Source organism: Carex rostrata, chromosome 9 (genome assembly GCF_964058835.1).
Source record: "Carex rostrata chromosome 9, lpCarRost1.2, whole genome shotgun sequence".
Lineage (NCBI taxonomy): Eukaryota > Viridiplantae > Streptophyta > Magnoliopsida > Poales > Cyperaceae > Carex > Carex rostrata.
The window spans coordinates 9,063,752-9,134,285 of record NC_135926.1 but is presented as its reverse complement, the minus strand read 5'-3'; the positions used below and the strand labels follow the sequence as shown (position 1 = coordinate 9,134,285).

General features: G+C 33.7%; 8 protein-coding genes across 14 annotated transcripts; 2 read left to right on the top strand and 6 right to left on the bottom strand.

Annotated features, from left to right (window-relative positions):
* Positions 1–14,033: 14,033 nt before the first annotated feature.
* Positions 14,034–20,163, top strand: LOC144560011 (CRM-domain containing factor CFM3, chloroplastic/mitochondrial-like). The gene is made up of 10 exons (XM_078309170.1): positions 14,034–14,547; positions 14,628–15,007; positions 15,393–15,849; positions 16,091–16,221; positions 16,677–17,093; positions 17,473–17,629; positions 18,300–18,592; positions 19,338–19,397; positions 19,553–19,627; positions 19,927–20,163. The coding sequence occupies exons 1-10, from the start codon at positions 14,235–14,237 to the stop codon at positions 20,047–20,049; spliced, it is 2,406 nt and encodes an 801-aa protein (XP_078165296.1). The 5' UTR covers positions 14,034–14,234; the 3' UTR covers positions 20,050–20,163.
* A 976-nt stretch (positions 20,164–21,139) lies between these two features.
* On the bottom strand, positions 21,140–24,719 carry LOC144560014 (caffeoylshikimate esterase-like). 2 transcript variants are annotated; one of them, XM_078309174.1, is made up of 7 exons: positions 24,243–24,719; positions 24,080–24,109; positions 23,727–23,856; positions 23,185–23,331; positions 21,994–22,124; positions 21,776–21,913; positions 21,140–21,618 (listed from the first exon to the last, which is right to left on the bottom strand). In XM_078309174.1, the coding sequence occupies exons 1-7, from the start codon at positions 24,600–24,602 to the stop codon at positions 21,301–21,303; spliced, it is 1,254 nt and encodes a 417-aa protein (XP_078165300.1). In that variant the 5' UTR covers positions 24,603–24,719; the 3' UTR covers positions 21,140–21,300. The 2 variants fall into 2 exon arrangements, with proteins under 2 accessions (XP_078165300.1, XP_078165301.1); XM_078309175.1 differs by lacking the exon at positions 24,080–24,109 and having other exon boundaries at positions 24,243–24,695.
* A 2,286-nt stretch (positions 24,720–27,005) lies between these two features.
* Positions 27,006–30,173, bottom strand: LOC144560015 (caffeoylshikimate esterase-like). The gene is made up of 7 exons (XM_078309176.1): positions 29,755–30,173; positions 29,596–29,625; positions 29,218–29,347; positions 28,726–28,872; positions 28,008–28,138; positions 27,790–27,927; positions 27,006–27,609 (listed from the first exon to the last, which is right to left on the bottom strand). Exons 1-7 carry the CDS (start codon positions 30,100–30,102, stop codon positions 27,292–27,294), a joined length of 1,242 nt encoding a protein of 413 aa, XP_078165302.1. The 5' UTR covers positions 30,103–30,173; the 3' UTR covers positions 27,006–27,291.
* A 2,942-nt stretch (positions 30,174–33,115) lies between these two features.
* LOC144560016 (Regulator of Vps4 activity in the MVB pathway protein) lies at positions 33,116–36,748 on the bottom strand. Its single transcript, XM_078309177.1, has 7 exons — positions 36,569–36,748; positions 36,125–36,257; positions 35,559–35,662; positions 34,941–35,041; positions 34,674–34,744; positions 34,393–34,533; positions 33,116–33,628 (listed from the first exon to the last, which is right to left on the bottom strand). The coding sequence occupies exons 1-7, from the start codon at positions 36,616–36,618 to the stop codon at positions 33,335–33,337; spliced, it is 894 nt and encodes a 297-aa protein (XP_078165303.1). The 5' UTR covers positions 36,619–36,748; the 3' UTR covers positions 33,116–33,334.
* Positions 36,749–42,985: 6,237 nt separating this feature from the next.
* Positions 42,986–44,442, bottom strand: LOC144560017 (LOB domain-containing protein 41-like). The gene is made up of 2 exons (XM_078309178.1): positions 44,079–44,442; positions 42,986–43,624 (listed from the first exon to the last, which is right to left on the bottom strand). The coding sequence occupies exons 1-2, from the start codon at positions 44,266–44,268 to the stop codon at positions 43,116–43,118; spliced, it is 699 nt and encodes a 232-aa protein (XP_078165304.1). The 5' UTR covers positions 44,269–44,442; the 3' UTR covers positions 42,986–43,115.
* Positions 44,443–48,087: 3,645 nt separating this feature from the next.
* On the bottom strand, positions 48,088–50,218 carry LOC144560018 (uncharacterized). 2 transcript variants are annotated; one of them, XM_078309179.1, is made up of 3 exons: positions 49,675–50,218; positions 49,129–49,305; positions 48,088–48,329 (listed from the first exon to the last, which is right to left on the bottom strand). In XM_078309179.1, exons 1-2 carry the CDS (start codon positions 50,098–50,100, stop codon positions 49,144–49,146), a joined length of 588 nt encoding a protein of 195 aa, XP_078165305.1. In that variant the 5' UTR covers positions 50,101–50,218; the 3' UTR covers positions 48,088–48,329; positions 49,129–49,143. The 2 variants fall into 2 exon arrangements, with proteins under 2 accessions (XP_078165305.1, XP_078165306.1); XM_078309180.1 differs by having other exon boundaries at positions 48,088–48,347; positions 49,675–50,191.
* Positions 50,219–52,523: 2,305 nt separating this feature from the next.
* LOC144560012 (uncharacterized) lies at positions 52,524–56,835 on the bottom strand. The gene is made up of 8 exons (XM_078309171.1): positions 56,365–56,835; positions 55,957–56,034; positions 55,633–55,773; positions 54,484–54,560; positions 54,200–54,361; positions 53,932–54,089; positions 53,398–53,657; positions 52,524–53,128 (listed from the first exon to the last, which is right to left on the bottom strand). Exons 1-8 carry the CDS (start codon positions 56,464–56,466, stop codon positions 52,640–52,642), a joined length of 1,467 nt encoding a protein of 488 aa, XP_078165297.1. The 5' UTR covers positions 56,467–56,835; the 3' UTR covers positions 52,524–52,639.
* Positions 56,836–61,770: 4,935 nt separating this feature from the next.
* Positions 61,771–66,989, top strand: LOC144559887 (bifunctional nuclease 2-like). 5 transcript variants are annotated; one of them, XM_078309044.1, is made up of 11 exons: positions 61,771–61,929; positions 62,457–62,732; positions 62,826–62,885; positions 63,212–63,382; positions 64,029–64,078; positions 64,390–64,446; positions 64,559–64,624; positions 64,782–64,856; positions 65,483–65,592; positions 65,680–65,765; positions 66,604–66,989. In XM_078309044.1, exons 2-11 carry the CDS (start codon positions 62,465–62,467, stop codon positions 66,651–66,653), a joined length of 993 nt encoding a protein of 330 aa, XP_078165170.1. In that variant the 5' UTR covers positions 61,771–61,929; positions 62,457–62,464; the 3' UTR covers positions 66,654–66,989. The 5 variants fall into 5 exon arrangements, with proteins under 5 accessions (XP_078165170.1, XP_078165172.1, XP_078165171.1 ...); XM_078309045.1 differs by having other exon boundaries at positions 61,779–61,929; positions 62,464–62,732; XM_078309046.1 differs by lacking the exon at positions 62,826–62,885 and having other exon boundaries at positions 61,772–61,929.
* Positions 66,990–70,534: the final 3,545 nt, after the last annotated feature.

Genomic DNA, 70,534 nt, shown 5'->3' with positions numbered 1-70,534 from the left:
AAGTTATATTTTTTGGGTACAGAATGAACATTAGACAGATATAAATACGAATTATATCGGATATTTATTAAAAATATTTATAATTATTAATGTTTTTTTTTTATGTAATTATGAGTTGGATGTCAAATCAGACAACACACTTTCAAAAAACAGGTTCTTATATGAAAATTATGTGTTTTTCCACTATACAAAAAACAGGTTCTTATATATAAATATTATTGAACAAACACCAAAATTTATAATATTTCTTCAGTTATAATTAGTGTTCTAAATAGCTAGCTAAAATAACATATTGGTCATCATATTACTGAATATATTTGTAATTCTTCCGAAGTAAATAACATAATTTTTTTCACAATATATATTATAAATGAGGATGATTCAAATGCCTTCATTTTTTTTGTGCCTTCATCATGCCTCCAGTTTTAAAAACTTAAAGTTTAAAACTTAAACGTCAAAATATAAACCGTTAGATGTGATCTATGTTATTTTCTCTATGTATCCATAAAAAATTATCACATTTTGACTTTGCTTTTATATGAATCAATAAGTTGAAAAATCAACGTTTATAAATTATCCTCATTAGTATACATTTTTACAAGTTCAACATGACAACCAAAACAAAGTTGAAATGCCATAATTTTTTACACGTGCGTAGATAAAATGATGTAGTTCATATGAAACGGTTTTATTTTAAATTTGAGTTATTAAAGTTTTAAAAAATAAAAACATGATGGAGTGACAAAAAATAAAGACATTTGAACCCTCGTCGTTATAAATTATGTAGTATATATTTAATATTCAAATAAAAAGAATTAAAATTTAAAATTATATATACATATTTGTATGTGTATAAATATTCGAATATCAAATATTCTTATCTAATTTTTAAATACATTTTAAATACAAATAAAATATTATCCGTCCCGTTTTCACTCCTATCTGGTACCGGCTACCGGCGAGCCAACGAGCATCATATTACTAAAAAAAATGATGTTGCTAATTTGATATGGTTGATTGTATAACGGGTGGAAATGAGTTAATGATATCGTTCCACATGAAAATGCAGCGAAAGCGTGCACTTGAAATCACTGGTTTTGCTGCAACAAATTCTCCCTAACAACTGTACTTACAAAGTTGGAATTACAGAATCTTTTTACTAAGGTTTAAAGTATGTAATTTGAATATAATACGTATATTGATTAGAATAGTTTGTTGTCTTATAATGCATCTAATATATTAAAATCTAAAGCATTAAGAATAAAATAAAATATGTACAAATTATAGTATATATTTCATGTATTAATATCTATAAAGTATCGAGTACGGTTCAATATTTCATTCTTCATCGACTTAAGCCTGCTAATTAGATAAGTTTATTCATAGACAACCGAACTAAACAAATAAAAATGAATGTCGGATAAGTTGTGATTACAGTGACAAATGAATTATTCGGATTCAATTCGTGGTGAAAAATTGATGATTCGGGAATAATTCGGTCCAACAAGAAAGCAAAAAAAAAAAATCACGTTTTATTTATGAATAATCTATAAAAAAAACGTTTTATTCGCGAATAATTCGTATAATACGTTTTTTTGTGTTTTATTTGATGTTTGGTTCGGAAATGTCAAAAAAAATATTTTATTCGCAAATAAAAAACAATTGGTGTTACTATGATTGTGATTCGAACGGGCTCAAATGTTTGGCTCATGTTCATTAAGTAGCTTGCTTGATCAACTTTTGGTTAAATTGATATGACGATATCGCTTCTCTGCTCTCAGTCGTTGTGTCTCACATTCTTTATCTTCATTTTTAAATTTTTTTGGTTAAAAATGCCCTCGGCCTAGTTCCATTGATGAAACAAAACACAGTTCAAGTTACAAAATGAGGGATGAACCCAAAAGAGCTTGAAACTGGCTCTTCCTGCTACAATAACTAGCTAACCTACAATCTCCATTTTCAATGTCTAGATAATTGATCTTAAACCCACAATATAATCTCGATATTAAAATGTATATAGAGACCAAATTTTATATATTTTAATTTTTTTTAACTATTTTTTAATTTTTAGATAGATATAAAATTATTATTTTTTAAATGGTCCAAAAACACTGATTTTGTACATATCTAAAAATAATAAAAAATATTTAAAAATATAAAATTTAATCTCCAACTTTATTTTTAATATTAAAATCATATTGAACATTTTACTTTGATTATTTTCACTTTATAAACGAAGACGATAAGGCATATCCGAGACATTTTAACCTCCTAGTTAGAAATGATTCATAAATAATTTATACAACTCCTGAATAATCTAAGAATAGTTCCCGACTTCATGTAAATTCTTTATTCATTCTGAGACGTGCTGTAAAAAAATAATTGTGAATAATTTATGGACCCGTTATAACGACACAAATCAGTAATGATGGTCGATGTGGATATACTTGGGCTGCGACAAAATCAAAACCGTTCAATAAATTCGATCGGACGATTATAGTCTCATCGAGTTGTCCGAACCCATTAACACATCACCTTTAACTCTTTTTTTTCGGTTTACGCAAATGAGCCGCTAATCCAAGGAGCTATCCAATTGTCCGTAGCCACGTGGCAAACTGAATGTGACCTTCTTGGATGAGATGCTGCTGTCCAGTGTTACGGATTTTCTCAATTAATCGGTTAATTATTTCTGATTAATCGCTTGATGGTATCATGTTCGTCTGATAACTGCATACTGTTATTTCCTCAAGTCTTCTGATCTCGATCGAATGGTGGAGAGAACTTTTTGAAGTTGCAATTTTTCTTTGTAGTTCTTTTTTCGAAAACGAAAGTGTGGTTGGTGATGGTGTACTGGTATAGACTGATATATATATTTTGGCTTGTATTGAGTAATGAAAAGCCTACATGCGTTTGCTGTAAAAAAGAAAAGTCTTCTATGTTCCTTCGTTTCCAAAAATATTAAAACATTCACCAATGAATGTTTTCAAATGTATATATAAAGTTGTTGCTTTGCTATTTTGCATCGAAAAGTATATCACTTAAAATACATAGAATTCTCCAAAAAATGTTTTTCGCTAGTTTATTGATGCCAATAAAAAGTCCTTTGCTAGTGTATAATTTTCTAAAAAAAAAAAAATGAAAAAAATGCCTTTTGTTTCGGATTATACTCAGCTTAGATAGGTGCTTATCTGATGTTTAAAAGATAATAATATTTTTTCATATATTTTTTTGTTCTATGCAATTGGTAGTCTGGTACCTTCAACATGATATGATAGGAATATATTAAATGGAGCCTTCTACTTGCATAGCTTTTAAAAAAATTAAAACGTGCGTCAAGAAAATTCTCCGCGAACTGCGGACCTTAAAAATAAAAATAATTTTGCCTGTCACATAAATTAATAAAGAAGACTTCTTACATGCCGGCAAATATTTATTTCGCAGCAAATAAAAAAATGCCTGAAATTAATTTTATGGTTGAAATTAATTTAGAAAGCTATTGTGCAGCAAATAAAAAAGACTCCTTATTTTGGCAGATTTAATTCTATGGCTGAAATTAATTTAGCCTTTTTATTCAATAAATATCAATAAATCGTGAAAATGTTTTTTTTTTCAACTCATGAAAATAAAAAATATAAGTTGAAGTTTCGTTTAAAAGAAATATTGCAGTTTAATTTATAATCATTGTCTCAAATTTGAAATGGTTTTTTTTTTTTTTAATGCAGAACTTTTTCTTTGGAACTTATATTTCGGATTAATCACAACCATCAACTGCTGATCGATCAAACGGCATGTATGTAATGCTGAAATTATTATTTCTAGCATTTTCCAAAAAAAAAATAAACCAAAAAATAATCTATTATGGAGAATTCGATTTACCACGGCCACAGAACACTGGGGCAGACCTAAATGATGGAATCCGCACTATGTCGATGCGGCCCCGGAATGGAGTCCGCACCGGTGTTCTGCGGTCCAACCTTTTCCTTTTTTTTTTTTCTTATATCGATTTCAATTTTAAAATTGAACTTTGGGGCCGCAAAAAATTGGCATATATCAGAGGATGCGATTTTCAAAGAACAAACGTAATGTTTCTTTAGAAAAAAAAAAGAAAAAAAATGTTGGGGCCGCATTATGCCGATGCGGACCCATATCTGAGGCCGCATCGGCATAATGCGAATCCCAGCATTTGAGTCCGCACTGGTGTTCTGCGATCGTGATAGAAGTCGAATTCTCTAGAAATCAGAGTTTTATTTATTTATTTCTGAAAATGGTAGAAATAAAAATTTCGGCATGTAATGCTGACGTGGCACAACAACTTGAACCTAATATTTACCCCCAATTGGTATCCGTACCACATACGATCAAGGAGGCGGGGAGTATGGTGTTGACGTCTCACTGGTCACTTCCCTTCTTCAGAATTTGCTTTCAGCCTTTCACAGTATTTGAAAAATGAATCGCTGTATTAACTCAAACAACAACTTAGAAAATCACCAATATTGTGCCCTTCAATCACGCAAGATCGTTACAGCCTTTTTTCTTTTCCTTTGAATTTGACGTTGAAAGGCACCTCAATATACCAATAGTGTAGACATTTTTTCTTCATTTGAAATCTAATATTTGCCATTGAATATAATTGAAGATAATTCTGGTCTCTTCCTATATTTAGATAAAAGTTGGCTAATATATTAACATTGGTATAGAGCAGTTCTTAATTTATATCAAGTGGATTTTTGTGATCTCAAAATTTAAATAATCGATCTAAAGTGCTCAACATATTCGGAGACAGATTTTTTATTTTTTAAAATTATTTTACAATTTTTTTTTATTTTTGTAAATCACCGTTTCAAATTTTTTTTTATTAATTTTTTATCTTATTTATAACAATGATTTTAAAACATTTGAAAAAAAAAGTAGAATTTTTTTTCAAAATATAAAGTTTTATCTCCAAGTATATTTTAATATAAAGAGAGTACTTTAGATAAACTATTTGAATTTTAAAATCGCAAACTCACTTAGTATAACAAACTGTTATATACAAACATTAATATATTAACCAATATATCTCTCTCTGTATATAACAGTGTATGTAAATTTGATGCGCTAATGGAAAATATGTGCATAAACAAAATTAGGAACTGTAGCATGCAGCGTAGCCAGGGACAAAAATTTCTGTACTTATATAAATATTAATTTTTAAATTTTGCAGGTGAAACTTGCTACCGACTGAAAATAGCGTCCACTAATACTCAGAATGACAGAAGGTAATTGAGGCAGTCTTTATCCGTTGGATCCGGCATCAAATCGTCCCTAACCAACGGCTGTGATGTCGACTCCTCAACCAACCCCCATGTACTGTTCGGGTGGCGCGTGTACGACGCTTTCGTCGTCCTTCAACAACTTTCCATCATCTCCAGTTGTTAGTTTGCTCATCCATACATGCATGGTTACACTTACAGCGGTTGACTGGAGAACAGGGTGGTCCAGAGTGGAGATCAATCTGGCTGGAGTCTGGAGAGCAGAGGCAACTTTGTGAGAAAACAGGCTTAGCTGAGTTTGCAACCACATGCGCATTATAATTAATTAATTAATTAATTAATTAATATAACATTAAAAAGCACCCAGACATATCACGTACACACACATGCACATCTAACGGTGGGTGCATGATTTGCTTTATTTATTTGGCGCTAAATTAAGTATGCAAATGCCCTTAATTTTTTTGCTTATATATGTAGGATTGATAAATATTTCAGGAATGCGCTGCAAATTCCAAATTTCCAATATATAAAAGATAGAACAAATCTCTAAATTTTATAATTACACCATAATCTATGCTCCCATTTCATCAGTCTGATTTTGTTTATATTTTCTCCTCTATTCCGACTAATATGACATCCTTCTCACACCGCAATTAAATGAGTGTGTAATGAGTTTTAATTAAAATGTGATTTTGTTCATACATGCAGAATGTTACACTACATACTGTATTTGCAGTATGTGAGCGCATACACGAATTTTAATGTGAATTTATATATGTGGATTTTAAATGAGTTATCAATATTACAGTCACGATTCATGAGTCATGATAAGACAATAAGCTAATGCCATGTAGTATTATGCGTCCGCATGACCGCATATACGGTTTGCATATTTAAATATGCATATATATGACTTCACATGGCAATTTAAGCGCGACAGCGTTGTTAATTGGTTTTAGTTAAATTCTTTATGATATTTTGGATACGGAAGCAATGAAATTTGACTAAATCAATGATCCGTAAACAATAGTATTAGATCTAAGATTGCCCGGTGAATACGTGTAACACTGTGAACTTTTAAAATTCAGATTTAATTAAAATAATAAGTGGTTAAATCGAATAATATATATATACGTATATACGAAATTAGTGACGTGGATGGTGAACAATAATTATACGATTAATTGTGTTAAGAAAGAGGAGCAATAGGTGTTGTATAAATCATTTAATCAATATCGAACAAGTTGAGGGTTTATTTTGCAAAAAGACCACTTACAAGTGGGGGCCCTTGTCATTCTTTCCTCTTTCCCTCCTTCCTTTCCCTTCCTGCGCCCCCATCTCTTCTCTCTCTTCTTTTGTTTCCGCCAAGAGAGAAAGACAACGAGAGAGTGAGAGAGAGACAACCCCAAAAACCTCCCCCGGTGACCGTATTGCCCGAAAATGGAGATTTAGGAAGAGGAGCTCAAACCTCGCACATCCATCCGTTCCATTGGTAATTCCCCTTTCTATTTCTCTCTCATTTATTGATTCCGTGTTTTTAGGGTTTCGGTGAAAACCCGTAGAATCGTACCAAACTGATTATTCCGTGCCTTTGTTGTTTCTATAGTGTAAATTGATTGATTCCGTGTTCCAAAGTACAACCAAATTTCCAATTTACGGATTTTCCCAAAAATTGATTAGGGTTTAAATTGTAAAAGTGCCGAAATTTAATAAATTGGCCTATGTATAGATCCTAATGAGCACGGCTAGCGGGATTGACGAGCTTACCGAGTCGCGAGATCACGGACCCTCTACGTGCCCTACGTAACCAGGTGCGGGGGTTCACGGGATCTGTTTTGGGGTTTATTCGTAGAACTAAATAACGGTGCATATTATTATATTTATGTTGATTGCTTGATTCAAATAAACTGTGCATAGCATGTTGAATCTCTGATTGAAAACATTTGTTGCCGCATTGCATTAATTGTGATATTAGTGTAATTGAATTGTATAACTGTTATGATTCTCATGTTGGTACGGTTTATCGATTGTTGATCTGTCGTTTTGAATAAGTGAGTGGAACCACAGTATGACTTGGATTGATTGTGTGAAGTGAACAGTGTATCATAGTGGAAAGTCTAGCTAGCTACTAGACTTTCATCCAGGACCCTTATGCGCATCTGGAGAATGGCCCTAGTGAACCCAGTACCGGTTGGGTAAGGGAAGTGCAGTGTAATTTTAGGTAGAACAGTGGTTCAGTGATTCAGTGAAAGTGTCAGTGATTTTCTTTTTGAGAAAAGTGACATTCTGTTGCATATTCGCGGAATATGCCCGTGTATATTTTAAGTGATGAATTGATGAAATTGTATGACTTGAAACCAGAAAATAGAACTGTTAAGCCGGAGGTAATCGATAGTTGATATCTGTACCTCATAACCAGACTTATACATATTATATCTGTGAAACCAAATCTTTCTGGAAATTCGTCGATTGATGTTGATGAGATGTGAATTGAAATCCGTTTGAATCTATTCCCGGTACATGTGCATTTATTATTATTGGTGAATAAATAAATAGATACCCTTTTGCTAGTGTATTTAGTTTTGGTGATGGATTTCTCACAAATCCAGTAGCCCTTTAAATTCCGCACTGAGGAAAACGGATGACAGGTTTTTCTCACCCCCCTCCCCTCGGGGAATTTTTCCCTTTGAATTGATATGTGTAGGTAAACGCGAGTGAAGTGGGACTCGGGCTCGACGCGTGAGTATAGGCCGAGCTAATAGGTTATGCCAAACCCTTTTTATGCCCATTTTGAATGTGTAGTTGAAACCGTAGTCGGTTATTTTGATGTATAGGTTATTATCGAACCGTATTATGTTATAAAACCCTAATGGTATGTTTTAAATTGTTGTTATGACTTAAATGTTGAAATTGCATGTTAAATGTCATTAAAATTTCTAGTAAATGGGAAATAATTGTTTAATTATACGGGGATTTGATCGGGATTGAAAACGGGGTGAAATTTCACAAAAATGAGTAAAGGAATGAAAAACAGTACTCTTATTGCGGGCCGCAATGAGAGTAGACAGAGGGAATTTCGCAGATTAAAATCCAACCAGGTCATTGCGGGCCGCAATGAATGGAGGCAGAGACGATTTGCAGAGGCTGGAAATTTTGGAACTTGTTGCGGGCCGCAACAGCCCTATTGCGGGCCGCAATGGGGATTCTGAAAAATGTTGTTTTAGGTATAACTTAGCCAAATTAAATCGGATTTGAACCAAACTTGTTTTAAATCAAATCCTATGATAGTATGATTGTATTTTACTTAAAATTATGTGAAAAAGGACTAATCTGGACCGTCCATCTTGATCGGTAAATTTGACTAATCTGGGCCGTCGGTTAAAGGATTTACATGCAATTTGACTTCTCCGAAATAAAATTTTCCGGGCTGGTGCTTCGTAACCTCAGACAACGCTCGCAGGGGGCTGCCGCCCCCCTGCCACCCCCCGCATACTCCTAGGAGCAGGCCCACACACATAAACATAACAATATATATATAAAACCGCATTTTAAAATACTGGCGAAAACTGCGCGACCCCCTGTTCCGGGGTGTGACAATACGTAATTAATATGCTTCTTCCTCTATTATTGTGAAGTCAACAAGATCATAAGCTTTGTTAGTTGCGCTTCACAACTAGAGTTTGAATAAAACCCGGGTCGGGTATACCCGACCATACCCGCTCGTACCCGTCGCCCGGGGTATCCGTGCCCGAGCCCGGGAATGGGTCGGGTACGCGGGTACGGGCAAAAACCGGACCGGACACGTTATTTTGGACCAATACCCGACCATACCCTACCCGAGTTTACCCGTACCCGACTAAACCCGTACCCGAGTACCCGTACCCGTATACCCGACCACTGTTCATCCCATTTCAAAATTCAAAAACTCTGATTTTTTTCCCCCCCAAACCAACAAAAAAAACCAGAAAAAAAAAAAAAAAACAAAAACAAAAAAACCAGAAAAAAAAACAGCAAAAAAAAAAAAAAAAAAAAACCAACAAAAAAACCAGCAAAAAAAAAAAAAAAAAAAAATACCCGTACCCGCCCTACCCGTACCCGCCTTACCCGTCAAGGGTACACGGGTAAGGGTATAGGACGGGTAGGGTATGGTTTTTGAAAATTATACCCGCCATACCCGTACCCGTATACCCTTGTACCCGAGTATACCCGTACCCGTACCCGTCCCGGGTATACCCGGGGTACCCGTACCCGCCCGAGTATAAATACACTATTCACAACATAAGTGTGATGTTGCTCCAGACCAAACAGTACCACATAAGAAAACGGTGCCCATTCTTTTCAAGGAGGTACATTTTATGGAATAAATATACACAAGCAATTAATATTGGCTTTGTACTATTCTTAAGATTGCATAATTTTAGAACCTTGCAATTCATTATTAGGCCCATTTAAATTATGTATATGGACAAAAATAGCTAGGAAGTACAACATACCAACAAAATTTTGAAAAGAAAAATCACATGCCATTGAAAGATATATTGTAAAGGTCAAATAAATTCCATACCAACAAAATTTTGAAAAGAAAAATCACATGCCATTGAAAGATATATTGTAAAGGTCAAATAAATTACAAGTGATGTGGACCCTTCCACAAAAGAAATTCACATCCTTTCCATTACCTGATACGTAAATCTTTTACAATTAGTAGACCTGGACCGTTGTTTTTAATTTGGCACGAATCTTAAAGCTCAATAATACTGTCCCTTGCACTAGCCCGAATCTCAAACCGTAGAGTGAGAGTAATCCTCTATACGAATCCCCACAAAAGAGAGGTGACTCCTTTGGCAATATACACAATGCATTCTAATATTCTATTATTTACATAAATTACATAATTATTCCGTTTAATTCATTTGAAACTTGGAAGGGTAGTTTGGAATTTAAATATAGCACAATTTACTAAAAAAATACTTCTGTATGAGAGATGTAGTTTCATGGATATGTCACTGGATATATAATTTCAAAATTTTACATTGTCATCTTAATTATTCTAACAAAAATTTGAATTTTAAATCATATGATTTAATTTGATTTGATTTGTAAGATTCCCGAATAAAGACAAGAACAGGTAGTATAAAGGCTTTCTCCGTACAACAGTTCCCATGTAGCTAGCATGATTGGATCCAAAAGTATTACAGTCACTATTTTGCGGTATCATGTGTTGTTTGGTTTATTCTGGACAAAATTTCAATTGTTAAAATTTGTTATTGAGCTGGTTCTTCTTCTGTGTTTCGGAAGGAACTGGAGATGACTTGTTTCGATTTGGATTGTTGGATTAGATGAAGTGGTGTTTGGGCTCTTAATGGATCAAACTGGATCGGGCTTTGTCGAATTAGAACCTACTAACAGGCCAGGAATTTCAATCCGCATCCGTATTCACTGTGATTTATCTCACATAAATCATAATATTTATTATGCATAAAAGTATAATTTATCTGTTTAATGTTATTCATGTAGTGTTTTGCCGAATCAAGATTCAAATCCAACAAATTATTCGGAAACACTTTCAACATTTAAGTTTGAATATTTTCGCTCTTGGGTTACTAACTTAAATGTCAAACTTGTCATTTAAATTTAAATATTTATAATAATATTCATGCCAATAAAAAGTTATATAAAATTCAACGCTGAGCATTTGAATTTGTATTTGACCAAATACAAGGGGCACGCCGCACTAGTCCAAATTTTAGTACGTGTATTAGTTTAGTGCGGATAGACCGAATTTGCAGCAGCCAATAGCCATCCGTTGACAGCTACATATACTGTCATTTATTACCGAAAATTAATTGGTTTCTTTACCGGTTCAAACGGGACAAAAAGTTGGTCTAACCAACGCGGTGAGCCGGTCATGTATTTAATCCTTTTTTACATTGAGGTCATGTGTTTAATCCTTTTTACATTGAGAGGCCTTAAATGTCCCACTATTTCATGTCTAAATCATATCTCAATATTTTTATCTTCAATTTTAAAGTTGAAGATCTGAATCAATCAATATGATATCTATGTTAAAATATAATTGGAGAAAAAAATATTTTTTGAAACTTTTTTTTGCTATTTTTTAAGATAGATACAAATTATTGTTAATAGATGGTCCACAATTTTCTAAAAAAAAATTGATTTTGTACATATTTTAAAAGATAGTGAATTTTTTTTAAAAAAATATAAAATTTGATCTCTAATTATATTTTAACGTGGATATCATATTGAGCGTTCAGATAGTCAGCTTAAACTTTAAAATTGAAGATAAAAATGTTGATGTACAATTGGGACATGAATCAATGAAGTATTTGAGCCCTCCTCTTTTACATATTAGCGCCTCAAACTTCAATATTCACGTTTAGATGAGCTAATACTTAACACTCGGAATTTGCAAAGATACTTTGAAACTTTATTTCGTTTGAAAATATATATCACATCTTTCCATTTAGATCAAAAGTTACGCTAGAAGTTTGAAAAATTTTATAGTTTAAGCACTTTGAAATTAAAACATTGCCGTGCCATTCAATATATTGTACAAAACGGCCTTGCATATCTTCTTTTGACCCATCCACTTCCTTACCTCATGCTCAGGGAACATGAATATCTAAAATTGTGCATATACATATGCGTGCGTGGCACGCGCGGTTGCCACGTACGTGTGTGTACGCATGTTTGATATACTCTTGTTACCTAGAGGTAACAAGAGTATATCAAATCATGCACATGTGTGTGTTTTTTATGCTACAAGTTCTCTTCTACCTCTCTTAATTCTAATTATGAACATATAACTACAAAAATATATTATTTTCTTATTGTCACTTAGTTTTATTTTATGCAATATTTGTTGTTCTATTATATAAGTTTTATGCATTCTCTCTTTAAATCATATTTTCCATGCAAAATTACCGAACTTAATATAGATGAAAAAATAATAATAATCAAGAAATACAAGTTCCAAGATTATTGTTCATTAAATAAAATTTGGATCTTATGAAGACTGGATTTCGTTTATTATTTTTGTAGAGGTTATACTTTTCTTACAAAAATTCAGTTATAAAAGTATTAGATTGATATTATTGTTCAAAATTACTTTTATAGTAAGAGATGAAGTATCAGTTTGATATTATTGTTCAAAGGTACTTTTCTAGTAAAAGATGAGATGTAATAATATGGCTCCCAAAAAATATTTATTTTGAAATTTAGAAGGCACAATATGCCGCAATGTTTAATAAAGAAAAATAAAACTGTAAATATTATTTGCACACTATCTTCTCACTCATTTGGAACCAAAATTAAATGAAATTAAGAAGGGGTTTATCTCTTTGATTTATACATTAAAAAGTTTCAAATATTAAATTCTAACTAGATAAGAACATAAATTATTTTTTTTATTAATATTAAAATAGAAGACAACTGCAAAATGAGATTAATTGAAATAAGGGAGGTACGGAATTAATTTTTCTTTTTTTCTTTCCATAATTAGAAAAAGGCAGATATTACAAAAATATGAAGAATTATGAGGTGAAGGAGAGGGGGGGGGGGGGGGGGGGGGGGGGGGTGTGGTGTAAAAAAGAGCCCACAAGGACATTTTGCTTAAAATTTCGAAGGAATGACAATTTATGGGATTGGGCTATATAATGCGGCCCACCAAGGCCCATTATGCAAATTTCTCCGGATAAAATTTTAAAATCATAATGGGTGAAGGCCTGTTACTAATATACACTTTCTTTTAGTGGGCTATTGGGCTTGAGTTTATCCATCTGGTTTTAGACAAACGTCCGAATGCCCGAACTTGTGAAAAATATAATTCTTTTTTTCCTTTTTGCTTGTATGAAAATTAATTTGTTCTAGTGTTATTTTACTTAAATCCTTTTGATCATCCATGCTGGAATCTGGATTATGGTTTCAAGAAAAAAAAAAAGAATCTCACTATAACACTTCTACAGCAATTCTTCGTGTAAATGCTATTTTGTTTTAGTTTAATTTCCAGCGTTAATCACCTGCATTATGTGGATCTGTAATATCTCTTCCAATGTCATTAATAAAATCTAGTTGCTCATTAATAAAATCCAATGTCATTTATCTTTATCACCAGCCATAACACTGTAAAATAAATTTAAAAGAGATATTTTGATAATCATCTTTATTTGCCACAATTGATAGAATATTAAAAATATATTAAAATTATAACCTTCTTTTTTGTTGTCTAATGCTTTGTTTTTACTGAGAAGATATTTGTAAATTTAATATTATTTTGATGTGTGTTCAGTAAGTTATCACCTATCACGATTATTAAATATATTTATCATCAATATAACAAATTTTATAAATTAAGACCCTAATAAAATCGCACCATGAATTCCCTAGAAGAACAACGATATTTGGGGGAGAGATGATTTTGCGACTGTGAAGTATGTTATTTCGTTTGTTCTCTTCGTCTTTCTTCTTTTTATTGTCGTTATTTTCAATCATTCCTTCGGATATCACTCAATGAATTTGCCAATTTGCTAGAAAATTTTAAGAAATATGTAGTGGCATACTGGCATTCATTGTAAATAGAATCAGGTTTATGACTATTTTTTTATTTTAATTGAATTCTTTTCAGTCCAAATTTGATTTCATATCTATTTCATTAGATTGTATTCTTGTGAAGATATCACTCCGATCAGTTGTCCGGAATAATATTCGTCGGTTCAAATTTTAAACTTGATTAATCGGTTTATTTGCCGTTAGAAGCCGAAAGCTTCTCAGTTCACCATATATTGTACCAATTATATTTCAGACTTGCCTCGCAAATATCTTTCTGCGGACCCGTGCTCTTATCCACGAGAGTGGCAACAACGACAGTCTCCCACTCCCAGGCAATGGCGCCATTTCTCCTTGCAAAACCTCTCTGAGGCAATCTCTCAAACACTTTGCGCACATACTCGCGGACCCCTCATGGCTCTCTCCACCGCGAAGTTTACCTCATCTCTACCATTCCAGCCGTCTCTGCCCATCACCTCTCACCTCCGGTTTCGCCTCTTCTCCGCCTCTCCGCCCCGCTTGCCATGGCTCCCAGGGGGCCCACTCGACCAGGCTGTCCAGGCATCATCTCCACCTCCTCCTCCGCCTCCTCCTTCCAAGCCTCCTCCCGTCTCAAACTCCATTGAACGGATTGTTCACCGGCTCCGCAACCTTGGTGTAGACAATGATGATGAAGAAGAAGAAGAAGCAACCAATTCCAAAACTCCACTTGATGTTTCACTAAATGGTAATTCCACGACCTTTGGTTGGAGTTATACAATTTTCAAGAATTCTAAATACTTATTGATGAGCATTAAGTCATGGCAGGTAATGAGAGCCTTAGTGATCTGCTTCAGCGGAGCTGGAATAGGCCGGATCATCTGGTACCTGATGATTCTGATCAAATGACCCTGCTTCCTTGGGAGAGAGAAAAGTACAACTATACTGGTGATTTAGAGGATGGAAATGAGAGGGAAATAAGACCAAAGGCACCAACTATGGCTGAATTGATCATAGAGGATGAAGAGTTGAGAAGGCTGAGAAAGCTGGGCATGACTCTTAGAGAGAGAGTGACTGTGGCCAAGGCTGGTGTAACCCAGGCTGTGGCAGAGAAGATCCATGACGTGTGGAGGAAGTCTGAATTGGTCAGATTGAAATTTCATGAGACACTTGCACATGACATGAAAACTGCCCACAAGCTAGTTGAGGTATTTCTTCAATGACTGTACCAAATTTCGTGGTAATAGTAAGTGCATTACTGTACCCCATTATTATTTATTTTTGATAGTAACCCATAGGTTGCATTACTGTGCCTAATTTCCTGGTACCAGTACAACTCAGTAATTTGTAACACCTATGTTTAGTTCAGGATTAAAAAACATTGTGGACAACTAAACACTTTAATCACCTCTTAGTATGGAACTCTTATCATGCAATGCTTCGGTGATTAGGAACAATGCCAGCACATTACAGTAAAAAAAGCAGCATACTGGGTGAAAATGAAATTGGCATCCATCAACCTTTCCTATCTGGAATCATTAATGTGAACTATGAATAATTCTATAATATTTTTTTTCTTTAAACCTTGACTAGCGTCGTACTGGTGGGCTGGTTATATGGAGATCAGGTAGTGTAATGGTAGTATATCGTGGTGCCAACTACAAGTACAAATCAGAACCCCCATCCCTGACTGAAAATTTAACCAATAGCACAGTCTTTATCCCTAGTCCGTCAACCCCATTAGATTCAGTTTCTCCTCCCACAACACAACACCCCGTACCACTCAACCAAACTGGTACAACCAACCTTGAGACATTGACAGAAGAGGAAGTTGAGTTCAACAAGATGCTAGATGAGCTGGGGCCAAGATTTGCAGACTGGTGGGGCACAGGTGTACTACCGATTGATGCAGATCTGTTACCTGAAAAGGTTAAGGGGTACAAAACTCCGTTTAGGCTTCTCCCGGCCAATATGCGGTCTCGGCTTACCAATTCTGAGCTAACCAACTTGAGAAAGCTTGCAAGAAAGCTCCCTGTCCATTTTGCACTTGGTAAGTATACGTTTATATGTACAATCAAATTATGTATGACTGGTCGGGTACATTACTGGTGCCTCTCATGGCTAACTACCAGTTCAGGTACAGGTACAATACCTTAATGGCAACGAGTCATGACTGTTATTGTGGGTATTGTTCCTGTCAGATGTTCTGCGTGGTGCAATACCAGCCGTGCTGTGACACTTACTATACTATTTCATTGTCATGACTGATAAATTTAACTAATTCTCTGAAGGGAGAAACAGGCACCATCAAGGCCTAGCTCAAGCTATCATCAAGCTGTGGGAGAAGAGTCTGGTTGTGAAAATAGCTGTCAAGAGGGGTATACAAAATACAAACAACAAGCTTATGGCAGAGGAGCTAAAGGTGTTTATTCGCCTTCTTTCAATAACCCCATGCCCTATATTTTATTGCCATTTTTTTTTCCCAAACAAACGCAGCTGTTAATATATCTATGAGAAGATTTCATTAGTCCACCACCTCAAGGAACTTCCTTTCTTTCTAATTTTTGGTGACACACATCAGTGTCTACACAAGACCTCACAATAGGACCCAAATTCCTATAAAGGAATAGAAGTATCATGTACCCTGACAAGTATGAGAAATATGATATGGAACCTGCATTCAATGGATTGGTGGTGCATAGACGCCACTTTTCCAACAAAAAGGAAAAAAATTATGTAGGAAGCATTATGATGTTTCCTATGTTCTGTGTGGTACATGTAAACTTTGCTGCTTTTCAAGACTAAGTTGGTACTTTGAGATTTTTTAAGGGTATAAAGACATCAAATTATATTATCATGTTCTGCTGACTTTTTTAGAGACTCACTGGAGGGACATTATTACAAAGGAACAAATTCTTTATTGTAATCTACCGAGGAAAAGACTTCTTACCGTCAGCTGTCTCTTCTGTACTAGCAGAGAGGCAGGAGTTGGCTGATGACATACAAAGCATAGAAGAAAATTCAAGAGGTTCTTCTGTACTAGTGGAGAGGCAGGAGTTAGCTGATGACATACAAAGTATAGAAGAAAATTCAAGAGGTTCTTTTGCAGGAGAATCACTTTCAATAAGTGAGGTAGATGAAAGTGCACCTGTTGGCACCCTGGAGGAGTTCAGACAGGCCATGGCTCAGTGGGGTCGGGAAGTGACCCCTGAGGAGAGGGAAGCGATGAGAGAGGAAGCTTCTCGGGTTAAGAAAACTAGGCTCTTCAAGCGGATTGAGCATAAGCTCTCCATTGTAAGTGAGCTTGTCAAACATACATAGTTTTGTTTTTGGATAGTAAGAAAATATACATATTTGGACCAAGGGAATTATATCATTTTTGGTACCTTGATAACATATCACCTTAATATGGCTAATATGACTTGTAAGATTTGTAACATTGCCTTAGTATTTTGATCGTGTATTAATTGGCTAATTGTTTCTGACTTAGGGCATAAGTTTTACCAAATTTATTAAAGAAACTAGAATACATATGATCCGGTAAATGTATGAACAGCCTGTTATGGAGACGAGCAGCTGAGGTTGCAATAGCGACTTGTTATCATAGTCATCAGCATTAATTAATTATTATTGCCAGTATTGCTGTTATTGGTTTTATCATTAAAATCTGTAGGCACAAGCAAAGAAGATGAAGGCAGAGAGACTTCTAGCTAAGGTAGAAGCAGGCATGGTGCCAGTAGGGCCTTCTGATGACAGAGAAATGATCACCGAAGAAGAACGTTCTGTTTTTCGAAGGATTGGACTTCGCATGAAGAGCTATCTTCCTATGGGTCAGCATGTTTCCTCTTTCTTCTTTCTTTGTTTCATTGTTCCTCTTTTACTCAAATCAGTTTTTGGTGGGTGGGTTGGGTGGTGTGTATGTGCGGGCCTGGGACGACCGTGACCTCAGATTACCCGACACAAGATAACCATGTCTTCATCCGATCGAAACTCAAACGAACCAAAAGTCAAAAATGACCAGAAGCTGACCAACTGAAAACTCGAAAATGATCTTACGCTGGACGATCTGAAACCCGATTAGAGATGACCTCAATCCCAGAAATTATTCCAATTCGGATTACCTGAAACCCAAAAATGATCCGAAATCGGACAATCCGAAGTCCGATCTGATCTGAGATACGACAATGATCCTAAGTCAAACTGACCTGAGTCTGACCTGACCTGCCCAATTGCCACATCTTGGGCTGGCTCTGGGTCCTCCAGATATGATTGCCTGATTATGTTTTGGTTCAAAACTAGTAAAATTTTGGTGTTGTTTGCAGGTTATTGTTGTCTGTTTTTTCTTTTCTTTTTATTTGGGTTAACACTAATTCGATCCATATAGTTCTTCCAATTGCATTGATGTCATCCCTGACATTAACCTCCTTAGTTCTGGCATGCGATGAGGTAGCCAGTCTAATAAAAATACTAACATTTACCCATAATTATCTACTTGTATAGGTGTCAGAGGGGTTTTTGATGGTGTGATAGAAAATATGCACCTTCACTGGAAACACAGGGAGCTGGTGAAGCTCATTTCGAAGCAGAAAACACTTGCTTTTGTTGAAGACACAGCGCGTTTGTTGGAGTATGAGAGCGGGGGAATATTGGTTGCCATCGAAAGGGTACCCAAAGGATTCGCTCTGATATACTACCGAGGGAAGAACTACCGGAGGCCCATCAGCATACGGCCCAGGAATCTTCTGACAAAAGCTAAGGCATTACAACGTGCTGTCGCTATGCAACGCCATGAGGTTTGTTTTCTTTCTCTCCTTTTTTTGTTTATGTTTTTTTTAGATTATATCATTATATATTGGTTTTTCCAAATGAAACACATCATTTCTCATAATTACTGAATATTATTTTTTGAAATAGAATGCTGAATAATATGCAAATCATCATGTGATGACAATTTTGCACTTGCTCTGATGAAACCCTCTTGAGCCCTCATTGAACCGGTATCTAGCCAGACTACGTTTGCCTGCTTGAGTTTGAACCCTGTAACCAGTGGCGGAGCCAGATTTTCTGGCTATGGGGGTCAAACGTGAATGAGGTCAATCATATAAAATTTTCATGCTTCTAATGGGGGGTCAATTTTAAAGTACCCGTAACATTTTACTCTAAACTATATAGAAAATTGTGTACAGGTACAAATTTTTTGAATAAAAATGGATTTCGATTGACCCCATTTCCTTTTACTAGCTCCGTCTCTGATTATGAAACTGTTTAGTTGGGTCACTCTGTTTGTTTCAGGGTTGATTTAGTCTCTCTTTGTTCTGGCTATAATTTATCAATTTATTTAATTTTTCACTAACTGTTGATACTTAATTCTGGGCGATTTTTATTCTATAGCCAATTAGCCATCATTGCTAGTAAAGAAAGTGATAAAAAAGTTATTTTACATTTTGGTGCTTTTCTATATGTTGTTTTAGTTTATAATCATTGTTGCTAAAAAGTAAAGAATAATAGATGTGATGTTTTTATTTTTCACATATGCAGGCACTCAGCCAGCACATATTGCAGGTGGAAGTAACCATCAGGCAAATGAAACTGGAACTGGTATATTGTTATTAACTCCTCCACCCTCCAAACACACCCACACATAAACACACATACACACAAGAAGAAAAATGGGAAAAGCAAACCAAAAGCTAAAGCAGACAAAAATATTTAGATTACATGATATTTGAAATTAAAATCACCACTGAATACAGGGAATAACGGATGATGAAGGAGATGCAGATTACTCAGAAAAAAACAGTTCTACTACATCAGCACTTCTGAATGAGGTGTGGTTTGTTTCACTAGTTCAACCTGAAATATGGTTTACAAGCTCCAAGTTATTTGGTTTTTTCTTATATTATATTATTACTTTCTGGTTAAAAAAGTACATTGTTGTTGCACTTCCATGTACAGCAAATTATCGTCTAAGCCTTTAAATGGGGAAAACCATCTCTCAAGGACAGGAACAGTTATCACATTTATCATTTTCTTTGAACCAACTTCTTGTAATTAAATTATTTTGTACTTTCTAAAAATAGAAACCATTATCTTTTTTTTAATTGTTTAATGTCTTGATTTCTTTTAGAATGAGGATGAGAGTTTCTCAGAATTCGATGAGGACAATGACGATGACTACGATGAAGACGAGGACGAGGACTATGACGAGGATGAGGACGATGAAGATATTACTGGTTACGATTACGAGTGAAGGTCGTGTTCCTGTTATTTCATTTAGACTTGAAAAATCTATTTCCAATTTTCCCAAGGATGTGGCTTGTAATGTTCGAAGTAAATATACTGTATAAGTGTGCCATTTTATCCCTTTTTGTTGTTTTTTTACACATCTAGTTAGTTACAAGCGCCATATGTCATTGCTGCTATCATTTGTATTCTTTATTTATTTTTTATCTTCTTTGATAAGAAATAGTATTGCCGAACCATGGCACAGTGTGAAATTGCACCTATACTGTATGGATACAGATATCTTATTGGATATGATAAGCAATACGGTAATTTAAAAAAAATTTAGGATATGATATGCCTATTATATATTTTCTTTATCATTTTAATTATATTATTAGTTCAACGCTTATATTATACAATACTTAAGAAAAAATTTAGAATATGATATGCCTATTATATATTTTCTTTATCATTTTAATTATATTATTAGTTCAACGCTTATATTATACAATACTTACATATTTTAACAACAAAGTATAGTTAGTGGTAGATACTTTGGTTCTCAACTAACAACTCCTTGCTAGCAAAATGGGCATCTTTTTGGGTGTTTACACAGCTCGTGGTGCACCTAAGTCGCGTGGTGTACAGGCACGGTCCACGGGATTTCATACTATGTACAGGTATCTGTGGTGTATCGGGAAGTATTGGGGAGTATATAGAATACGCCACATAAGCTGATACACCAGCTGCAACTGGCGCATCAAACATGTATCGGATGCACATCCGTATGCGATACGCACCCGATACGGGCATGGGACCCTAAGTGGAGTATCGGACTGTAATAATATGCTCAGACACTTGACTATAAGCTTACAAAATATCAGTCATGTTAAAAAAAAGCCGGTAATAATAGGAAAAACAAAATTCAATGAGACACCATGCCTGTATCTTCCCAGAAGTTTCCAACAATAGATCAGATAACACCACGATTATCAAAAACATTAATGCAGCAACTTTCATTCCACTAATAAGAAACAAAAACAGAGAGACTTTTCACTATTCAATAATTTCTAGGCCTAAATCCTTGCGAGACCGTTCTTTTTCTTTTTATTGCCCTTTAATGAATTGTATTGATGGCATGAATCAATCTGTTTCAGGACAAAGAGCTTTTGCACTCATAAAATAATTCTTTGACGTACAAAAAGTCTTGTGGGCTTTCAGAAATAAATCTCCCTCAAACAGAAACAAAAATAACTACAAAAATAGAACTAACCAATCAATTGGTAGAAGAATGCGAATCAAGCCAGGAGATTATGTCGGCAATAACAGCAGCTATACGATCATCAGGTTCTCCCTCCAAAATAGAATGGTAGCCTTCATCATATAGTTTAAGTGTCTTGTCATGGGTGCTGGCCTTATCATACAGGTACTGGCTGACATGTGGGTCTGTCACTTTATCAGCTGCTCCATGAAGAATTAACAATGGTGAAGAAACCTTGTCTAATTTTGATTCAATGTCCTGTGTGGCCTTGATGAGCTCGACAGCTGTCCTTAATCGCATTTGGTCAGAGTATGATATCACATTGAACTCTGCCTGAAAAGTTTTGTTCATTAGAACAATTTCCAAATTCAAGAAACTAAAGAGCATTGTAAGTGCTTTCTTGTTGTTCATTTATTTTTGTTTTGATTGAAAAAGAAAAAAAAGAGCATATAAAAGCTGAACATCGCTAAAGAAATGAAAGAGAGCTCACAATTTTTAGTTTACTAGGATCTCTGAAGGCAAGATCCCCTAGATCCTTCTGAGGGAAGAGCTTTGCTTCAGGCATGAGCACAGATAAGAAGCTAAGTGCCTTTAACACTGGTCCCGGAGGCGTTACGTCCTCAGCAATCTTACAAGAAAACAGATTTTAGCATTGAGCACTAATACTTACAAAACCAAGCTAGTTCAGTTGGTTTACAAAGAGCTTACTTTGCACATTGGTGCCACAAGAAGGACACCATCCCAATCAGCAGGCCTCTTTAAGTGCACTTTCAAAGCGACAGCGCCCCCCATTGATTGACCTAAAAGGAAGTGCTGTAACCCTTGCAATTCCTTCCTTCCTACCATATCATCACAAACTTAAATAAGAAAAGATGCATTTATATAGCAGAAAGAGAGATTATATATATAATCAGTTTGCTCTTTTCTTCTTGCGGTTATTTGTGATTTTGTTTGACTCCACAAGTATTCGATGGAGAAGCCCATGAGACGTGCGTATTACCATCTAGTACAACTACAACGCAATTTGATAAAAGGTATGAACCAATAATTATTGCATTGACAAAAGTTATTCAGAAACAAGGTTGCTTTGCAGTAAACGTTATTTACAATAGTTTAGCATCAAGGGGTGCATTTTTTGATAATCTAATAATGCTAATATAGACAGGAAAATTTAACAAAAGAAAGACTACTATTCTGTCATGAAATCGCAGGAAGTTCATCATTGTTTTCACTACATGGAGTAATATAAATTTAAGTTCAGAATACAAGTCAGGTCTTTAGCAACTCATTTTTTCACTCTGACGATACAATTAAAATTAACTCAAAATTATTACTGACATGCACATAAATTAAGTCAACGTTTTTAAAGTTTTCAAACACTTGTAATATTAAGATTGGTCAGCGTCAAATATTTAAGGCTATTTTTACCTTTCATTAGAGCACTAAGAACCAACAACCTAGGGTATTATCCAATAAAGAAAGGTTTCTTAGCAAATAATAAAAAGTAGCAGTTTGCTATGATTTAAAGGAGGGAATGATGCAACCGTAAATTTGGAGCAACAGATAAACATATCTCATTGCTCATTCAAGAGATATGCAAGATTGGAGACACTTGCACTGATTTGACATTTGGGTTGTACTTTACCTGAATTCAATTCTCATAAATTCAGTTTTTTCTAATTTTATTTTTATTTTTTCCTTTTCTTCCGTTTTTCTTATCTTCTCTAAATGCTTTTTGTAACAAAGCTGAATCATTAATGAAAAGATAAGGGTTTGACCCTTATTTTAACTAAAAAAAAAGCAGTTCTCTGTGATTCTCAAACAAGGTCAGGGCCTCCTTTGCAAATTTTCCTGAAGGCAATCCAAAACAGATAGCTTTTGAATTGTATGACTAGGAACCTTTGATTCGATTGTATTGCTCAATAACATGATCCACCATTCCATCAAAACTCGCGATGTATCCATGCAATCCATAGGAGAGGCCGAATCCAGGATAATCCATTGCATACACGGCATACCCAGCATGTGCTATTTGCTTTGCAATTCCTTCAATATTTCATTGCAATTATATACAATTAGAGTGAGAATGAGAAATTAAATTGAGAAAATGGGAAAGGATTTGTTAATAATACCATTTGTTAGTAATACCACATCCAGTGTTCACCATGTAATACATATTATACATTTTCTTATATTGTTATTTCTTTTCATTTGGTTGGCATTTGTCTGTTCTAAATTATTCTTTTTGGCCAAAACAAAGTACAAAATACAGCAAATGCTATAAACACTCCTGGTAATGTAATTTGACACCACTGTAAGGTACAGTACCCTGTATTAAGATGGGCATTCTCAACAGTTACAGTCTCCACTCTTATGTCCTACTATTTGGATTCTCAAGCTGATTGCTAAATGAAATAAAAAGAATACAAAAAGAAGGATACCATCAAAAAAGAAGGTGCAAGTGTCACCATAACCATGACAGAAGAAAAGAGCTGCCTTAGGGAAAATACCAACCGGTGGCAACCAACTCTTCCAAAATATCTCTACTCCCTTTGAATTGGTCTCATATGTCTATAAAGAGATGAGCAAACGTTGCAAACACAAATTATATTTTTCAATGTGCATAAAAATGTAAACTGAATCATGATCTTTAGATGTACTACATGGATATTATACCATAAGGCAAGGTACTGGTACTGAGGTTGGTACCAGATTCAACTTAAGTAAAAGTGTACAGCGGCTAATATCAGAGAGGTAGCAAGGAAAGACAATAATAAGTTAACAACAAACTTGCCTCCTCCATTTGAATATCCTTAGGAGCCATCTGCAATGATAAAACAGAAAAAAGGAAAAATTCCAATATCAGGTAATCGTTTTTTAATCCTCCCTTCTGTCAACTACATTGACCAAATATATATATAAATTTTTTTCAAAAGAAAACAAATAAGACTGATCACCTTGAATAAGACATGATCGAGGTTCTTTTGCACTTCTAAAAAGGCGGTTCTGACACGACGTCGTGTCGGTGCCCAGTCGAGGCTCTGAGATGCTAGCAGATTTAGCTCCTCACTCACCCCCTCCAGCTTTCCTTTTTTGACCTCCTCCTTCTTCTTCTTCTTCTTACTGTTTTTGCCATTACTATCTCTGCCTGTGGCTGTGACATTAGCTACGATCATGCCACTTCTTTTTGCTGACTGCCACGTCAACCTGCTGGTAGGAGGGGCCAGTAGCGAGGACCGTCCGATCAGGGATCGACGAGTTGGAGGCGGTGGATACTGGATTAGGCAGCTGTATTGAAGCCGCAGAGAGATCGCCATTTGCGGAGGTTTTGTTGGGAAAGAGAGAGGATCTGGGAACTAATGTGAGCTTTGCTAGATTGCTGTACTGCTGGCTGCGAGTGTTAGTTAGCACGCTTCAACGTGCTGGTCAAGGAGCAATTGTTGTCAGGATGTGTTTGACATTGACTTTATCTTTGTGTTTCTCATCATTATCCTTTTTTTGGAAATAGATTCTTTTTTATTTTCGGAAAAGGGATCTTTTTGTGGATGACCTATTTGCTATAAATAATAACAAACTTGATTACCCTACTGCTCAAGTATAGTAACTAAATACGCGATAAATTCGCGAATAATTTATTTTTTATTTATTATTTTGACATTTTCGAATCAAACTCTAAATAAAACACAAAAAAAAGTATAATATATTTTATTCACGAATAAAATACGAATTATGAATTATGCGTGAGAAAAACGTAAAAATATTTTTTCAATTTTTTTGAGTTTTTTTGGTTTTTTTTTATTTTGAATTCCTTTGTACTATATTATTTCTAAATTATACCCGAATTATATTCAAATTACAAACTTTTGACCCTGCAGAATTAAAACCGAACTATTCATTTGTCACTATGTTGTCAACAACCAAACCGCACTATACAGAAAACAGAAAAAGAAAAACACGGTGGACTCACAAAACCTGTTGATAATATATCTTTTTTTTAAGTGAGCGGTTAAATACCACTAACAAATGTATTGATAAAGAAAAAAAAAATTACTTTACTAGTTCTTAAAAAAAACTATTTACTTCACTCTTAGATTATGAAAATGACTGTCAAAAACATGACCAACGCATTGGTCTGATCGAGGCCCCTTTTCCTCGTATGTTCCTAACAAAATAGCAACCAATTGCATACATTCATGCCGAAATTTTTATTAATAAAAAAATATATTAATTAAATATCGAGATTAGAGAACGCTTTTGCGTTTTATAGACTATCACGACCAGAATTAGCGTAAATCTCTACACTTACACTTATTGATTAACTAAAAAAATTCCTGACTGTTATAGACTATAACGACTAGCAATTTCATTCAAATTAATTCAAATTGCAGCCATTTTATTCAAAAAAAAAAATTAATTTCTAGCCAGGAATTAATTTTTTTTTTTTTGGAATGATAAGTATAGTGATTAGTATCGCTGATTATGGTCATGATAAACCATAACGGTCAGAGATTGTGATGAATCGATAAAACGCAAAAGCGTTCTCTAATCTCGATATTTAATTAATATATTTTCTATTAATAAAAAATTCAGTACATTCATGACCGTGCACCAGCTTATCATGTTCCTCTATTTCTTTCGCTCCAAATGGTACATGAGTTCGCCATCCAGGTCATATCCCATCACGTTCTCTGCTACAGAAAAGAGAAGAGGAGAAGAGAAACGTGCTTGATTTTTTATTTTATTTGTTTTTATCTTAAAAAGACAATAAAGTAAAGCTCATTTCATTTTATGAAACCAAAGGTTAATTTACAACCAGTTCAACCATGCAACCAACACTGATATCCTAATAGATTATTCAGCAAGTTAAAAACAAAACAAAAGACAAATGCTCTATGTTTAAGCACCCACCACAACACAGTTACACAGTAATAGAGAAAAAGTTTCCTAAGATTAAGCCACTGTCATTAGGGCTGAGGTAAGTATAAAATCCATATAATGGAGCAAAACAAAATGTATTTGTAATCATCTTCATGCAACTGGAGACTCAGCATCTCTGTCTAACGGCAGCAACAAAAGAGTCTATTCACCATGATCACTTTCCTCATTATGATAATCCACCACCTGCTGATCTTCTGGATTCCAAACCCTCAAAGAGATGGCAAGTATATTCTCAGGAAGCCACTCAGCAGCAGCATCTTTGAGTCTTTTATGATTTTATCCATGTTACCTGCCCAATATGCAACAACAGAGAACAACTTGCTTGATTGGAATTCAAAATTGACAAGACAGCCACAGAAAAGACGTTCGAATAGGAAGCTCGTTAGAATGTAGTTAGCAGGTTGATTGGGAAAGGAGGAAAAAACGGTTTGCTTTTGGTGGTCGTTAGCCCAGATCAATATGCTTCAGACACTTAACTGTAAAAACAAAGGAATATCGATATATGGATGTATTTATTGCTTTATTAGAGATGCTGAAATGAGATATTATGATCAAATAAATTATATAATGTTAAGATTACATCATGCCACATGATAACTGTAACTGTAAGCTTACAAAATATCAGTCATTCATGTTTAAAAAAGCCAGTAATAATAGGAAAGGCAAAATTCAATGAGACACCCAGCCTGTATCTTCACAGAAGTTGTCAACAATAGATCAGATAACACCACGATTTTCAAATACATTAAATGCAGCAGCTTTCATTCCACCAATAAGAAACAATCACAGAATAGACTTTTCACTATTAACAAGAACAATAAGAAACAAGAAGAGCCTAAATCCTTGAGACACAGTTCTTTCTCTTGAAACTAACTCTTTGCCAAATTTGCCTTTTTATTGTCCTTTTATGAAGCTTCAATTGATGGCAATGGCATGAATCAATCTGCTCCCGGACAAACAGTTTTCGGAGTAACAAAATAATTCTTTGACGTACAAGAAGTTTTGGAGGCTGCAGAAATGAATCTCCTTCAAATAAAAGAAAATAACTACAAAAATAAAATTAACCAATCAATTGGCAGAAGAGCGTGAGTCAAGCCAAGTGATTATGTCAGTAATAACAGTAGCTATACGATCATCAGGTTCTCCCGCAAAAATAGAATGGTAGCTATCATCATATAATTTAAGTGTCTTATCATGGGTGCTGGCTTTATCATACAGGTACTGGCTGACATGTGGGTCTGTCACTTTATCAGCTGCTCCATGAAGAATTAACAACGGTGAAGAAACCTTGTCTAATTTTGATTCAATGTCCTGAGTGGCCTTGATGAGCTCGACAGCTGTCCTTAATCGCATTTGATCAGAGTATGATATCACATTGAACTCTGCCTGAAAACTCATGTCTGTTCATAAGAACAATTTCCAACTTCAAGAGAGTAAGAGCATCTTACGTTTTTTCTTGTTGTTTTCGTTATATATATTATTGTTATTCATCTCCTTTTGCTTTGATTGAAAGAAAAAATAGCATATAAAAACTGAACATCGCTAAAGAAATGAAAGAGAGCTCACAATTTTTAGTTTACTAGGATCTCTGAAGGCAAGATCCCCTAGATCCTTCTGAGGGAAGAGCTTTGCTTCAGGCATGAGCACAGATAAGAAGCTAAGTGCCTTTAACACTGGTCCTGGAGGCGTTACGTCCTCAGCAATCTTACAAGAAAACAGATTTTAGCATTGAGCACTAATACTTACAAAACCAAGCTAGTTCAGTTGGTTTACAAAGAGCTTACTTTGCACATTGGTGCCACAAGAAGGACACCATCCCAATCAGCAGGCCTCTTTAAGTGCGCTTTCAAAGCGACAGCGCCCCCCATTGATTGACCTAATAGGAAGTGCCGTAACCCCTGCAATTCCTTCCTTCCTACCATACCGTCACAAACTCAAATAAGAAAAGATGCATTTATATAGCAGAAAGAGAGATTATCTATAATCAATTTGTTCCTTTTTCTTCTTGTGGTTATTTGAGATTTTATTTGACTCCATAAGTATTCAAGGGAGAAGCCCAAGAGAGGTGTGTGATACAATCTGGTATGTGGTACTGGTACAACTATAAGGCAACTAGACAAAAGGTCTGAACGACAAAAGGTATTTTGAAACAAGATTGCTTTGCAGTAAACATTACTTACGTCTCATTGCTCATTCAAGAGAAATGCAAGATTGGAGGCACTTGCTCTGATTTGACATTTAGGTTGTACTTCACCTGAATTCAATTTTCATGAAATTAAGTTTTTTTTTTCTTTTTAAATCTTTTTTTTTTCCTTTTCTTCTGTGTTTCTTATCTTCTCTAAATGCTTTTGTAACAAAACTGAAGAATTAATGAAAAGATAAGGGCTTGATCCTTGAAAAAGCAGTTCTCTTTGATCTTCAAATAAGGTTAGGGCCTACTTTGCAAATTTTTCCTGAAGGCAAGGTAAAAATGGATAGCTTTTGAATTGTATGACTAGGAACCTTTGATTCGATTGTATTGCTCAATAACATGATCCACCATTCCATCAAAACTAGGGATGTATCCATGCAATCCATAGGAGAGACCGAACCCAGGATAATCCATTGCATACACTGCATAACCAGCATGTGCCATTTGCTTTGCAATTCCTTGAATATTTCATAGCAAATATATACAATTAGAGTGAGAATGAGAAAAGAGTTGTTAGTGATACCACATCCAGTGTTACCATGTGATACATTTCTGGCATTGGTGTTTCTTTTCATTTGTTTCGTATTTGTAGGTTCTAAATGATTCTTTTTGGCCAAAACAAAGTCAACAATACAGCAAATGCTATAAATATTCCTGGTAATGATACCACTGTAAGGTACAATACCCTGCATTAAGGTGGGCATTCATCAACAGTTAGTCTCCACTCTATGTCCTACTATTGGATACTCAAGCTGATTGCTAAATGAAATAAAAAGATTGCAAAAATAAGAAAATAAAAATACCCTCAAAAAAGAAGGTGCAAGTGTCACCATAACCATGACAGAAGAAGAGAGCCGCCTTACGAGAAATACCAACCGGTGGCAACCAACTCTTCCAAAATATCTCTACTCCTTTTGAATTGGTCTCATATGTCTATAAAGAGATGAGTGAATATTGTATATACATAAAATATATTTTTCAAAGTGCATGATAATATAAACTGAATCATGACCTTTAGATGTACTACATGGATATTATACCATAAGACCTGGTACTGGTACACGTGCCGGACCACAACAGTGAGTGAGGTTGGTACCAGATTGACCTTAAGTTAAAGTGTACAGTGGCTAATATCAGGGAGATAGCAAGGGAAAACAATAACAAGTTGACAACAAACTTACTTCTTCCATTTGAATATCCTTAGGAGCCATCTGCAATAACAAAACAGAAAAAAAAAATCCAATTTGAGGTAATAGTTTTTTTATCCTCCCTTCTGTCAACTATATATTGACCAAATATATACATTTTTTTAACAAAAGAAGACGAATAAGACTGATCACCTTGAATAAGACATGATCGAGGTTCTTTTGCACTTCTAAAAAGGCGGTTCTGACACGACGCCGTGTCGGCGCCCGATCGAGGCTCTGAGATGCTAGCAGATTCAGCTCCTCACTCACCCCCTCCAGCTTTCCATTGTTAGCCTTCTTCTTCTTACTGTTTTTGCCATTACTATCTCTGTCTATGGCTGTGGTATTAGCTACGATCACGCCACTTCTCCTTGCTAACTGCCACGTCACCCTGCTGGGAGGAGGGGCTAGCGAGGACCGTCCGATCAGGGATCGACGAGTTGGATTTGGCGGTGGATGCTCGATTAGGCAGCTGTATTGAAGCCGCAGAGACATCGCCATCTGCGAAGGTTTTGTTAGGAAAGAGAGAGGATCGGGGAAATAATTGTGAGCTTTGCTAGATTGCTGTACTGTTGCCGTCTGCTGGCTGGTAGTGTTAGTTAATAGTTAGCACGCTTGAAGGTGCTGACTGCTGGTCAAGGATCAATTGTTGTCGGGATGTGTTTGACCGTTGACTTTTTATTTGGTGCTTTTCATCATAATTCCTTTTTGGGAAAATGATTTTTTTTTAATAAAAAAAGGGATCTTTTGTGGACCGATATTTTTATTTTTATTCAATTATTAAAATATTTTAATAAAAATAATCAAAATTTTAAAAAAGCCAAAACCGCGAAAAAAATTCACGATCCCGAATTTTTATTCGGAACCGTGGAAAAAAAATCCACGGCCCCGAATTTTTATTCGGAACCGCGGAAAAAATTCACGGCCCAGTGGTTTTTTTTTTTTGTTTTTTGCACTATAAAAGGCTACTGATTTTTGTTTAATTAAACAATTTTTCAGATTTTTGTTTGATTAATTTTAAAGTGAAACTAAAATTCCGAGATATAATCGAACTATGAATTTAATGTGTTAAGAATTTGAATCTAAAATATAAATTCTATAAATTAATGGTAATTATTCGAGTGGTTCATGAATTTAAAAATTCGTTACAAGTTCCGTTGAACCATTTAGAAAAGAAATTAAAATTTGATTTGTATGAATAAATAAATAATTGAATTCTAAATAAGAGTATAATTATACGAAGTTATTCGTATAAATAAATTATGGAATATATAAAACTAGTTCATTCCGGAATTGCTAAAACAGGTTCTGTTCCTGGATAGTGCAGAAAATGGTATGGTTCGGCCAGAGCTGAAACAACTTGTTCCTGGCCAAAACAGGGGCCGAATCCAATGTGCAGAAAAGCCTATGGTTAGGCCAGAGCCAAAAAAGGCTGTTTCTAGTTAAAAAGAGGCCGAAATAGAGGGAGGAAGCATTTATTTTTATTATTTTTGAATCATATTAATTACAATGCATTTAGTTTTTTTTTTATTCTATTTACTTTTCTTATTTTTGTTATTTTTAAAACATGTCATATTATTGTTCTCAAACTTGGATTCGAATAATTCTTTCTCAATTTATATAATTATATATATATTCGATTAAATCTCTAAAATTTCAGAATGAACTAGTTTTATAAATTCCATAATTTATTTATACGAATAACTTCGTATAATTATACTCTTATTTAGAATTCAATTATTTATTTATTCATACAAATCAAATTTTAATTTCTTTTATAAATGGTTCAATGGCTTGTAACGAATTTTTAAATTCAGGAACTACTTGAATAATTACCATTAATTTATAGAATTTATATTTTAGATTCAAATTCTTAACACATTAAATTCATAGTTCAATTATATCTCGAAATTTTAGTTTCACTTTAATATTAATCAGACAAAAATTTAAAAGGTCGTTTAATTATACAAAAATCAGCAGCCTTTTATAGTGCAAAAAACCAAAAAAAAAAGACACCAGACCGTGGATTTTTTGCGCGGTTCCGAATAAAAATTCTGGGCTGTGGATTTTTTCCACGTTTTGAGCATTTTTAAAATTTTGATTAGACCCTGGTTATTTTTATTAAAATATTTTAATAATTGGATAAAAATAAAAAAGTTGGTTTGTGGATGACTAATTTATTAAAATATTTTAATAATTGGATAAAAAAAAATGTCGGTTTGTGGATGACTAATTTTCTATAAATAAAAACAATTTTTTTAATAAGAAAAAAAAATACAAAATTAACGCAGAGCGGTGACGCTTACCGCTTTTAGGTAGACGATTTCAAAATCATAGTACAAAAAAAAAATGGAAAAGAAAAAAAAAATAGTGGACCCACAAAACCTTTTGATAATATCTTTAAACCGATCTAAGCAAGGAAGTGCAGTAATCTAAAATTTTTATAACTAGTATTATTAGAATCGAACTGAATCGGCAGACGGACCGGCAAAACCGGTCCAGTCACTTTTACGGTTTTGGTTTTTTTCAAAGGATTATTAATGTTACTGAACCGGATAAAACTAGTTTAACCGGCCGGAATTAACCAAAAAAACGCTGAACCATTTTGAAAAAACCCCGGTTCAAAACAGATTTGAGATTTGAAGTGAAATCGGCTGAAAAATTGATTGAAAACGTGAAACAGAAAAGAGTCAAGTGAAGAAGACAATAGGAAGATGCTTCCGGCAGTGTAACACATTCATTTATATGTGTTACATACGTGCATTTGTGAGAATTTCAGCCTAATTGGACTCTACGACAGCCTGAAAGGCCTTAATAATAGGTTAGCAACATAGCAAATGAATGAATGATACTGCCCGGTGTTAAGTTTCTCACTAACCATGAATGTGCTACGTCCAAGATGTAGAGAAGCAACAGAGATCGTGAATTGAACACAAGATCAAGCAATTCGATTCAATTTCAAAGAACTGAATCTAAGATACCAGTAAAAACAGTAGAGAAAATGGATAGGTAGAAACCTAGAAAATCTTATTTTATTTCATAAACTCAATAGATACACTTCAAGCCCTTTTATAGGCGATGGTAGAGATATAAAAAGAACGAAAATTGATTACTTATTCTTTCTAATCCTAATCCTGTCTTTATTACAAATCTGTCCTTAATTGGCTTAATTGGCTGATCCTAATCCTGTCTTTATTACAAATCTGTTCTTAATTGGCTTAATTGGCTGATTTGGCGAAACAGTCCTTCAAGGCTTCAACAAATTGCCTCCAGTGCTCTCCAGTTCTGAAGTAGCTGGTCCCACCTGACAGTGAAGGTTTCTTTTAACGGGCTTGGGTCCCAGCTGCAGCGTTCTTTTAGTTACATCTCTGCTGCCCGAGCGCTTACCCGAACGGACCGTGCTCCCTTCTTCTCCCTCACGACATGGAAGCGGGTCGAAATTGATCCATGATTTCAAGGATCGTAACAGAATGCAGACAAATAAAAACAACAGATAAATAAACACACCAAACCCAAATCAAAACCTCTTTTATTAATTAAGGGTTCATAGACTCGTAGTCATGCTGACTAATCCAATATACACCGTAGAGTACTACATGAAGTAGGATCACGCACACTAATCGATTAATTTTACAGATGTCACGCCATGAATTGAAATTCTATAATTTGATCTTTTTTTTAGACTTCACAAATTGGCACACTTCCAATCCGCCAACAAATTCAACTAGGAAAATTAGCTGGAATTGACAGACAATTTTACATTCGCAAGATTCACTGCCAAGCGGGCAGCATTACATGCATTATCGGCTAGTGCAATTGCCTCCCGAGCTCTTTGTAGCACATCTGACGATTCTCGATTTGCCAGCAATTTCTCACCTTCTGTTGACTGAACAATGGATTGTCTAGGACTTACTGAGCTTGAGGCAGTTTGAGCTGTTTGTTTCACTGGTACCGGAGATGGAATCGATCGGCCTTCTGTTGGGGTACATATAGTTGTCGGTTTATTTTGACTAGACTCTGAACTGTCCTATATCATGCAAAAATTGAACTTAGGAGTTAGCCAATATAGTTTTCTTTAAATCAATCAACATTTGCATTTGAACCTTTTTGTGTTCAATCAAACTAAATTTGTTCAATTAGGCCATGTATTAGTCAAATAGTATTTATAACATTAAATTATGAAATTCTCAAAATAAAAAGGAACAACAGTGGCTAATTTTGGACACTAAGCCATCTTATATTGGAGATTTGAAGCGCCTTTAGCAGACAAAGTGGCAGGAAGAAGAGAGTCCATATCCTCTGAGGTAACAGAATATTTCTGTTTAGATCCGGACCATCCAATCAGAATCCGGGCCAATCCAGCCCGAGGTGGAATGCACTGGGCCATTTTAATATTTGTGCGGATTCTGACCAGATGGTCGATCTAAACATAAATATTCTTTTACCTAAGGTGATGAATTTGATAGAAGATGATTTTGATAATTTGACTATAATATTTTCTTTCTGATTACACTAAGAAAACAAACCAGTTAATCATAAAGCTTAAGTTCAGAGTTATGACTGAACAAAGTGTGGGGCCTAATTAACAAAACACCTAATCCAGGGCTATATTAGGACTTCCTATATTTATTTTCTTCATGGTTGATTTGTATCTATTTGTTCCTCTAACTGAATAAATCCTCCAAAAAGTTAAATTTGCAACTGGTTTCCCATCAAACAAACTTAATCAGTCAGAATGAATTTGTACTAGTACGGAACCTGTGATTGTAATCCAAGAATAAATCGTCATACCAGCAAGTCGTCATACGTCTTGTTGAACTGAGCTTCAGTAGCAGATGAATCCCACTCAAGACCACGCTCTTGAGCAATGGACTTTAGAACATTCAGTTTCGACTCTGCAGAGGGGGCTTTCACTGAAAGCTTCTCTATTACCTTCATATATTATGAAAAGAATGCAAATCTGTAATAATTAAACTTAAAAAGACTGCAATATTATGCTTGAGTGTGAAACTTATGATCACAAAAGGAATGCAAGAATAATAACATATTTTTCAATTATTTTACTTTTTTACCGTGCGGTTAACACAGCTGTCAGGCCGTAGCTCGAGTGCAGACATAACAAACTCCTTTCCATACTTAGTACCTGAGATTTGGAAGAAGAAAAAATCAGAATAAAGATAGAAATAAAAAAGAGAAATTAGGAGTACACTTGGGAAAGACTGAGCTGTGTTCGTACCATCAAAAGGTTCATAACTAAACAAGAAACTATAATGTCGACCACTAGATAAAACAAGTACAGTCAGAATAAAATCCCAGAAATAGAATCTCTCCCACAATACCAAATAAATTTCGAATGGTAGTCAGCTCAGGAAGATCAGAACATCTTGATGATGCATAAATTATACTAGCTATAGCCTCCTGCAATTCTACAGGGCATTCCCTATGAAAAGAGACAATGGAAAATAGGAATTAGTGGATGATAATAATTTCAAGTGAATCCCAGCAAAATGCCCAGTGCATCTTTTCATACACGTTTATATAAGCATAAGAACTACAACAGCGAGGGTAGTGTGCAAATTTGGAAGTAAATGAGAAAGTAAAGATATAAATGACAATTACATTTCAGGAGGTGCAAGTCCCAATATTTATGTTATGTTGCATAATATTTCTCATTTCCAGGTATATGCACGATATCTTAAACTTTTACAGGTAGATGTTGCATTTGCCCCACAAAAAAGATGCAACATATATATGGGACTATTTCAATTTCCTAAAGACCTGTAATCAGATGTACCAGATAGTTTACTCGCCCACAGTTTGTCAGGCAAGCCTAACAAGATATACTAGTTATAAATGGGGCAAGAGATGCACTAAGGTACCCTATTTGTGCCAATTCTGATATGGCACTAGAATATCAAATGGGTAAATCTATGAAGTATATAGACAAGAATACATACTTTTTGGATTCCAGAATGGGGACGCGTGCAAGAACAAATTCGCAAAACAACTCTAGTACCTCATAAGCTGCCAATATATTTTGTTCCCTTATTATGTGCTCCACCTATAGGCATTTACCACCAACATAAATAGAAAACAATGTGGAAATTTAGACATGGCCTTCTGTTGCAAAATCAAAGAGTAAGGGAAAAAATGGTGCCAAAATTGGGTTAGATCATTAGAGGAATGTTAATTTGCCCCAAATGAAGTCTAAAAGGGCTAAAACCATCCAGAACTATTGAAGTAAGGAAAAATGGTCATTTCTCACGCTATCTAAAAGACAGCAAGTGGTCTAAATAGTAACAAAAGCATTTTGTTAGATAACAAAAATCATGGGTTTTTCTAATGCTGATAATACTAGGGGGTTTGGTGCAAAATGCCAAACACAAAAGCTGCATTCCTCGCAACTAATGTCAAAAATATCCATTAATATTATGAAGTGTGACTGAACATTCTAGCAGTGTTTGTCTGCTAACCTTAAGAAGGTGTGTTTTTATTTATAGATGTTTTATAATAACATACTTACCCTGATGCGAGCAATGGATTCTTGACCGGTATGAAGGTACTGAAAAATCTCTTTCCGCATACCATCCAGCTGCACTTCTCTCTTATTTCTCAGAAGCTTTATTCTTGATATTGCAAGGTTCAAGCATGTCTTGCTGTATATACAGTACAAAATCACACACCAACGGGGATATAGTATAATTCTACATTCTTAATTTGGTCAAAATGCACCAATCAAGCCCTGACTCTATTACAACAGATAAATAAGAACACTAGATTCCCAAATTGGAATCATGAAATGGAGATCAATAGGCGTTTTTGACAAAGAACACTAGATTCGTTGATATGGAATTGCTGAAATTTTAACCGAATTATAGCAACTCTTCAAAAGAAAACAATCTAAGGTACTTGGAAGTGAATCACGGTAAAAAAATGACAAAGAACAGATAATGGTTTAGAAAAGAACCATCTAGTGCCAATCGTGGATCGATTGAAGAGTGAGTTCAAGCTGGACATCTCTTCAGTAGAAAAATTGTCAGAACGAAAGATCCTTAATTTTGATTTTCTCAGCACTGGTTTTTTCTTCAGTAAAACAAAGAACAAAGATCTCAGGCTCAGCGGAGAGGAGATTAGTAGTTGGGGAGAAAGCTAGATTCTCTAGTGCATTAGAGAGACGGCACATCGTGTAGATTTCAACTGACAGGAAGGCCCGTTGAAAACCGGAGCACTATTGCGTGGATCGTACACTTGGGCCGTTTGGGCTTTTGAACAGAATAGTAGCATCATCAATTGGGCTGCGCCTCTTCGCTTTTGCTTTGTGGGAGAATCCATTACTGGTCTAACAGTCGGGAAAATGGTAGATATGATGCTTATAGAATTCAAATTTGAGTGTATGTGCTGTGCTTCCGTCATATCTGCTTCAAAATACGTGTGTGTTTGATCAGCATGAATTTTAAAGCAACATGTACCTTGAAACGGATCACATGGAAGCACTTCCTTCAAATCCAAATTGGATCCATTATGCATTAGACCTATTCTGCTTTAAAAATCAGTTCTCACATAAATATTCGTAATATCATATTTAACTTTTTTTATTTTCACGAATTTATTTAATTTATTATTTTTTTATTAGAATTAATTTTATAAAATATCCATTTTAGTCGTTATTAACAAAAAGATATAATCTGTATGAGAAAAATTCTCCCTTAAATTCCCCATAAATCAACTAATTATATGTTACATGAAATGTCTCGTCTGCCCATATATGGATGTTGGTGAGTTGATTTATGACCTTCTCCTGATATGAGTAGGGGTGTTCATTGGGTCCGGTTTAGGGGTGTTCATATCATATGATCGAAGCTCTTCTTTCGGTAAAGAGAAAGGCCCTCTATGTAATTCGTATCCTCTATTCCTCTGCATTAACTCAAAAGAGAATCTTTTGAGTTAATAAATCTTATCCATCCGATCTATTTTAAAATTCGTGCATACTATATCTGCACTAATATTAAAAGATCCCTTATATCATAAACATGGACCGGATTGGTTCCATTTAAAATCAAAATTCATTAACTCAAAAGATTTATTTTTGAGTTAATGCAGAGGATAGCATTCCCTTAAATATGACTAGTAAATGCAACATGCATATAGGGTAATATTATTTTTTTGATTTGCAAGAGATTCTGATCAAGTTGTTCCTGGAATAGCGGAGACATCGTACATATTAAAAATTAAACCAATCCAAAGTGTGAAAGTGGCAATTTGTTTTGGCTAGATTCCATTTTTACTGTGTACGCTTTCCAACTTTCAATTATGAAAATTACAAACCTTCCCAAATCCTATGTACATATTATACTACCTAGATATAATATGTACATAGGATTTGGGAAGGTAGTATAATATGTACATAGGATTTGGGAAGGTAGTATAATATGTACATATTAAGGATTTGGGAAGGTAGTATAATATGTACATAGGATTTGGGAAGGTTTTCAATTTTCAGAATTGACAGTTGGAAAGCGTACACAGTAAAAATGGAATCTAGCCAAAACAAATTAACAAACGCAACGCTAAAATACTAAAATGGCTTATATAACTCACGATTTTATTCCCCTATTATTAGGCGAAGAGCTACCAGAATATGAGAATATAACTAGCAATTTATTATTTTATCCATTTAATATTTGTTGCTTTATTTAATTTGTCAAATGCAGTATAACTACCATGCATATTGTTGATCACTTTTCAATGAATACAGTTTATAATGTTATGGAATAAAATAATATAGTTGTTATACTTTATTTTATTCAAGAACATTTAATATGGAAACAAAGGATTGACTGTTTGAACATTAAAATAAAAAAACATAGATATAAACATGATTAAAAACAAAAACAATAAAGCATTTTAACCCTACTCTAATACTGTAATACAATATATTTATAAGTCATTCGGCTCCATTGGAATGGCCGGGTTGGATCTCCAATATAATAGATAAATCATATATTTTTGTCATTTAATTATTTTGTAAATTATCGATTGTATCTATGTCATAATACCACATATATTGGACTATCAAACTTCAATTAACCATAAAGCAAAAACATGTATCTAGTATTATCATAAAACGGGAAAAAAAAATACTTACAGTACTGCTCATACAAATTAAATAAAAATATTCAATTTTATAGTCACTTATGGAAGATTAATACAATAAAATACTAATGAATGTACAAAACTATAATATCATGTTAATGATAAGAATATTAGAAAATAATTAAAAATAATTAAATTTATGATCAAAGTAAAGTTTAATAAAATAAACACAAAAAATATTTATAAACTTCATGGAGGCAGTCACCCAACCAATTAAAGAAGTTCATTTGATATTTTTCTATTCTTTCGTGTCTTACTCGGATTATAATTATTATTTAAAGAAAATTAATTTAATAAAATAAGTTTTGTTATAACTAGAAAAATAGTTGTCGTAATTAGTTTTCTCAAATATCTCACATTTTAATAACACTGCAACACATATTTATTATTTTATGTGGAAATCTGTGTATTTACTAATTTAAAGGTTACAAAAGTATCTTATTTGGCCTGTATAATAAAAAAAACATTTTATTTACAATATTCTTCTATGAAATACAAACTCTTTTATATATAGAATTGATAAATGAACATTGTTATGTTCATGCTTTTATCTGATATTAAGAACACATATATGATGATGAGGTTCATATAAAACTTGTGAAAAAATTCTTGTATGTTCTTATCTAAAGATAAAAGGTGTCTGTCTTTTGATCCGGTCGGCAATCTATTCATGATTTTTCAAATTGAGATTTTACAAATACTTTTAGCTAGCAAGATGCAATATTTTTTTTAAGAAGTTTGTTGATAATTGGCAACCAGACAAGTTTTACTAAATAAAATTAAAAATAATATGTGAAAAAAATTCGAGAAAAAAAAATGAATTGGATACCATATATACTTCTAGCTGTTTTAGGTTTAATTTATTTAATGTTATATATGAATAAAAAAAACTTGAATCTTTGGAAGACTATTATACACAAAAATCCGTACTAATGTGAAGTAAATCAAGTAATATATATATATGTACGGGCCTAAACAGAAGTTGTTAAGGTTTTGGGCTATTTTAGGAAGGTTACTATGACATCGGTGATATATATTTCAGCTAATAAGTATGTGTCACTAGTTTTAAAAATCTATCGGATAGACTTCAAACGACATATTTAAATCATTCAAATCGATCTATATCGATCATGAGTGATGTGTTTACTAGTAAAATTTATATTTTTATGGCATTTAATACAGACTATAGCGTGAAACCGTAAAAAAAATGATGACAAATAAATATATTAATAAAGTTAACTTAAAAATCTTTTTTTTACCATCATAAAAAATATAAATTTGACATGTAAACACATTAGTCTTGTGAAGTAGATTGATTTAATTTATTATTTGAAGTCTATCTAATATATTTTAGAGCCGATAACACTTGAGTTGAAATGCCACCAAGGGTACATAATAGGTATGCCGCATGCAGACTCCTAACTAATACCAAAATGTAATTTGTGAGTAAGATATTATAATTTCTTATTAAAATAAGTTAATTGGGTATTTGATGGGTATATATTGGTCGTCTGGTAGATACAGAGGTAGGTAAAGAGCTCTGGGGTCAATTCACTTTATTTTTTTAATTTTTTTTATGTTATGTATGATTTTCTATGTAATTTAGAGTAAAATGTAAAAAAAATTATCAAATTGACTCCTATTCTCCATACAAATTTTATACGATTTTTTTTCATATATTATTTAACTCTCATAGTTCGAAAGTTTGGCTCCGCTCCTGAGTAGATATATTCAATATTTATTTGTTTCCAAGGAGACAAAAAGAATTTGTTGAAATTCGGATTTAATCTGTGATTTGCCATAAATGTTGAATGCTACATGTAGGTTTAACCCGCTAATTAATAGGTGTGCATGTATCTTAATGCCCCTGTTTATATTATTTCAAAATATATCTGTATCACTAAAATATTAACAAATAGAACTTTAGATCGACGCATGCGTTCGAAAATGTTGATGATATCATATATCCAAGAGGGTTAAAATGTCTCATTTTGCTTTATATTTTTTACCTTTATTTTTTAAAGTTCAAAAAGTTAATCAACATAATTTTCATATTAAATGTATACTTCACAGAAGATAAACTGTTAAAGTATCTCAATATATAACAATTTGCATTAATTTCTATTATTGTGTATGCCTCTTATCTCATTATATATTTACATCATGCTAGATTTTGCACTATAAAAACATTTGCTACACTTGCAATACGATGCCGACTACCTTGGTGTTCACGAGAGTGGCGCTTTCACCAACACAATTCTTGATTGACGACTAGTAGGAGAGCGCGAGCAAGCACGTCACACGAAGTCAAGCTACTGAAAGAAGGGAATGTTTTTGCTTGGACTAATCTTTTGGGTCAAAGTGTACGAGTACTGATCTATATGATTCGTGATATAGTATGAAGTATATACCAAGTTGAAGTGAAGCAAGATTCGTTATATGAAAAATTTCAGAAGCATATATTATTCCTTATTTAAGTTTTTTTTTCCCTTTCAAACTTAGTCCTTTTCCAAGAGGGGGATAGAAATGACGATATCTAGTCCTAAGGTGTAAGGCAATTCTAAGGTCTCTTGTAAGCTTTTTCCTTGGATTCAATGGGGAGAGAACATAGGGAAGATCAATAAGTAACTTTCTCCTCTGGTGTATGAGTGCGTCTTTTTTTTTACTCTTTTTTGAAGCTATTGGGACTTTCAGGATGTCAAGAATAATATGTTATGTTTGGCAGATAATATCTTTTTTTTTTAAAGCTTGGTAGAGACTATTAAGATTGAATTAATAAGAGTGTTTCCAACCACAATTCCTACATTATTACTTTAATTGCTATGTTATAGCATAAATGCCCCTATTTACATTTCTCTGTCTTCCACCATAGTGCAACTACAATTGTGCATCCTCGCTTGCTCTGTTCACCACCAGCCAAGGCGGAAGTTTTGAGTTCCTGAAGATCACTTCATTCCTCTGCCTCCATAACGACCATAGTACTAACATCACTCTTATGACCCAAATTCTTTTGCGTTTAGCACGTTATATTAAGGAGGAAGTTTTTAATATTTAGTATGTAGGGTAGTACTTTAGAAGGAAATATTTGTAGATTTTTCGTTTCAGAAATTTTATGTCGTTATAAATAAATAATTTGTACTCTATGTATAAGTCAAAAAATACAATTAAACTTTCTCATAAAATTGCAGTAGAAGCTTATTTCTCTTTTGTTTCTCGTCTCTTCCTAGAAACCCTAACACATATAAACGAGTTTAATTCCGATAATGGACAAAAAGAATATATGTGTTAGCTCTGGTTATACGCTTCATTAATTAATCAATCATCAATATTTAATCGACAAAAAGAATAAACAAAGTACAAACTCAAGGTGTAATCTAAATATACTTCCTGTGGGCGATACGGTGCATGTGTATTCTAGTTCACAAACAAGTGGATTGAATAAGAACTAATGCAAACCTACAGATCTAATTGAATCTGTCTGATTGATTACTGATCGATATCTCTCATTGGCTGGGCACATTATGTGTCTGTTCATACCATTTACTAAAGATTGAGAATGTTTTAATTGACCGTGTCGTGGCTAGCTAGCTCTCCAAAGCAATGTGGATGCCACACAGACTTTTGTTACAAATTCAGCCAAGATATTTCTTATTTATTTTCTTAATTTGATTTTATTTTTCTAGGGTTTCTTCATGCGACGTGCCTACTGCCTAGGGCCACTTAGACTAATGTGTTTGATAACTCTTGCATATGTCATGGGTTAGTTCATTATTTGGCTAACGGACAGGAATAATCTCTAGCAATTTGTGCAAGGATTAAAGACTAAACTAGTAGCTTATCTAGTGTGATCATACAATTAATAAATATGGTAGCTATAGGAGCTTACAATTAAGTTAAAACATCCTCCACAATGAAAAGAGGGGATCTAAGAAGAACTTCTGTTCCAAAATGCTCATGGATGTATAGCGACATGCAAATTATACTGTCTTGTCAAATTTCCACAATGAGCATGCATGGATATATGTTTACTAATATTTTTATGCAACCAAGGTATATGAAATTATGAACAGCCTATTTATATATATCAATTGCAGATTTGCAGTGGTGGAACTGTACTTCTCTTGAGCACATATACTTTAAAATGATAAATGATTAGTTACTGGAAATCTGGAATATAACAAAAATTAATGAAGAAAAGTTAAGCTCCTTTTTAAGTCAAATGACAACAAAATTCAAGCAACTTAACTTGAGGAATTGACTAAAATAGCATATTTTGGATGATAATTACACCCATAAATAAAATAAATCTATTTAGGTTTAACCCTTTTGATTTAAATGTGCCTACATGAATGCAATGGCACTCACAAATTAAGATCTATTTTGTACAAATCAGTGTCACGTACTCTAGGAATTTGTTCCATATTCAAGGCAAGCACAGCTATCTCATGTTCTTGCTCTATGTTATCCTGCTTCTCTTCAGATTGTGGCGATCCAATTTCTATAACCTCAGGTGACCAAACTTGCACTGGGTATTCATAGGATCCTCTCACTTGAGCTAGCTCATGCGCACTCGCAACTAAGCTGCGCTCCATGTTCTTCAGCTTGCTTCCTTCCCTCTTGAATCGACTGTGGTTGGTTTTGGAGACCTTATGCAATTTCGCTTTCATTTCTTTATTGACATGGTGGATGCCACCCGTAGATTTGACGGGAGAATCATCTGAAGGGATTTGTGAAATGGGGATGCCCTTTAGCACTGCCTCAACTGCTGCTTGGCATAGATGCCACCTGCCAGACCATAGGAGTCCAACTGACCCAAAAATTGGGTTGATGATTCGACCACATGATTCGTAAAGCAACGATCTATAAATTGCTGTACATCCACCAAAAGAAAAACCCAGCTTTAATTAAACATTAGGTGTAGGAAAATGTTTCTAAGATTGCTTTTGTTGTGCCAGAAAATAACATAAAAAAGAAAATAATGAGAAGAACAAGATATTTAGACTTTCTAATTGTACGTAACCAGTAACTATGACCGTGTTTGAAGCAATATATGTGTAGGAAGAAAAAGCAAAACATGTTTTGTATTATCTTTTTTCCCTCAATTTTATTTAAATAGAACGTAGAGGAGAGATGAGAAATTAAATCTACTTCAGTTATGTATATATAAGACAAAACAAAACAGAAGGTGTAATTTGTATTTTGTTCTCCCACTCTAAAGAACTCTTTGTGCTCTATATATCTAATCTACTGTACACTCTTCGAATAACAGTAGTTGCTATAATGCATTTAAGGAATAACAAAAGGTTGAGAATGTAAATACAGACCAGGACGGAGATGCGGCGGACCGGCATGGATGAGGTTTAGAAGGCCAGTACGGCCATAGAACTTCGCTAGAAATAGAGTTGTATGCGCCTGCGACTCGGGGTTCCCGATCCAGCTGAGACACGGCTTGATTATACAGTTGTCTCCACACCCCTTGCGCAAAACACGACAACCGTTGCAACTCATCTTCATGGCCGTTTCAATTTGAAGTCGATGCAATTCACCTTGTGAGATGCCAAATTAAGGACTGTTAGTTCTGATTAGTTCTTACTGGTGTGTCTACGCTTCTGCTTCTATGAAAGAGAGAGTTCTTTGGAAGCCTCTGCCAGCATTTTAAAAAAGAAATAGAGAGAGAGAGTTTGTTCTAGAATCTAGAAGGGGGAGGGGGTAGAAGGGGGAGAGAGAGAGAGAGAGAGAATATAGGGTTTGTTAACAATTAATTAGTTTGCATATGAAACCATGCCGCTGTCTGTAGCCCCTAGTTTTTCCACAAGGAAATGTAAACCATCTCAAATCAAATGTCCCCCGCATGCTCTAACGGAAATTGATAGGTCCTTTAGTTCAAAAGATTGAAAGCGTACGCAGTAGCCGGGCTAATAATAGTGGGTAATAGTTTAATCAAGTTTTTTTTATGAATTTAATTCTAAAATTTATCGAATTGATTTTAAATGACGAATTTAAATCGTTGAAAACGATCTATTCACGAGTGATGTGTTTACATGTTAAATTTATAAAAAAAAGTTAAATAAATTACCATAAAGTTAAAAGGTCAAAAAGATGAAAAGTAAACGTATTAAAATTAACTTATATATTCTTTTTACTACTTGACTTTACGATAAATTGATTTAAAATTTTACAAAATTTGACATGTAAACGAATTATTTATGAAGTATATCAGTTTTAATGGTTTGAATTTGACATTTAAAATCATTATGGTAGATTTTGAAATTAAATTCGTCAAAGATTTATAGTGAGCTTAAGAATACTCCAGTTAATTCTACTCAGGTATTAAATTATTAATAGGAGTTGTGTATCGCTACTCTTTTACACATAATATACCGAAACCTTATAATATTTATGTTAAAAATAATTATACAGGTATGCTCTATTCTAGAAATTTTGCATCATCAGCTACCCTATTTCATACCGCACGTTCATGACCGAAATCCTCCAATTTCAGCATTGTTTGAGATATAATGAATTGAGATTGAGTTCTCGGCTGAAATGACCGGAATCCATGAGATAGCAATTAATCCTTAATTGGTATTACCCTCCTGCCCAAAAGTTTGTGCATTCTTTAATATACAAAAGATGTGTTTGCGCAAATACAATGCACTGCGACTGGGTCTCCAAGCCAGGAAATCCATGATCATCAATCAATTTAAATAATACATGCATGCATGTATCCTAGCTAGTTGCCTAGCTAGTGGGTATTAAAATATATCGGACTGCATGTGTATTATAAACGAATCCAATAAGTTGTTTTTCTGGTTTTAGATTGAACACTGGCTGATCAAAATTTGAGATCTAATTAATCTTAAAGCCGAAGAGATAATTTAAGGATCGCAGTCGCTTAGAACTGTCAATGGATTTGGATTGTGATCAGTCCGCGTCAAGATCTGTGCGCAGACTACATCTTACGGTTCACATTGTTTGAAATTAATCCGATAATTTCTTTATCAGCCTCTTAATTAAAAAGAACAATTTTTTAATTAAAATTATAAATCAATTAGAAACTTTAAAGACCTTAATTTGTAAAAAGTAGTTAACAGTTATTTAAAAATTTATTTAAGTTGCTAACTAACATTTGTGTTAGTAGACGTAATGATGTAGTTAACACTTATTTAAAATTTTATTTAAGTTGCTAACTAACATTTGTGTTAGTAGACGTAATGATGTAGTTAACAGTTATTTAAAAATTTATTTAAGTTGCTAACTAATATTTGTGTTAGTAGACGTAATGATGTAGTTAATAGTTATTTAAAAATTTATTTAAATTGCTAACTAACATTTGTGTTAGGAGACGTAATGATGATTGTGAAATCTAATGATAGATTCAGAGCTTATAAAGTAATAATATATAACAACCCAACATGTGAAGGAATACTTCAATGCATTGTATCATTCCGGGAAATTGAATCGCGTGTATCTTACCTACCACGACAAATGATGAGAATAAAAAGAATCATAAACATTTGTCAATCAGCCAAGTAGCCGCTGTGGTTATAATTTGTTTATTCGTTCAATTAATTAATTTGTTTGAAAAGAGGAGATGCAAGATCCGAAACTTCATTGATTTAATTTGGTAAACCTTATTTCTTCTATTTATATTGACCTTCACAGTAAATACCATAGTCACAAGACTCGCAAATAATTAGTTTTTTTTTTATGCCGAATCAAACACCGAATTATTCGATTGATCAAACTTTAATCGAATAATTTGCGAATTTTACAAACTTTTTCTAAATTTTACGAATTATTTGCGAATTTTTTCCATAACTTTTTTTTTTTTGGCTCCCTTATAGCTAGGACTGAGATATCTGATCTGGATAAGTCCGAATTATTTTCAAATTATACCTGAATTATTCTCAAATCACGAACTTTTAACCTCGTCGAACCGAACCCAAATAATTTGTTTGTCACTATGGTAAATACTAAATACATAGACCAGATCAGTATTCTAGCACCACCGGTGCATTTATAATACGTGTGCATTTTTGCAGAGGAGCTCTCTGCATATCTTGAAAAAAAAAGGGTTAGTACAATTTAAATTGGGATAATGAGAGTATGAGACCATAAGAAGAGTTTGCTTATGTAATTGCAAAAGAATTCCTTTCCCTCAGTTTTATATGTCTTTCAACGTTAACAAGGATAAAATTCTTTGTTGATTAGTTCATGATCTTCGAGTTTCTTTTTCCTTCCATATTTTTTGAAAATGCATATTGGAAATGCATATTAGATTGATAGTGCTTGTGCTTTGTAACGGTATGTGCCACTTAATTAGTGCCATGGTTTTACATTTCCATATTCAAAATAACAAATGAGATTCAAAGCCAAATCATCTAGTGCATGGGCTATGTTTTGCGAATTGTAAAATAAATCGATTGACAACAAATTTATCTGATAACTACAATATTAACAAGACGGTAGTGAAAATAACCAAGTACAAGTAAAAATATGTTTTTATAGTTTAGTTAGGTTAGTTTACTAATATGGTATAATATAAAAAGAGATTGTAGTGCATCGGGATTTGAACCATTAAAAGTTTTGTTTTGTTGGAACTTGAAACTTGAGAGCGATGAGTTGATGACTAAATCTAAATTGCATCGAAACTTCATATTTGTATAAGCTATCAAAACCATATAAATATATAATTTTATTTTTCTTGAAATTGACATTATTATACGGATTGATATAGTTGTCAAATAAGCATAGATGCCAATATTAATTTTATCTTTAAAATTACAGAAGGCTTAGTAGGGAGTAGTCGATATAGTCCACACAACTTAACAGATTACATCCTGTCTAGAAGACTCAGGCTTCCGTGTTGAAAGAGTTAAAATTACAAATAGGTAAATAATATAGAAGTATGTGCACAATACACGCCCTCAACGAAATGTGACAATTTGAAAGCACCTCTAATTTTGTTTTCCTTCTCTTACAGTTTTGGCCTCATAGGGTTACAGTCTACAACAGTACAACTAGATTTAGTTGCCTCTTAGGCTACTAGTTAATTGGATTTTATCAACTCTTAACATATTGGAATTGCAAGTTCCCATGGCCTAGATAATATACAGATTATAGTGGTCAAATCACAGCCGTTGATTAAATCCAACAGATCAGATTATATCCGACCTGTTGAATGCCTGAGCTGCCCAAGGCCCTTTCTCAATCCTCCTTTTTTTCTCTTACACTGATATTAATTCCTCTCTAAACTGTCCCCAGCCGCTGCCGTCACCCCCACCCCCTCCCCCTCCCTCCAAAAAGTTAAAATGCAATATCAACATTTAATTTTGTCATAAAATATTGGCCAAACTTATTTAAGGTGTCATCAAAGTCTTTGTTTTGTAGGGTTGATCCTTTTTTGCCTTTTTAAAAAGTAAAAAGAAAGAAAAGGAAAAAAAAACTTTGCTTACTCTAGTCCAAAATAATTGTCCATAAATAAGTTTCGAATGCAATTGTGCCGTGAAATTTTGAATTCTGTAGAACAGAGTTGTAAAACCTACACCAAAGCTAAGCTGTTTCAGGAGATCCTACAAACAAACATGAGACTGTATATCAATAGTAGCACATGGTTCAGAACAAACAAGTTTTCAAATAAAAAAGGAACAAAACTATATTAAAAAAAAAAGATGTTTCTGCTATGGACTGGGGGGTTAAGCTTGCTAATGAGATCCATCAAATTATTTTGGGTATGTAGTGTGTTGTAACCCTTCTTCCTTAGTTCCTTTTTGTCTCTCTATCTTTTACTTATCTATTATTTTATTCCGCTGTAGAGTGTCAGAGAGAGGGTGTTCTCTGGTCTGAACATAAACCAAGAAAGCTTTTATTTGTTAATTTGTTAGTGAGATGCAAGGCTTTGCTTTAATTAGGGATGAAATACTTGAGAATAAGATTATTTGACAATTTTAACAGTATTTCTCATATCAATTAAAGCTTGAAAACCAAATATATCCGTTTATAAGCACATTGTTGGAATATACAAATAATGCAATTTGAGTATGGTTAATAATGCATCAAAGAACTTTTAAGTTCTGACAATTGATAGTTCAAATCATTCAACAGATGATAAAACATTCATCAATGCTCATCATTCATAAGGACTATGTATAGTAAAGGGCATTACTAGATATTTGGATTCCTTATTGAACTTCTGTTTTTGACAATTGTCAAGATAATCAAATGCAAGTACTGTCAGTGGATCTTAACCTTAAAAATACAAATATGACAAACATCTGATCTGTTTAACCTAAGTATGGGGACGTGTCATAGTAGATCCATCTAAATTCATTGCTAAAACGCAAAGATAGATTAACCAAATGAGTATCTTACCAAATGGCACATTCATCATTCCATTACAACTTTTGCACCTACAGCCTTCATCTTCTCAATAATTTGTTCAGCCTCCTCCTTTGAGACACCTCGCTTGATCACAGCTGGTGCCTTTTCAACCAACTCTTTCGCCTCCTTCAACCCAAGATCAGTGAAACCTCGTACTTCCTTTATGACCTATTGTAATTGTCCAGGAGAGTTTTCTTATGACCTTAGAACATATGTTTATGGCCAATTTCTTGGCAAACTTCAAGTTGAGTTTGGGCTAAATCGACACCCACTGAGGTTTGCTTGGGTAATGAGCTATACCAAAATGAATTGCAAAAATGGTACACTCCACCTGAGGGATAATCGAGTAAAAGCACCACATGGAGGTTAATTACATAGTCACAAGTTAGTAAGGTTAATTCACAATTGGCTTCAGCTATGACCTAAGAAACCGGCACCAAACAAATACCGTACCAGTTAGGTTCAGCATGGCACAAGAAACTTCAATTGAGATCATTGTTATGAATCAGGAACTACCAAAAACAGAATTAATCTCACCTTAATCTTAGAAGGAGCATCATATGAATCCAATCTCAACTCAAACACAGTCTTCTCAGCTTTCTTCTCCTCCTTCGCCCCAGCCGAGGTTCCGGCAGCAGCACCACCAATTCCTCCACCACCTCCAGCATTCACGATACAAACACTCGGCGGCTCCGTCACTCCCAATCGGGTGGTGAGCAAAGATGAGAGCTGAGATACTTCTACAAGGGTGAGAGAGGCGACCTCATCAACGAGGCGCCACACGCGATCAGAAGGCGGAGTGAAGGGGGCAGAGGGGTCGAACGTGGCAGGGTCGTAGTTAGTCGGGAGCTTGCGAACATCGATGGGAGACGGAGAAGCGGCCGAGGAAGAGAGAACACGACGGAGATGGGGAAAAGACGACCAAACCAGGCGGCGGTGGTTTGATCGGAGGAGAGATGCCATTGCTCTCGAAAATGGAGGATCCGGACCCTCTTCCTTGGAGGGTTTAAGACTTCGCTAGAATTACTTCTGTAGAATATCGTTTTAATTCTAAGTTAGTGATGGCAAGGCCCAGAGAGCCCACTTTAACTCGACATCTGATTCGAAGGCCCCCTTAACAAACGGCTACACCACCGACAACAAAAAACAAAGAAAAAGGAGCAACCAAAATAAATTTTCAGTTACATGAAATAAATAAAAAATTAAGATGGTAATCGAAATTAATTTTCGGTTACTCCACTAAAATGTGAAATCTGTGTGTGGTTGAGAGAGTGTAATGGAGTGGTAAGGGGTTAACTTTTCGGTTACCCATGAGATAACCAAAAAAAATTTCTCGGTTTTAATAATTTTTATAATTTGAGAAGTAATCAATCTGTTATTTTATTTTATTTTTTATTTGCGTATTATAAAAAAAATTCTGCGCTGAGTAATGTGCTCTAAACTGGGAAAGCAGAGAATCAGAGATTGATCCAGAGTCAGTGCGTTCCTCGGACAATGTATTACTTAACCAGTTCTTTGGAAGATTATTAATACAACAGAAAAATGTTGCTTTATTATTTTCGAGGACTGCTAACAATATCCTAACTCTATGTTCTCCATGAGTTCAGAGTAAGTTCCATGGACTCAATAACCGTCCAATTCGCATTAAGATGTGTGCATTTCACTTTAAAATCTGTACATGTTTGCTTTAATTTTTGTGCGCACAGATCTTAATACAGATTTGACGGTGATGAAGTTCATTGGATCCAAAAAGTAGGTTCAATATTCATTGGATCTACTCCGTTCTTGCTCTCTATTTTCATCTCAATAAGAATGGGAGAGTATTTGTCACGATAAAAGTGACTATCTGCAAGGGTATACCGTCATAAAAGTGTTTTTTTTTCTATTAGTGACAGTAGTATTTGCGACGGCATACCGACAGTATCGGTCGCAAATACTCCTCCATTCTTGTTGTGTTAATCTCCAGCAAAATTTGTGATCCCACGCTGTCCAAAATGGTAGAGATCAGCATCCAGACATTCCACGCTTGCACCTACGTGTCTACCATCTCGCTACTTGGTTTACATCTTGTAAGCATTAATTTATGTGTCCTAGCATATAATTGTTGGTACTATGCACAACGCGGATCAATTTTTCGGTTTTAAAGTTCAAATAGTTAATCTGAACTGTTCAAAATGATTTTTTTATATAAAATTGTACTTTTGCTGATTAAATTTTATATTTATTTTATTTTGTACTACTTTTTAGATAGAATGATCTACAATCTTAATCTTAAGATCAAGTCATTTTTTATTTATCTAAAAAATTATTAAGGAAAATATAAAAAATATAAAATTTGTTCTGCAAGTACATTTTTTTAAGGTTAGTTGGCTTGTCTTAACTATCTATTGTATTGATAAATAGGTCTTAAATTTTCACTGCATATGCGATTACAATTTTTATACGAGTGATATGTTTTTTAATTGTATACGGGTACAGGGTGTTCTTTCTACTTGCAGCTTTCTAACATGTGATTAAGGACGGTGTTAAAATCATAATTTTCTGTGTTAAAACTTGCATTTCTTTTAAACTACTTATTATGAATCATGTTCCATATCATAAGACTGCATGTTGTATGTGTTTATACTACACAAAATAAAAATATCAGACTTGCAGCTCCCTTATCACAACTCATATTAAATTTCATGTTTGAAATATGTAGACCATATTTTTTTTTTTTTTTTAATATTGTACAAGCCAGTTCTCAAACGTTTAAACATGCATTGCCATTGGATAGGTGTGTTCGTTGATATTATTACTTTCCTGATTTTCTCGCAGAGGAAAATTTGATGATGCCAAGGTGCATTATGTTGCTATAACATGCAATCCATAACAACCCACCAGGCCACCACTATGATGGCCTTCGCTGCCTTGTTTTATTGAAAAACAAAAAATGATAATTCAAACTTTTTAAAACCGTTTAACATTTAAGAACAAGAAAGCTAATTTGCAAGATAAAGTGACCAACATTATCATGATACCGGTATTTCTTTCATAACATCGATCTTTGAAGTTTTACAAAGTCCAAATTATGAATAGAGCATCTATGTATTTAATAAACTAATATTTTAATTCAATAAATAATTCAATACTATAATATCTCAAAGAAAATTAGCAAACTGAACAGTTCAAAATTATAAACAAAAGAAAAATTAATGATGATCAATCCACTAAATCAATAATTAATTATTAATCCACTAAATCACCAATAACTGCGGAATATTTTTTTACTTTTTTCCACTAGGTATCTAAAAGCTGCTAAAAGACTGTTAATCGTTGCTTAATCACCATTTTCTAAAGCTTGCACATGAACCAAAGCATATATAGAAGCTATCAAGCCAGAAATATGACTAAAATAATTGCACTTTATTAGACTCAATGCTCATTATTCAAGGATTCTATTTCATATTAGCTAAGAACTGACACCAAATAAAATAAAAATATTCTACAGCTCAACAAACTATCAAGATTCTACCCAGTCAACTTGCCCATCCTTAATGCGACGCATCTTCACAACATCTTTGTGAGAATTTGAATGTAGATGAGGGACGAAAGTCGGGCTATCAATCGGGCGATACTCTGGATATAACCGTCCCAGCCTGAAGCGGACCCCACATGCATTGCAAAGCGTCTTGGCACCCGTTGGGCCCGCCCTCCACTGTGGTGTCTTTTTTGTCTGGCAGTGCGTGCACCTTTTATCCCCAGTTGTTTTGCTTTTGTTACATGGCCAAGATGGAGGCCGTCTTGCAGCCTTCCTACGAGACCTCGTCTTCTTGCTTTCTTTGCATATTTCTTTTGGGGCCAATCCAGGGTCCACACTCACCTCTTCCTTGAGCGGGGTGGTGGGGCCTGGATGCTCTTCTTTGATGTGTATAGGAAGTAAAATGGAACTGCTAGTGGCCACAAAGGAGAGTGGTTCTTCTTTGATTTGGATAGTGGGGCTCTTCTGACACTGCAATGATAAAGGTGCAATTCTTAGGTACCAAGGATAGTAACTTGTTGATATCATCGGCTTAAAGGAGTTGAGCATCACCTGACTTGATTCTCATGTTACCAAACTCGAATTAACAGACAACAAAATATAATTTCCTTGACTTCTTTTAATACCCAGACAAGGCATTTATTGGCTAGATATCTAACAAACACCAATAACTATAACTCAAAAGTAAATCAGGCAGAATGTGAACATCTGTTTCTGCATGTTTTGGCTGTATGTGTTACCTTCTTATCTTCTCTGTCTGTGAAACCAGGAGTACGATCAGCCATGTAAGAAGAAGAGGGACCACAGGATGAGTTGGTACAAGATGATGAAGGAAAGAAAGCATCGTCAGGAAGAGGAACCAAGAGGGGGTCCAACCAAGCGGGGCTCATGTGCAGTGGTGTTGACATGAGTTTGCAGTCTTCAATGCTGGACGGGATCACCATTTCTGCCACAAAATCTTCTTCATAATCCAAATCCACGAGGTGATTTGAATAGATGTCTGCATTATAACTCTAAATTAATATAAAGCAGCTTATCAACCTAGCAAAATAACAACTCTGAATCAATAGAGGATCACAATCTAGTGGTACTGTATTGGGTAGTATTTCATATTTATCAAGCTAGACCACACTGTACAATTTGAAGCTTCCAAATGTTGCTCATAATTTTATAAGTAGACCCCATCTAACATTTTAAGTAACACAATTGAAGTACATGAATAAAACTCATAAAACACAAAATGGTGGATATGAAATAAGGAAATTTTTTGTTGCCTTGCTGGAAAGCATGTTCAGGATGTGCTTCTTCAATTTCAAAGTGATGCGGGAAGTCGAGTTGCATATCCTGTGCATTGATTCCTGCCTCAAGCAATACCTGTACCACTTCTCTATGAACCAATGCATTACCTTCTTCTGTCAATTGTGATCCTTCACTGCAAGTGAAAACAAGGTATTTTATTATTTCATCTTGAAAAAAAAAAATCATAGTATACCTCTTCAAAGCAATTCTTATTATTTAATTTTTGGCTTGTGTTGTACTTACAAGAAAAGTTTTTGCCAACCACTTGTTTGCTGCATAGCAAACCAGAGATCAATCCACGGTAAGTGCATCTCTTGGGCAACCTCCAGACACTGCCTAGCATATGAACCAGTCATCTCGTTTGTCCTATCAGGGAGCTTCTTTTTCTTATCTCCATTAAGAGACCTAGAAAATAAAAGGTTGATTATCTGAGAAGCTGCTACAGAGAATCAATAAAGTGGCTTTCCTAAAAATAAAAATAAAAAAAATTCATCTAAAGGCTAGACAGAGAAAGAGATAGGCTGAACCTGGCAAGTCGTTCACTTCCGAATTCATCAACTGGGAGAGGTGTTACCAAGACTACTACCATTGATGGAGATAGTTCCTACATGTAGACTTCATATCAGACTCTTAAAGTATCATCAATTTCTTGTCCGAACAAGATTTCTTATTTTGATACTATGCTAAACAGGTAGTCCTACCCCAACTTGTTTGGGACCAAAGGCTCGGTTGTTGTTGTTGCTAAACAGGTAGTCCTGGTCATATAGCTCAGTCTTATAGCTACCAGAACTCGAGTCTGCTCAGGTACAAGGAACAGTTACATATACTCGGTTCACTACAACCTTTGGCACACAGTACATTGGCTAGTGTCATTTGTGTGTGGGTACGTTTGTTTCATTCATTTCATTTTGTTCTAGTTTGGAAACTTCTGTAATAGCCGTTAAAATATCCATTCTTTTATGGAAAAATAATATCAAGAATTTGCAAATTTTCCTAAAACAAGCAGATTTAGGATTGCCGTTCAATGCACTATTCCTTAATTTTTCTTTGGTTTCTGGCCATATTCATCCATACACTAGTCTCAAACTATAACCCAAAATTTGACTACAAAAATTCGGTCCAAAATTAGATTTCGTGGTAGAATAAATGCAAATAGGCAATATAAAAACTGGGCCCAATATTTGGCCCACATGAAAGAAACCCTGCCGTTCTCCATTTCTCTCTTCCTCAATTCGTCCCCTCTTATGAATCAGAAGAAGAAAACCTAGCAATGGCTGCCAGATACCTTTTTAGAAGCCTGCATGCTAGGTTTCACTTCCAAAGGTGAAAATACCCTCTCTTTTAATCTGCTACCTGCTTTCTCTTTATTATTTATTTATTATATTGTTTTTCTTCTTTGCTTCTTCGTAATCACATGGGCAAAGGTACGATAAATGTTTTTAGATGATCAAGTACAATCACGTCAGGTTCATGCGATCCAGGAACATAATTTCTAGCTGAGCAAATCTGGAAACTATGCTCAGTACAAAGTACAAACCATTTTTGTCTTACCTTTTTTTAATTTTCTTTTTCTCTTGTCTAATCGTATTCTAGTGGAGATTTATCTTTGCGGCATTCAACCAACGACTCATAAACAAAATTTACGCCTATGAACCCTTAGCAATTGGTAAAATAACCTTTAAATGGGTGACGATTTTCTTGAGATTGTCCTTGTACTGATCTTGAGGGACACGTTGCCTTTGACTAGAACTTCCCCAAAGGGCTGAATCATTTGCACCAAAGAAAATTAATGTCGCACAAGGGGCTGTAGGACCATTCTGCAAAGATAAAAGCTTCACAAGGTTACCCATACAGTGGTCAACCAAATCCCAATGTTATTTTCTCTTGAAATATATTTAGTAGGAAATGAAGGCTCAGTAGGGCAAAAAGACTGTCTTGCAAACAAGGATCACAGTTGTCTAAAACCTCTCTACCAGTTAGGTAATTTATTTTTTTCTTACCAAAGGAAATAATTGATTGAGCAAAAATGATGCCCATGTTGTGTTGTATCCATCATATCCTCTGACAATAACATCAGCCTGTCACAAAGGAAACAAATTAGAACAGATAAAAATAAGCTGCAATCAAGGGTAATAATATAAGAATCTCAGCATCCGAAATATAAACATTAAATTCATCTGCTAGCTATTCTCAAACGAGTGAATCAATTCATAAAATAAACTTGAAACACATGACAAGAACACCAAAAATGGAATGCACGTGATACATCCAAGCTCAAACGCAACAAATAATATCATATTTGAAGGTATCTCTTCAGATCTGATTCAAACCTCTCCCTTCATCTCTCAAACCGTTATATTTCATTTAAATAAAGAAATAAAGATAAAGGGAAAGTTCAAAGGAAAAACCTTGCGCGAGAAGGAGTGGGAAAGAGAGGCACCCCAACCTCCAGGGCCGAAGGAACTCTCAACAATGGAGTCTCCAAACAATACGATCTGTGGTCTCACCATCTTCTCAATCTCATCTCATCTCATTTCATTCCCACCGCTACTTCCATTGTTCCCGGGGGCAAAACAAAAAGGAGTGATCTCACCTTTAGCCTCGTCCGGTTCGCCTCCATTTTTAGGATACAATTTCCACCGGTTGCATATCAAAACCGGGATTGACTTGATCGGTACATCGACTAGACATTTATGGTCGTCTGATCTGTAATGAACGTTTCAGATCTTATCTTACAGTACAGTTATTAGCGCCACAACCACAAACCGAACCCACGCCCTTTGGGCTGGTTTTCTTTCCATTCTTTAGTAGGCCCGCTCGACCTGTCAACGAATCTTGATTTACCGATCTTTCTGGATAAAGATCTGCTTTTACGGAATACAAGAATTGTAGGCTAAATTTTATCCTTTTATGGATCACGGATAAGGCCCGGATAAGATATTGTTAATTTGCTATGATTACGAATGGGCCAGATTTGACTCTTTTATTTTGTTAGTGATATAATTATACTATATCTCCATTTTCGAGGGTTCAAATGTCTCTATTTTTAAAACGTTAATAACTTAAATTTTAAATCATAAATTTCAAAATAAAACCGTTAGATGTGATCTATGCTATTTTATCTATGTGCTCAAATTTTTTTATCACATTTCGGTTTTCTTTTTATGCGAATCAATAAGTTGAAAAATCAACGTCTAAAAATTATCCACATTAGTACATTTTAACAAGCTCTTGATGACAACCAAAACAAAGTTGAAATGTCATAATTTTTTACACGTGCATAGATAAAATAATGTAGATCATATCCAACAGTTTTATTTTAAGTTTTAAATTTTGAGTTATTAAAGTTTTTTAAAAATAGAGGCATGATGGAGGTACCAAAAATGGAGGCATTTGAACCCTCCTCTTCTTATATTAAGCATGTAGCTGTCCTGATCCGGCAACGGCATTGATTAAAAGATGAAATTTTGAATTAAATATCAACCCTCCAATTAAATAATTTGCCTTCTTTTATGATTCTATGCATCTTTTTTATGTTTTCCTACATGTAGAAGTTTAAATTTATTTAGACACTATGACTCGTACTCGTCACATACAAATTATATCATCTTTCTAGTTGGTTCTCATTTCTTTCTATTTTTAAAATGTCATTTAAGAAAATTTTAGATTGATTGATAATTGATTAGTTATGTCTTCATTTATTTCAATTCTTTTTATATTATTTAAGGAATGTTATTTGTCGTTTAATTAATATGTAATTTTGTATGAGATTTTTGTTAGAAAATATACTAAAAATATAAAAAATATATATGTATGTCATATAAAAAATGTTAATTATGTGTAAATGTTATTTAATATGTTATTTAGTCTAATTTTTTTATGAAAATATGTCATTTTGTATTTTTTTTTATAATATATTTTCGTTGCAATGTACGGGCACGATACTAGTATCACATTATAAGTTAATCCATTCTACATATACAGCACGTGTGAATCCTTTTGTAGAGGGGAGAGCACATATTTAATATAATCCATTCTCTTTTTTTTTTAAGATTGTATCCAGTGAGGAGTTTATTATGTAAAATTAGACAGGCAAATTTCGGTATTTTCTTATAAATGGCATGCAATGTATGGTCCTTAGTGCCTGATAACAAGAATTTGTATTTCTGTGTGTTGCTCCATTTCCATGTCATTTCATTTTTTTTTTTTTTGTATTGAGATGCAAGTTTGAAATTAGCTGCTCTTTTTCGCTGATGTGCTCATGTGCATCTCATATAGTGGCTCTCTTAGACCATCTACATCTCTGAAACTCTTGGAGTTTCTAATCTGATGTAGCAATTTTTAAACCAGTTTCAGGATGCAGATGAGTTTCTTATTTAACAACTTTGCTCCAAAGTTTCTTAATAAGAAATCGTTTATAAACTTTGACGTGGTCAAATAATTCGCTGAAATTCTTTTCTTCTGTAATTTTTTTGCTGATGTGGCAATTAAGAAACTCTAATTTTAGTTTCAGGGATGTGGGGGTTTAGAAACTTTCAGAGACAAAATTTTTAAAAATTAGTTAACAGTTATTTAGAAACTCTAAAAATTTCACGGATGTAGATGCTCTCAAGATGCATTTGCATTTTTCTTGGACTTATCGACGCAAAAGTCTTAAGTTCCCATTTTTCTTGGACTTATCGACGCAAAACTCTAAAAATTAATAACATTGCATTTGCATCTCTCGTAAGTCTTAAGTTGTAGTTCTGATCAGTTCCCATTTTATATTGCCTGATGCACTGACATATGCTGATGCTGCACAAAAGTGTAATCGTGTGAAGCACATGTACTCCAGTAGACACAGGTGGACCCAGCTTAGTTCAGAAGGTTAACTATCTGTCTCTGAATTTTGAAGTTTGATACAAATTTATAAGTTCAGTTTGATTTTGCTCTCTTTTAAAATTTTATTTGTCCCCTCTAAATTTTTGGTTTGTAATTAATATTAAAATTATGATAAATTTATTGAATTTTAATTGATAATTAGGATTAGAAATCATAGTATTGAAAATTAGAAGTCAGAGTATTGAAAATTAGAAATTAGAGTATTGTTTTTTTTATCTAATACCCGATTAGCTAATGAATTTGAACTCAATTAACTATTCAATTTGATTTGTTATTTTCTTACCCCTCCCTGACAAACATCCTGAATTTGCCTCTGCCAGTAGAAAAAATACATCTAATCCCAAACAAATTCTCGAGCCTAGCTGCGTATTTATCAACATCATCATTACATAGATTGTACAATATAAAACACTAATAGAATAACTTATCTAATAGTATTTATATTTGTCAAATATACTCATCTTAACTGTATTCAGATATCTGAAAATATATATATATAGAGAGAGAGAGCCCGGCTAATTTGCTGCCGGCAGCATTTCTGCCCAAGGTGTTGCCGGGCTTTTTTTTTATTTTGTGATGTTCAAACAACAAATCCAAACCGTTAGATGTTTAATCTATTAAAATCTACCTGGAGACCAAATTTTACATTTTTTGGAATTTTTTTACTATTTATTAAGCTGGTTTGAAAACCGTTGTTTTCAGTAAATTTCTGCAGCATTGAAAACAGCGGTTTTCAAACCAGCTTAATAAATAGTAAAAAAATTCCAAAAAATGTAAAATTTGGTCTCCAAGTAGATTTTAATATAGATTAAACATCTAACGGTTTGGATTTGTTGTTTGGATATCAAAAAAAAAAAAAAAAAAACCGGCAACACCTTGGGCAGAAATGCTACCGGCAGCAAATTAGCCGGGCTCTATATATATATATATCTCCATTCTATTATTAAGCACGTTGGGTGTCCGATCCGCCAACGGCTACGATTGAAAGATGAAACTTCGGATTTGATCTCAGCCCTTCAATTACATAATTTGTATTCTTTTGATTAAATGCGTATGTTTTATATATAGAAGTCTAAATTTAGTTAAAAACATACCCACCACATGTACTGCCACATGATACGTTACAATTAAAATTGAACAAATTCTGAAATTTAGCGATATATTTATCTATTTCCTTATTTTTTTTATTTTCATATTTCTCATCTTCAATTGAGAAGACTCCACCTTCTATTTTCTTATTTTTTTTGTTTCATTACTTCTTCTTCGTTTCTATACGGATCACAATATAAATTATTTTTTTTATTTCCTTATTTCTCTTTCTTTGTTTCTATACATATTGGTGTGTGTGTGTATTTCCTTATTTAGAATATATTTCAAATATAGAATATATCAATGTGTGTGTGTATTCTAAATTGAAAACAATAAAGAAAAATAATATAAATTGAAAACAAAGAAGAATATAAATTGAAACGTGTGTGTGAATATATATTTCTCTTATAATATGTGTGTGTGTATATATATCCTATACATACACGCGATAATAATTTTTATTTATGTTTTTTGATATCATATTATATGTTGATGTTGAATTGTTGTATGATATTTGATATTAGATTCAAATCGAGCTATTATTTGATATCATTGGTACTTAAAAATAAAGAATCATCACATCATCAAATTGTTATCAGAGATCACGATTAAAGTTAATCAAAAATACATAATCATATAAATTTTCTATTAACATGTGTTTTAATTTTTAAATAATTATTATTTTTATTGATATATTTGTTTCTTATAATATGTCTCGTTGCAACGCACGGGTATGATACTAGTATATATATATATATATATATATATATATGCATACTTTTTTGTAATGTTGATCAGATGTAAAGAAAATACAGAATATATATATAATTTAAAATATTTAAACACTTATTTTCAACCTTCAACCGTTTTATCAAATTAATAAATCTTATACAAAAAATATTAATTCACATATCTTTAATAAGATCTTTCTCAAAAAATATTTAATTTTCATCTTTTGTCTATGAATTAACAAAATCAATATGCCGAAGTAAAGGCTTCGGATCTAGCTTTTTAGTTATAATTTTAGGGAAAATTCATGCATACTCTTAAAAAACTTTAAAATTGTGTATTTTCTCTCTAAATATCATAATATCATGTTTATCTTTCTAAATTTTAAAAACTCATAAATTTATCTAATTAATATTAAAATTCATTTTAAATTTATAAGTACACATTAATCATTTATTAAAAAATTTAAAAATATGTAACATGCTTAGTGAAATGCTCTGTCTTTTAATCAGTCTTGGAAAGCGATCAATTAGAAGATTTGACATTTTCTTACTTAGATTGTATATTTTTATTTTTTTAATAAAGAATAAAATGATAACTTTATTAATTAAAATGAGCTTATTAGAAAAGACAATGGTAAATTTGTGATTTTTTGAAAAGGTATACATATATTATGAAGAATTTTAGAGAAAAAAAAATGTAATTTTGAGATTTTTGAGAAATATACTGGATTTTTTTTCAATAGAATAATTTTTAAATATTTTAACAGAACAATCATTATTAATTTGGTTTTTATAAAAAACAGTTCTATCGATATGCAGGATCGGTGGAGACACAAATATATTTACTCATGCAGATCGGTGGAGCTATTTACTATTAATTTATGTGGTCAGATTGTACATATGAGTTATAAAATGATTCCACCGATCCGGAGCAAACGTCTTTGTACCTCCACAATTTTTGTGGAATCTAAATTAATAGTGTTTGTTTTATAAAATTTGATTTTTTTTTTTAAATCTGAATATCTGATATATACATGCCCCCTTCCATTTTTTTTTTTTTTTTTTTTACACAGTAGTCCTCCCGATCGCCGAACAAGTCCAAAGCTTTCCAACGCAAGCCTCACCGAACAAGCAACAAAGCAATTTTTGACCGTCATTCTTAATTGCCCGGGGAAAGATATTTATAGCTCTTTGAAAATATCTCTCTTATTCATAATTCCTCCCTTTGTTAGCGTTATTTTTCATTGTGCTCTGGACTGATCGTTGCGAGAGGTAAGGCTATGCCGCTCTTAACCTGATCAATTGATTATATCTATCGTAAATTTGATAAACAACTTTCGGGAATTCTACGGCTTGATAGACGATCGATGCCCAATTCGTAGGTTAGGCCATGTATTTTTTAATTGGAATTTCATGCATGTGATTGAATCTCATAAAGCAATATAGATATTCCTTTTCTTTATCAGAAGATATTTCTCAGAATAGGAACAAATTTCCGATCACCGTCTTCAACAGTATATAGCTTGATTAAAATTATAGGTATATTAATGAAGCAGAACAAATTAAATCAGATCAAAGATTACTTCCTGCAGGTACCGGTAATCCAGACTTATTTATAGTAACTAATTCAATTCTCCAATTATGTTTAGTTCTGGTGTCAGTAAACAAAGAAGAAAAAGTCCACCTCCCAACTGAATCCCCCCCCACACACACACAAAGAAAAAAAAAATGAAGAAAAATGAAAAGAATAAACAAAAGATGGCTAATAGGTATGTTAAATGTAACTTTTCTTTTATAAGGTAAAAGGATGGCAGCGCTAAAAGGACCGATTATCTGCCCGTTACCAATCCACACACCATTAAAGAAGAGGGCTGGGCATCTACAAGGTGGATTTTGGGTTTGCAGACCCCAATTGAAAAGCCTTGGAGCTTCTGTTTTTTTGTACAAGTCTCATCTGAGAAATAATTGGCCTCTTTACAGTAGCATTAACTCACCATCTGGTGATTCCGGCAGTATAGCAGGAAATTACAGAGAAAGTGATGAGGATTACGTGGATTGCACTGTGATTGAGGCCGGTAATTTTATCTTTACCTTCTTCTTTTTTTACTTTTGAGGATTTTTTTTTTGTTTTTTTATTTGCAAATGTATCTGTTGGGTGTTATTTGCAGATAACCTGCAAATGTGTTCATATCAGCTTCAAACCCAATGTTTAATCTGCTTTGCCTTATGTTAGTTCAGTTTCAGTTTTAGAAAAGAAAGATTCAGTGTCATTGCAAAGTTGTCATCATTAACAACTCACACCCTTCTCAGTTAAAGTGGCATTCAGGTATTATCTCCAAATGATAAAGCATTGGGTGTTTCTTGCAAAAAGAGTCAAAAACACTCAGTAATTTTTAAGTTCAGTTCGGTTTAAAGTAAAAAGAATGTGAAACATGAAAATCAGGGAATGTGAGGACCTGTTTTTCAAAATGAAATTTGTCATGAAACTTGGGAAATATGATAACAGTTCTTACAAAGTTTGAATTTTGAAGTCTATTCTTTTCTTTTATGTCAGTCGAGGTAAGGAGTGGGCCCCATGGCCTGTCAATAAAAATGCTTGATGGCACCAATATGAGGTGTGTATTTAACGACCCTGACACAGTGCCACTACCTGATACAAGCCCTTATCCGGTCATTGTATTAAAGATGGAAGATGGTAGCGGCCTTCTTCTCCCCATTACTGTGGGTAAGTTCTCCTTCCCAAACTTGAGTGTTCTTTTTTAAAAAAAAAATATTATGGACTTCAGTTCCATATTACAGGATGAATTTTTTTTCCTATATTCTTGTCTGTTGCCAGAAGTTTGGAGAGCTTTAAAAATCATGGTTGGGTTAACCAATAGTTGACAAAATTAGCCTTTAAAAATCATGCAATATGATAACTTGTCTGTTGCCAGAAGTTTGAAGCCAATTTTGCCTTGGGAAAGAGTGGTAGTTGTGAGTTGGAACAAAAAGTTACTTTTGTGGGGAATCAAAGTAATCTGGTAGTTGGGTATCAATTGCATGTATCAAAAAATGAGGGGCGTTGATTGCAAATATGAAGAATATTTTGGGGCTACTTTGCAAAGAACCTTACTTGAAAAATTTATACCACAAAAATAGCTATCATATTTTTTTCCCAACAAAACTTGGGGTATTGAGAGAGCTAAAGGTTTCTCTTTGTTACTAAAAGTTCACCTTTTGTGATTTTCATTAGTTTGAATGAAAATGATAAATTGATTTAAAACATTAAGACCAGTTTCAAACTGACGAATCATTTGTAATTGTATGAGCTTCTATATTTTTTCTTTATTATAGCTCATTATTTATCATGTGATTCCTATTTTCTTTTGTAGTGGAGCAGCCAAATGCTATGCTGATGGATGCTGTTCGAGATGTTAAAACCGTAAGCGACTCCAGGGCTACTTTGTCGTTTATTTCCTTCTGGTTTTCAATCTCGTTCATGAAAGAAATGCCTTTTGATATATTTAAATAATTGAGGTGGTAGGAATTTTAGAAGTTGGGAATCACAGAAACTATGCAGTCCAAAGATGTGTAAATTTGAAGCCATGCTAGTTAACAAACAGGTTTTAGAAGCGCATTGACCAAATTTGAAGATGTGTAAATTTATTGTTTCCTCTGCAGTTAACCTCAAGGTCCTCAACAACAAAACTGTCTTATAGATTATTAAACATCACGACTAAACTGTTGTTTCAGGAACGGCCTACAGTATATGAAGTTTTGAAAGAGATGATTGATACTATGGGATATGAGGTACTAAATCTAAATTATTTATTATTATTACAACAGGATATACATGTCCTACATTAACTATAGGTACTTTAGTTTCTTCTTTTTGAGAGGTAAGGGTGTTTCTCTATCTCAGGTACGTTTAGCTCGCATTACGCGAAGAAATCGCGAAATATATGTGGCCAGGTTATATCTTTCTCAGGTAAACATACTTTACATATAGTAATATTTGTCTCTAAAATGAAGACAATGTTATATGGTTGCCAAACCTAATTATGTTTTCAAATGTGCAAAATATAGTTTTTAAGGATTCCTTGTATTTCACAATAACTAGATATTATTTATTGGTGAAAGATCAGGTTGGGAATGAACAGCATGGAAAGATACTTGACATAAAACCTTCAGATGCTATTAACATTGCCGTTTGTTGCAAGGTATGCATGTATTGTGTTGTTTATAGTTTTTTGTCATTGTCATATTTTGTATTACATGTTTTGTCACTATTTTTCGAATTTGCATAGCATAGGATTTAATCAGTGACACCTGACCAGCATTGACAGAACTATAAAAGTGCTATTGTAACAGTACTAACATGAATTTTCTAATCAAGTTTTTACCAGCTACCATTTAGTGTAATTCTCAAATGATAAAATCAGATAGAATGGATGTCTATATGTTGAAAAATGTAAAATGATTTGGACTGTCTGAAAGAACTAATTTGAGAGAACAAAAGGAAGCTAAAAAAAAAAATTGTCATGGAAAAAAAAAAATCAAAGATAATAAACTATTTCTGGGGCAAGTTTTACAATTATGGCCATTCACTATTGTACTGAGCTAATAGTATGGCATTGGAACCAATAAAAAAAGAATTCTATTGAGCTCTACTCTTGTACTGAGCAGTCCTTGACTACCCAATTTACTATGAGCTAAGCAATGCAGAACATAAAAAAGAAACAAATAATACTGTACGCTTTATTATAATGGAAGAATACAAATTCACACATTAAAATAATAACAAATGTAAGTAAAGCATTATCCTTGTTTCAAATAATGAATGCAGGCTCAAATACAAGTCAACAAGCATCTGGCATATAATGATGGGGTGACAGTGGTGGACCCACCTGTGCAATTCATACCTTTTTTCAGGGAACCTAATAGATATCTTGATAGGTATGCTTAGTACTGTCTCTTACTAAATTTTTAGGCGGATTTCATTCTGATATATTTCTTTTCTTCCTTAAATTGTTATTTTGACAGGGTTCAGTCTAACTATGAAGAAGAAGAGTTTGGCCTAATAAAAAATATGATGGATGCTGCCTCTCAGGAGAGATACAAGGATGCTGGTCAGTATATTCCACTTAATTATTTTTCTCCATTTTTTCAGCCATATTAATATTCCTTTTACATGGAAATTTTGGTCATTGCATATTCTAGAAAAGGTTTCATGGCAAAAGAAACCGATTTCCATTTGCCGAACAATGATGTTTGCAAAAGCAGGATTTGCTAAATAAACATGGAATAATATAATGAAATGTTGTTTATCTTATCCAAAATCACAATTTTCTTGGATGCATTAGCCCCCATTCATATCTCTGTGCAAAACCATAGTGTTTTCATCTTCTTAATTAAATAAGTGTTGGGGTAAGGATTTTGGAGACAGAATAAGAGAGGAGAATTATTTACTTTGGCCTGGTATTGTGGTCCAAAAGAATAAAATATGCTGCATCAAGGGCAAAAGTGGTAATTATCTTATATTTCAGTTGTGGGAAAATTTTCCACTACCACAGGTCGGGCAGATTTTTGCAATTCGGTCTTCGGGGCACGTAGTATTTATCATCATAAAAAAAATTAAATTTTCGATAGGACTGAACTGGTACTATGACAGTTATCAACACTAGGTTCTACTTTTGTACCAAGTTTTAGCACGTTCAGTACTGTTATTAGGGATAACTTAGACTATCTTTCAAAACCAACTTACATGTCAGACTTGTGAGTTACTGCGAGTCTGTAAAATATGGTATAAAATCTAGTTCTAATTGAAAATAGTGGATATAACCTCAAGAAGTAGTAGATTGTGCTGATTTATACATTATATTGCAAACTATTTTGTTGTATAAGTTTGTATCTAATTTTGGAATGTATTTCCAGTTTTCTAAAGCCTAAAGTTTTTTTTCTTTTCAGCTCAATACAGGGACAGGCTTTACCAACTCAGGATGAAGCGAAAGAAGTGAAGATGTGCATTTAATTTCTAATGCATTGAAGTTTCAGTTTAACATCAAAATTTCAATGTTGCTGTATATACTTCCTGTTCTGTACTGTCAAGTGTCAACACTAAATAGCACTGTTTGTCTGTTTCAGGGCTACATTAAAAGAAGAGAACAGGAAAAGCATATTTTAGTTGTTCAAAGATTGTAAATAATAAATGTGGACCTAACCTGTAATTAGATGCAAGGAAATATTGTAACTATTCGTAAAGAACCCAAAAAAAAAAAACTATTCGTAAACATTTAATATGGAAATTTGGAAGATGGCTGCCTTGAAATAAATTTTGTTTCTGGATTGATGAACTTGGGGTAGATTTCTTCCAAGGTTCGAACTTAATCGACAAGATGAAATAATGTACACCGCTTATTTAGCATTTTATTTATTTCGTCGTGCTTTTGTGAGAGGAGTTAGGTTCGTCCAAATTGATTCTAATTGTATGTATTCCTTATCTCTGTTCTGACCAATTTGTCAGTATTAAGAAAGCCTTCAACTGTTCGATCTATAAAAAAAATCAAACCCTGCCAATAAAATAGACTAAATTCCGTTATCATGGTTGCAAAACAAAACAAAAAATATAAATATACGTCTCACGGATAGGGGTGTCAACGTGTACGATACGATTGGGTGGAAACATTTTTATATCAGTAATGACATCTGTATCAGTAATGATAACAAAAAAATTCTTTACTTTTATCTGTGTTTTCGAATACGGTATGAATTGCATAAACGGATAAAAAAATGCTACTGACATTTCAATTTGTGTTTTTGATAAAATATTTTTCAAAACAAGAAAAAAATATTGAATACAATTAATTTGTATTATAAAAATTTAATAAAATATAAAATTTTATTGTATCATGTATCATTTTCATATAAATGTATATCATATAATTTTATTTTTAAAAATTATCTTATACAAAAACGGGTAAGATAACGGAAAAAAAAATCATTACCCGTACCTAATAAGCTAATGAAAAAAATCTTACTCTTATCCATATTTTCAGATACAATACGGATCGGATAATTAGAAAAAAAAGAATTTATGAAATCAACATGATTACTTTTTTTTTTACAAAAACCATAAGAACCGGAATGGCAATTCAGCCCAGGTATTTTCACAATTTTTCAACGTATTTTTCTCGAAATCTGTTAAAACAACTGAGGACCGAAATGACAATTCGGTCCTAGGTATTTTCATAATTTTTCAATGTATTTTTTATCGAAATCTATAAAAACGGCTTGGACCGAAATGACAATTTAGCCCCACAAAAAAAGGTCGAAATGGCATCTCGACTCTTATAATTTTTGTAAAAAACAAAACAATTAAGTTGGTTTGATAAAATATATTTTTTTATTTATGATTTCTAACAAAAATTCGCCATTGACACCCCTACTCACGGATCGTGATTAATATGGGGTCCACTAGTAGAGCATAAACCTATCTCGAACACCGAGAGCAAGGAAAGAAACACAAATTAGTTGACACATTTGCCGATGTCGGGCAGGATAAAAGAATCACTCGATGAAGACCTAACCGTTCGGAAATAAATCTGCTGTGATTCTTCAGGAATCACAGGACCCTGCTATTCCAAATCCATCCCTTTATTTATTTCAAGATTCGTGCAAAAAAATTACTGATTTTGAGATTTGTACATTTCAAAAAGTAAAGGGTTGGATTTTGAATAGCAGGGTCCCCTGTGATTCTTTAGGAATCACAGCAGATTTATTTCCTAACCGTTCACCATCAGTTCAGCAATTAGTGTAGAAAGATGATCAGGATTGATTCGATAAGTATATATTTCCGAGATCGAATTCAACTTTTTTTTTTTGGCAGTGTTCTGGAAAAATAAAACTTTCCTTCGTTTTACAATCAAGTGACGCACTAGGATCCATTTTGTAACTATTAAATTTAAATAATTTATTGATTACATGTGTAAAACTGCAAAGTCCTTCATTTGAAATATTATTGTGTCACTCTGTTTTACTTTGCAGAAAATACAAAAACAAGTTCGATATCTTGATTCTGACATTTCAACAAAGGTTCTACTGCTCTCCATTAGTGTAAAACCGATAGTCCAAAGTAATGCTAAATTATTACATTCAATATTAAATGTAAAAGGGCATCGTCTTTTGGAAAAAAGTAAACTGTGTTGAACAAATTTTATTTTTTTATGAGAATTCTTAAGGGTGTGTTCTAGAAGCAAGTTCATTAATAGAAAGAGAAGTAAATGTCACTTCCTCTACACTTCGATTTGGAATGAACAAATTGATCATTTTTTTATATGTGGTTCACCCTTTGTTCCTTCATTTCCTCTCCCGTTCTCTCTCATTTTTTTTTTATTCTAGATCAAGTAAACAATTCTAATCAAAAATTTGTTTTTTTTTTCCCTTTTTTCCCTTCCCTTCGTCCCCTCATGTGAAGTACACCGTAATGATACACACATAAAAGAGTAGCTCGGCCTTCAAACGATTTAGTGGTTTGACCTTCAAATTTTACTAAAAAAAAAAAAAAAAAAAAGAGTTCAATTTTTTTTTTTTAAAAAGAGCATGTAGGAATGCATCATTATTATAATATTCAGTGACATGAAAGAATATTTCAAAGAAAAAAGTTTGTAATAATTACTCATTTTGTGTAATTATTACAGCTAACAGTTCAAAAAGGAAAGGATCTCTCCATTTATTTTGAAACGGAGATAATTTCTATCTACATATGGAACCAAATGGCTGATCAATCTAAGACAACATCACAGATAGGCTCGGCTACGTGTAGATTCGCCGTTGATGTTTTTATGCTTTCATATCTGTTACCAGATACAAGTATACAACAACAAACATTAGATAATGCACAATAGTATCTTAATACAAGTAAAATATTACCAACAGAAGGAGAGGTATGAAACTCTTAATTTGAGAAAAAACAGACAATATTTTCTTAAAATTAGCAAATTTAATTCATGTCCACAGATCCTAACCAAGCTTCTAAATAGCTAGCTATAGCAGCGCTATAGCTACGCTATAGCTTTTCCGGACCATAAACGCTAAGCTATGATATAATATTGCGCTAACTCAGCTACGACCGCTATAGCTATAATAGCTGACCGCTATTACCGCTATATGAGACCCGCTATAGCTACCGCTATGCTACATGGTTTTTTTTTTGCAATTTATATGGACTTCTGTACTTATATTCTTATTTCTAATGCTACATGGTCTTCTACGATAAGTATACTAAACCAAACTATATACTTCTATTTTTATTTGTGATTTATTCTATCATTCTATATTGAGAAATATTCAAATACTAATTCTTCATTTTGATTACTCTTTTTATAGTATTCATTTGTAAAATTATTATCATTCGTTTCAATTGAAAGCTGATTTTGATTATTATTATAATTATAAAATGTTTAAATATGTATATTTAATTCATTTACCTTATAAAATTAATTGCTCTTTGTTTATTATAATATGTAACACCATGAAGTATAAACTATTAAATAATGTTACTTTTTAGATTTTTTTTCCTTCTTATTTGCGTAATTGATAAAAAGTATAGACTTAGATTAGTTGTCATTTAGTTGTTACATCAATTCTCTAATATTGATTATGCTGATAATTAGTAGAAATATAGAATATAAAGTTTGAAAAGGGAAATCGCTATGTGTGATAGCTTCCGCTATAGCTACGCTATTCGCAATAGCTTTTTTTTTTGTCTCCCCGCTATGCCGCTATAATCGCTATTTAGAACCTTGATCCTAACTCAAAATAATATAAATCAATATTCTTATCTCCTACAACCTTGACGTGATAATAATTTATGAAATATATATCAACACTATCAACAACG

Coding starts and splice junctions, on each gene's coding strand:
- LOC144560012 (XM_078309171.1), bottom strand. CDS start 56,466: ATGGTGAGACCACAGATCGTATTGTTTGGAGACTCCATTGTTGAGAGT. Junction 55,774..55,956: donor TCAATCAATTATTTCCTTTG/GTAAGAAAAAAA, acceptor TTATCTTTGCAG/AATGGTCCTACAGCCCCTTG. Junction 54,362..54,483: donor GGAAGTGAACGACTTGCCAG/GTTCAGCCTATC, acceptor TTTATTTTCTAG/GTCTCTTAATGGAGATAAGA.
- LOC144560017 (XM_078309178.1), bottom strand. CDS start 44,268: ATGAAGATGAGTTGCAACGGTTGTCGTGTTTTGCGCAAGGGGTGTGGA. Junction 43,625..44,078: donor TCCGCCGCATCTCCGTCCTG/GTCTGTATTTAC, acceptor GTGGATGTACAG/CAATTTATAGATCGTTGCTT.
- LOC144560015 (XM_078309176.1), bottom strand. CDS start 30,102: ATGGCGATGTCTCTGCGGCTTCAATACAGCTGCCTAATCGAGCATCCA. Junction 28,873..29,217: donor TTGCACCTTCTTTTTTGAGG/GTATTTTTATTT, acceptor GAAATATTCAAG/GAATTGCAAAGCAAATGGCA. Junction 27,928..28,007: donor TTGTGGCACCAATGTGCAAA/GTAAGCTCTTTG, acceptor TTTTCTTGTAAG/ATTGCTGAGGACGTAACGCC.
- LOC144560018 (XM_078309179.1), bottom strand. CDS start 50,100: ATGGCATCTCTCCTCCGATCAAACCACCGCCGCCTGGTTTGGTCGTCT. Junction 49,306..49,674: donor ATGCTCCTTCTAAGATTAAG/GTGAGATTAATT, acceptor CAATTACAATAG/GTCATAAAGGAAGTACGAGG.
- LOC144560011 (XM_078309170.1), top strand. CDS start 14,235: ATGGCTCTCTCCACCGCGAAGTTTACCTCATCTCTACCATTCCAGCCG. Junction 18,593..19,337: donor TCGCTATGCAACGCCATGAG/GTTTGTTTTCTT, acceptor TCACATATGCAG/GCACTCAGCCAGCACATATT. Junction 19,628..19,926: donor CATCAGCACTTCTGAATGAG/GTGTGGTTTGTT, acceptor GATTTCTTTTAG/AATGAGGATGAGAGTTTCTC.
- LOC144560016 (XM_078309177.1), bottom strand. CDS start 36,618: ATGTCCAGCTTGAACTCACTCTTCAATCGATCCACGATTGGCACTAGA. Junction 35,042..35,558: donor CCCATTCTGGAATCCAAAAA/GTATGTATTCTT, acceptor CTCTTTTCATAG/GGAATGCCCTGTAGAATTGC. Junction 34,745..34,940: donor TACCATTCGAAATTTATTTG/GTATTGTGGGAG, acceptor TCCAAATCTCAG/GTACTAAGTATGGAAAGGAG.
- LOC144560014 (XM_078309174.1), bottom strand. CDS start 24,602: ATGGCGATCTCTCTGCGGCTTCAATACAGCTGCCTAATCCAGTATCCA. Junction 23,332..23,726: donor TTGCACCTTCTTTTTTGATG/GTATCCTTCTTT, acceptor GAAATATTGAAG/GAATTGCAAAGCAAATAGCA. Junction 21,619..21,775: donor ATCCTAGTAAACTAAAAATT/GTGAGCTCTCTT, acceptor AAAACTTTTCAG/GCAGAGTTCAATGTGATATC.
- LOC144559887 (XM_078309044.1), top strand. CDS start 62,465: ATGGCAGCGCTAAAAGGACCGATTATCTGCCCGTTACCAATCCACACA. Junction 63,383..64,028: donor TCTTCTCCCCATTACTGTGG/GTAAGTTCTCCT, acceptor TTTCTTTTGTAG/TGGAGCAGCCAAATGCTATG. Junction 65,593..65,679: donor CCTAATAGATATCTTGATAG/GTATGCTTAGTA, acceptor TTATTTTGACAG/GGTTCAGTCTAACTATGAAG.